Here is a 72,089-nt window from a genome sequence, read left to right on the forward strand (position 1 = left end):
TCTAGGTATCCTTTGTGATTGTTAGGGCATCTCAGGAATTAAGGTTTCATCTACACTGTAGAATTAATGCAGATAGACATCAATTTATTTGCCATAGCTCTATGCTATTACATGAACAATATAGAGCCAGTGTAAGCCCTATTCCTGTGGAGGAGAGGAAATCTAGTTGAAAGGTCTTGCTATTGCCTCTATGCACTTTTCATTTTTTTAAAAAGCAGATAAAACCAGCAATCCTATGTTTTCCTCAGAATTTCTATTATTCATTCATGCTCTACATTGATTTCCAAAATGTCCCATATCTCTTCATGCAGATCTTGGAAAATAATTGGGGTGGGGGTAGAGTCATAGCTTGAAATGCAATAGCTCCATTCATGCTGCTTGGGACATTATGGGAGTTGTGGTCCAAGAAAATTCTGTTCATATAGATTATTGAACCCTTTCTCTGTTTTTTTGCATCACAAGAACCGAAACTTAGGACTCAAGATAATGCTAGGACAAGAAACTTTCTTCCAGTCCACCTTCTATTTATTTTATAGGTAATATGCTTTCAACCAAAGCAAGATAGCCACCTAACATCTAGTCCTTTTCTTCCTCCCCTCCTTTCTATTCTAAAACAATCCTATGAAGTAGTCTAGGCCAGGAGTTAATGATTTGTCCAAAGCTATCCAGTGAACATTTGGGTGATTTGAACACGTACCCCACACTGATCCCAAATACAATAGAGGCTCCGGGCCATTAGTGATTCCAAAGAAAGGTGAGGAGAGGAGATAGAAAAGGTAAATATTATGGGGAGGAAAATGTTTTGAGGTTCCAGGCCAGGGACTGAGAAAACAATTACAAATGGAGGAACCAGGGACTGTGATAAGGGGAAAAGATGATATTAATGAATTATATGTCTTAAAAAAGCCCTGGTCTTTGATCAACAAAAATGCACCCAAAGCACCCACTCAGAAATAATTTCATGTTAACCAACATCATCTCAGCCTTTACAGAATAAGCAAGTGAAGTCACAGAGATGATGAGAAACAGTGATCCTGTTTTCATGCAAATGTATTCAGCAAGACAAGACAAGGGAAATAGCCCACAAATATGATGTATATTAGAAGAATAGTTCCTAAGCTGCAGCATGTTTTTCAAAGTTTTCTTGTGCTGCCAAAAGCTTTTTACATTTGCTTAAAAGACATGCAGCCAAATGAAATCCTTTTCACATGTGATTATTTTTCTATTTTTCAACTTCCTTCTCATGGTCCTTCCTGGGGTATTATCTTGTGGCACATACAAGATAATATACCAGATCAAGACAGAAGCAACACAAAAAAAAATTCAAACATTTTACTTCATCATACTAAAAGACTTTGATGCTTCTCTAGCCAAGACGAATAGAGAAGAAGGTGAAAGGAGAAGGAAACAAGAGAATACATAAAAATAAACTCCAAAGGAGAAAGAAGTTATCCACTTAACTGCTTTAAATTATTGTGAGTGAAAGCTGTGATATCCTAAAACGCAGGCCGTATGGCAATCTGGTAATACAGGTGGAAATTTCAACTTCGCTGAACATACCCTCCCACTGCTTACTAGGAAAAACTCAGTCCCTGCTGTTTGCCTATTAGTCTCGGAAGGAAGACTACATAGGTCACCAACAGCCTGTATTTATGATTTGAATTATGTACAATGATGTAAGGCCAGACATCAAGGGTGCTGCACACTGAGAATGCTAGTTATAGACAAGATGGATGTTTCTACAGAATGTTTCTTTTGAAGAAAATATAAGAATACAAATTAGCCCAAGTTAACTTCTGTGGATATCAATGAGAATATTACTACAAAACTTTAAAAGTGTGAAACTTTGCCAAGATTTTGTTATAGATGTTTGTGTTTTAATCTATGTTGCATAACATTGGAATTGTCTGTGATAATGTAACTTGAATAATTCTTTTTATTCACTGTAACACACACAGTGGGACCTCAGTTTTGCATTTGGCTTGGTTCCAGAATTCCCCATGGATATCAAAATCTGTGAAGTGAAATGGCACCTTTATATAAAATGGCAAACAGCTCTAACGAGAGTCTATTTCCCCCCAACATTTTTTAGCTGTGGCGGTTGAATCTGTGGATACAGAACCCACGGATAGAGAGGGATGGTTGTATTTGTGTCTGTGTGTACACTAATAATTTGTATAAAACAGGTTTGGGGATAATTAATTGTTCTTATGAGTTTTTGTTCCTGAACCCCCTCCCCATTTTAAACATTGATTCTTTTCATTGAGTTCTTTTTCATTTTAGCAGCAGACAGATTTACTGGGATAAAGTAGGAGACAGATGTAGTAGGTGCTGCTGCTGGCTGCTCTGTCTGGGTATATATCTACATGGGTACTTTAAGCCAAAGTGGGTGAGAATAGACTCCATGATGTTTATGATGCATACAGCCACCTCAGCCACATTTCAGGTCACATCTGCTTAACACAGTTGTGCCCTGCATTAGGCAGTTGGGGGATGCTCCAAAGCTCTAGAGCAGCTCTATATTTGGAGGTATATGTGAACAGCAGGCCCATTTCTAATCTGGAACCAGCCTTGATGTTGACATGAACCAATGCCGCCATTCCATTTGTTATCCTTTGTATTATTGGGAAAATAGGGTAGCACTTACCTGAAGATTTACTGGCCAAAATGTCTACCAGGATTCCTTCATTTTCCCTCTTTTTCCCCATCTGGAGAGGGTTTGTGTAAATTTAAAAGCAATCAAGGAGTCCTATTCTGTAATACACAATGTTTTCTCTTACAACAACTCTTACTTCTTTGCAGTAGTTTGATTACCCTCATAGTTTGGATGTTTCACCTTTGTAATGAAATGCTAGGACTATAGCTGCAATCTATGGGCATGTGGAACTACAAGTAAGAACCATCAAATGGAACTGGATTATACACTGTCAGGACCCAGGCTGCAGAGCACCAATAACCATACACAGAGGCCAGAATCTATCTAATATCTTTATTGAGGAAATATATAAAGTTAATAAAGCAAGTGTAGAAAATAGTTCAGAAGTAGACCTTTCAGGAAAGGTCAAAATTAGTCCAAGGAAACAATGTCCAATATGAAATATTAAGGTCCAAAGTTGTAATCCAATAACCGAAACACTCACTTTGCCAAGCAAAGTGAGGGGAGATGACAAGGTCCTTTAGTCCATGGAGCTTAATGCAAGGCTAGGAAGCAAACTAGATTCTTGGCAAACAAGGCTTGATTCAAGGCAACAAGAAGCGAGGAGCAAGAACAGGGTCCGTGGCGAAATCCGTGGCGAGGTCCGGGGAACAAGGCAGGGCTGGAACGAGAACAAGGTCCTGGAAACTGGAGTAGCGTAGTCCACACACAATCTACTCCCGAAGCTGACGAATTGACTCCGCAAGGAATCCTTTGTGGCCAAGCATCTATATAGGATCTTGTTTTCCCGCCAAAGCACACTTCCTCTGGGGAACAAGAACCGAAACCTATACTGTCCAGATGCAGGACTCCTTAAACTTTCCCAAGGGAACAGACTTAATCATCTAATTGTCTGGCAGCTATCCGGGCGCTTCGGCGAGTCGCCTCCCGCGCGTGTCTATCTTGATTATAATAAAGACGGCGAGAAAATGGGGAAGATTTCTCCTCAAGGCTTGTTTGTCTGACTTCTTGTGGGCAAACATCCTGCAGCTGCAAGGGCTCCAAATCTGGTAGAAACGGTGGGAAACCCAAGTTTTCCTCTTCATCTGTCACCACAGTGCTAGGAACGGGACTACATGGCCCATAAGTCATCACATACACAAATATACACGTGTAAAATGAATAGGACCATAGAAAAATGAAATACTAGTAAAGAAAAATAGAGTTCTCATCCAGATAAATTACCTTTCAGAAAGCAAGGTCAGTTGCCAAAGGCATGCCTCAGGGTTGTAGCAGGAGGAAGACAAGATGAAAGCATTGATTCCCCAAATAAGAATTTTCCCCATCCAAATTGTTTTTCCTTCCTACCAAATATCTAGCATTGCAGTAGCTTAAAATGTTAGGTGAGCATTTAGAAATACAGTGTAAGCAGACAAGGTAGGCATAGCAATGAAGGGAATAAGAAAACAGGAAGTTCTGGGTGTCAACAATTTCCCGTGTCTTAGGGTTCATCTACACAGGCCCTAAAAATGCAAACGAAACTGGGATGGGTTGCTGGCTAAATGACATTTGCAAAAAATGTGCGCTGGATTATACTGATGGCCAAAAAACATGTGTTAAAAAGATGCACTTAAACTCCAGTTTGGCTCAAAAAATGTGAATATTCACATGACTATCTCTGTACTAAAGGCAAACACATGACTTTGTTCTTATATGCTGGTGTAGAATGCTCCAGTGCATGTTCGCATTTTAAAATCCTGAAACAACTAATGAGGGCTGGAAACAAATGGAGTCATGGAAACACAAGTGGCTAAATGGAAGCACAGTTGGAAAGCAATTCCCATGAGAACTCTGTGCAACCATTCCTTTGTTCTAATATTTTTGAAATTAAACAGAGCTTGAATTATACAGTGGGTACCAGCATGGGAGGCAAGTGACCCCAAAGGGAAACAGGGTTTATGAGGGAAATAGTAAAAGCAGCAAGAGGGTAAGAAGAGATAATGACACATTCACATTTCAGTATTTATGAGGTCCAGCACATTTCAAAGAGTCAATTAAAAGTAAAAATAAAAGGAAACTTCAGCTGGATGTCCCCTATCCATCTAATTTTTAAAAATCTGTTTTGAACAGGATTACATGCCAGAATGGTGGGGGAGCATTTACCAGGACTTACAGCTCCGTGTTTGGACTTGCTGTCAGGTACCATGATTTTTTTGCCCCACTTATTTGTCTCAAATTATGAGACTGCCTGGAAGTGCCCTTGATGCTATGGAATTTGGAGATGAAAGGGAAATTTCTTGTGGAAGAGATATTTCTAATTTGGAAAAAGAATGTTCTCAGTTTTTCCTAATGACCCCAGTATCATCTTGGTTACAAGCCTTTGTATCAAAAGAAAGAAAAGAGGAAGGGAACAAATTTGGTTTCCTTAGCTCTGTAACCTGGGAGAAGCCACTAAGAGTGCATCATCTTCACAATAGAAACAATGCAGTTTCACACTACTTTAATTGCCATGGCTCAATGCTACAGAATCCTAGGCGTTGTAGCTTTATAGTCCTTAGCTTTCTCCACCAAAGACTTCTGATGCTTCACCAAACTACAAGTCTGATAAAATCATGTCTGCACTAGGTGTGCTTTATCTGGTGATAAAATTAAAAAATAAACAGCTTCCATGAAAGAACTCATAATTCAGGCAGAATCATATAGAAGAATATAGTCCTTCAAATGGTCTAGACCAAAGCATATAGGTAATAAATTTGTGCACCTTTGTGAAAGAGGGAGTCATATGCTTCCCTTAATAAATATTTTAGGAAAGAAAATGAAGACGAATATTGATCCCACATTTTAAAATAATTTAAACACAACTGTTACTCAAAACTGTTGATATTCTAAGAGTGTGCTTCCAGACAGCGCTAAAACCCACACCAAAATGGATTAAAGTAACCCACTTCAGTGCATGTTCCAGTCCCCATCCCCTCCCACAACCCTGGGATTTCCCTCCTGGGATGGCTACATACTATCCTGATTGAAATAGGGATAGCATGAAGCCACCCTGAAGCCCCTGAGTTACCCCCTTAAACTTACTGAAAAGAGTCCCTAGCCACCGCGCAGCTTCTTCTCATGTCCACGTGCCGTGAGAAAATGATGCCTGATGGGAGGGGCAGGGAGGAAAATCCCTCTGCACCCCCATCTCCTCAGGTGTCATTTTATCACACCATAAGGACACGACAAGAGGCTGCATGGTGGCTAGGGATACTTTTTAGTAAGTTTTAGGGGGTAAATCAGGCACTGGGGGAAGGGGGTAATGCTCTTCTGCACCTTTGGACGCCAAGGGCCTCAAGCTGCAGGATGGTTGTGGAGCTTGACCCCTGAGAACACGTGACACATCCCAGGAGTCATTCCCTATAGGACCGGCACCTCATTAGACCTGGATCTTTTATAAAGATGCAGATCTAATAAGGTATGTTAATTAATAAGGAATAAACCAGGGAAATCTTTGTTTATTTCACATTAATTCACTTTTACTGGAGGCATTGTTTAGACACCTCTGGTAAAACCGAGACAAGTCCCATGTTTTGGGCCTGTCTGGATGGTCCCAGAGGTCTCCTAAGACAAATCCAGACCTTTTGATAATGGAAAATGAAGGCCCCATCTACACTGCCATTCAAAATCCAGATTATCTGATTTCTACTGGATGCCCCTGGTGGCACAGTGTGTTAAAGCGCTGAGCTGACCAAAAGGTCCCAGGTTCAAATCCCGGGAGTTAAATGAGCGCCCGCTGTTAGCCCCAGCTCCTGCCAACCTAGCAGTTCGAAAACATGCAAATGTAAGTAGATCAATAGGTACCGCTCCGGCGGGAAGGTAACGGCGCTCCATGCAGTCATGCCGGCCACATGACCTTGGAGGTGTCTATGGACAATGCCGACTCTTCGGCTTAGAAATGGAGATGAGCACCAACCCCCAGAGTCAAACACGACTGGGCTTAACATCAGGGGGAACCTTTACCTTTACCTATTGGATGATAATATTCTACAGTGCCATGTAATTCAATTTAAAGCAGATAATCTGGATTTTATATGGCAGTGTAGATGGGGCCAGAGGGATGAAGAAATACTACAGTTCTTGTGTTGAAATGCATGACTTTAAAAATCCAAGCCAAAAAGAGTAGTGTTGGCCAGTGTTTGGTGCCTATACAGTATTATGTGAGCTAATAAATGGTTTCATCCTGATATGGGTTTTCTTTTCTTTTGCCCCATTATCTGACACAGTTTCCTTTCATTTTTGTGTAATATGATATACTGGTAATTTGCTATAAAAGCTTGCCAATGATACCAAATTATTCAGAGTGGAGAAATCCCAGCTTGATTATGAAGACCTCTGAAATGTCTCTCTAAATTGGGTGAAAGGGCAACACAAGTAAGTGCAATGTCATGCCCATTTGGGACACTTTATTAATTATCAGATTTCACATATATGCTGATGGACTTTAAAATCACCCAGGAAAGAGTTTTCAGGTCATTGCAGGAAAGGGCATGGGAAATGTCAACCTAGAAAGTTACAGCAATAAAAGGCAAATTTACTGATAGGATTTATTAGGAAATAGATTGAAAATAAAACATCAGTAGGACAGTATATAAATCCACTGTGTGCTCATTGCTTTAATTGTGGGAGCTCTGTTACCTGCAACTTAACAAGGACACAGTACAGTTGGAGAAGGTATCAAAGAGGTTACAGTTTCTGAACTTTTTAGGGGGACATTAATCAGAGGTGTGTGGAATAGTTTTCCGCTCTAAATCAATAGGACTTTAAGATTACTAAAGAGTGGACAAAGGTGGATGCAACAAGGGTCGTAATAACAGAGAGAGTCAAGACTTTACTACCTTAAAAAGGGCCTAAATGGGTTCTGAGTTTTGCAAACCCATCTTGCCAAGAGCCACTCCTCTTATCACACCAGTCTTTTCTGTAAGTATTTTCAGAAAGCTGAAAGCACTTTTAGCTTACTGCAGCAACTCAGATGTAACAACTCCCAGCCCATCTTTATCCATGCTCCCTTTCTAATTATTCTTTTCTGGAAGAATTATGCAACTTTCAGAGTTCACAATTTTTGTTAGAGTTGGCAGTTGTGCAGTTAATTACTACTTCATTTTTAAAGTACACAAGCACTGTCCACATGGACACTGAAAATATTGATTCCCATCCTTTTCCTATTTGTATATTCTGCAAGTGGGTGATTACTTAGGATTGGCAAATCTTATTTGGGGATACAGGGGCATGCATGAGCTGGAACCTTTGCAAAATGGAGATAGGAAGTCTTGTAAACAGTAAATAAATGCTCAATCAAAAAGAAAATCTGTATCAGTGCCCAGTATTGCCTGCAAAATTACATATATACTTAATTTTTTAAAAAAAGCAAACGGAGCAAGAGTGGGAAATTATGGTTTTGTAGCCATAGGTCATCTTGGGCATCTTGACAGAATTGAAATTGCCAGGAGCTTCTGAATGGGAAAATGAAGGACTTCAATGGGATGCCCACAACACACCCACAAAATTACCCACAAAATAAATAGTTCAATGCATAATAGTTACTACCATGTAACAGTTGCACACGCATTTTGAGGATAGCAAAATTTATATTTTTGTGTTCCTCACATAATAGTCACAAAGCCATTTGGGGCTGATTCTCCCTTATTTTCTTCTTTCTCCAAAAATAAGGCAGTTAAAGCATGAAATGGAGGTCTCTGGTGCTCTACTCTTCTTTCCTCCCTTCCCTTCTCCAAAGAGCTCCATTTCAGATTTTGTGAACTGCCTTGTGGATGGAGGAGGGAGCAGGGAGCAGGAAGGAGTAGAACTCAAGAGACTTCTATTTTATAGTTTTTAAATTGCCTTGTTTTTGAAGAAAGAAGGAAGAGGATAATCAGCCCCAAATGGCTCTGCACTTTTAAAAAACAAGCAAACAGAAACAGAGCTGTTTTTTTGAGGCTGGATCATCCCTCAAAGCTAATTTTTTTCTGTTGCATAACAGGCCCACTCCCTTTTTTTGATAAAAAGGGGAAAATGTGACTTTTTTGAGATGAAATGAAGTATGTGTTTTAAATTTGCTGCAGGAGCACTTTTGACCTATTGTATGACCTCAAATAAACTTTGGAAGTATTTTTGCTGTCTATTAATGGGAGTTTCTTGTATTTTGAAAAGGATAGGCTCGCAATGAGTTAACATTGCTTTTAGGTGATTTAACAACAATGATGTGCGATCATGAGAATTCCCATTCAGAATTAGGGTATTTCTAACCTGTGCTACAACACTCATGAGATAATCTCCTTTGATCGTTTGTGTGTGTGTGGATGGACCTCATCACACTGAGGTCCAATTTGCGGGTAATAACAGGGGGATTCGCCAGGTAGTGTGGCAAATCTGGCAGGCAGTGGGGGAAACCATAGCCCCATGCCCTGCATTGTCCTCATTACCCCCTTACCCATCCCACAGGGGGAAGCGTTGCTGCCTAGCTTCCTCCCGTTCTCACCCCGTTCTTTCCTATGAGAACACAGGGAGCCACCCGTGTTCTCTGTGCAGTGTCCTGGGGTGCTTGCAGGACACTGGAAGCATGGAGCCCCACCTGAAGTTGTTCTATGTTGTCTGGTGGGCTCCAGTGGGCTTCGTCTTCTCAGCATCCTGCAAGAATCCTAGGATGCTAAAATTCTCTAATGTGATGAGGTCCATTGTCAAAATACCAGTAAAGGAAACATTCTCCACACAATCCAGAAGAAACCAATGAAATATGTTGTTATAAGATATGAATATGATTAGTACTTAAATTTAAAAATAAGAGTATGAAAAATTTGTGAAGGTCAAAACTAAAACCAATTGTTTATTTGTTGAGTCGCTTTCAATTTTTTGTGACCTCATAGACCAGCCCACGCCAGAGCTTCCTGTCGTCTGTCGCCACTCCCAGCTCTATCAAGATTGAGTCAGTCCCTTCAAGGATAACATTCATCCATATCTCCTTGGTCGGCCCCTCTTCCTTTTTCTTTCAATTTTCCCAAGCATCATTATCTTCTCCAATGTATCCTGTCCTTTCATTATGTGGCCAAAATACTTCATCTTTGCCTCTAATATCCTTCCCTCCAGTGAGCAGCCGGGCATTATTTCCTGGAGTGTGAACTGGTTTGATCCTCTTGCGGTCCAAGGCACTCTCTGATTTTTCCTCCAACACCACAGTTCAAAAGCGTCTTTTTCCCTTAGCTCAGCCTTCCTTATTGTCCAGCTCTCGCATCCATAGGTTACTACGGGGAACACCACTTACATAGATAAATACACCCACACACGCACACCAATTTTACTGTGTAAATAGACCAGTGTTAGGACAAATTAGACTATTAGGACAAATGACATGTATAGCCAATAGAACTGTATAAAAAATAACTGATTCTGTTTACTACTACAATATAGGTTTAAGCCGCCGACTCAGGACAGAGCATGCCAAAATCCAACATTTTTGCAAGCTTAGGGTAAATTCATTAATGGAGTTTGAAAAAAAAAGAAGCAAAGCAGAAATTATTAGATTTGCCTGAAAACTGGAGTAATATCTAAAGAACGGTTGAACATGTGGTATACAAAATGCAATAGCACATGTTCTCCTTTTTCAGCCATGCCTGATTGACAAGGACAGATATGTTGGAGAATACACATGAATTTCTCTAAAACAACTGATACCATAGCATTAAAATGAGTCAAGATATAAAAAAAGCCCTATGGTATTTAGAAACCTTTAGAGCATTAAAATAATAAGCCAGGACAAAGGTTTTGCTGTAATTCCCAGTTACTGGGTATTTCAAATCTATGCTTTATCTTCCTGAAGAACTCACAAGTATTGCTTCATTATTCTTTGGCTTTCGAGAATCCCAGGTGTAGCAAGATCAAAGATCAAACTATATCATTATAGTTTTTCCTCTTCAGTTCTTATCCAAATGCAGGAAAATACCCAATAAAATTAGTGAGTTTGTTCTGAGAAAGTTAAGATTTAATTTAAGCCAATAAAAATAATGTAGAAGTGACCAAATATTTCTAGAGAAAATGTTCCAGCTTCCAATCTAATGAAAACATTAAAGACTGCCCTGTGGAACACCAAAAATACTTCTCACAAATTTAGATGGTATTGTTTCCATTGGATGAAGATCTTGGTGTACGTACAACTATGAACCATATAATATTTGAACTAAAACCTTACCATGGAAATCTTTTTCATCATGGATGGGACATGTGAACTTCCTTTAAAAAAAGAAGAATAAGAGTAACACTTCTTTTAGCATTCACAGAAATGTATGCAGTCTATTAACATGAAATGCTATGTTTGTAGGCCAAGAGGCCACCAGAATTGAAGAGATGTTCCTTTGCTATCAACTTCACTGGACTGGCCACATTGTCCAAATGCCTGATCACTGTCTCCCAACGAAATTACTTTATTCTTAGCTCAAGAATGGAAAATGGAATGTCGATGGACAGCAAAAGAGATTTAAAGATGGGCTTGAAGCTAACTTTAAAAAATGTGGAATAAACATTGAGAAACAGGAAGTCCTGGCCTCAAGCATTCCAATTGGAAGTCAGCTGTTACCAACAGTACTGAGGATTTTGAGAAAGCACGAATAGAGGGCAAAAGGGAGAAACATGCCAAGAGGAAGGAAGGCACATCAAACAAATTCATGACTGCCTTCCATCTAGAAAACTATATCCTCATTGTGAAAGTGCATGCGGATCCAGAATAGGTCTCCACAGTCACTTACAGACTCACCACCCAGACTGTTTTTGGAAGACAATCATACTCATCTTGCTACATGAGTGATTGCCTAGTATAGTAATAGTAGTTTGGAGGCCATATACCCAAGTTATTTCTAGAGCAGTGGTTCTCAACCTGGGGTCCCCCGATGTTTTTGGCCTTCAACTCCCAGAAATCCTAACAGCTGGTAAATTGGCTGGGATTTCTGGGAGTTGTAGAACAAAAACATCTGGGGACTCCAGGTTGAGAACCACTGGTCTAGAGCAAACAACTGCAAATAATTTTCCCAATTTTTGCAACAGGAATTTCTTCTCAGGAAGTTTTTGGATTGTCTTTTTGAAAGCGAGAGTACTGGGATAAATGGACATTTGACCTGATCCAAAAAGCAATTACATATTGAATTTTCATGAAGAAAGTCTAATAATGTTTCTGTTAGAAGAACATTAACTGAGGAATGTAGAGAAACCCACTAAGTAGCCTCTTTTAGCAGCACGTTTGATCTTGGCAAACATCTTCAGCTGACTGCAAGGGATATAAAGCTTTTTTAAACTTTTAATCACATCGTATTGTGTTTAAGTTTTCACCTTCACCTTTTTAACTTCTCACAGGTATGTACAAATGACAAAATTGGCTTTTTTGTTTTTAAAGCAAACAATCTATATACATTCTGGAAGATAAATGTTATTTCAACATTTTCAACACATACAAGCAGTATATTGTGTTGCAAAGAATACCACGATTTTCAGAAGCAACAGCCAATGAGTACATTCTTTTTATCATTGCATGGATTCCCTGAAGGCCTATGCCTTAAGATGACTTCAAATGTCATTTTATGACTTCAGATATAGCTGCTGTTGAACATTCAGGAAAGCACTGACTATTTATCTCTGAGTTCATGACAGTGTTATAGTTTTATTCAAATGAGACCAAGCAAGAACTTTAAAAACTAAATATCCTTTTGAGATTAATATTACTGAAAGACTGTTATGCAGAAATGTGCACCAGGGAGATTATTCTACAAAATGAGGGAGGAAGTTCTAGCAGCCCCAATCCTCAGGAGAGAGTTCTTTAAAAGACAAAGGCAATTAAATCTTGAAGGTATTTATTTTTTAAAAAGGATAAAAGAATGAAGGTATAAAAGGTAACCAGGAGAATTAGAAAGAGAAAAGTGTAAACAGAAGTCAGTATCCATAAAAAGAATAAAAGCCTTTCTGAAATAATACTAAAAGTTCTGCAAATGGAGCCGGATTGTTGATTTATAAATTTAAGAAGTTCCATTTTCCACATGAATTGCACTGCCTATTCCACATGTTACTTACTTTAAAGGTATCTAGGTTTCAAAACGGTCAGTTTGATTCACTACTGTTTCTGTGATTGACATGTTCTGTTTCCTCAGTACCATTCTCAGAATCTATGCATTATATCCTCCAAAATCTCGCAGGTGAAGAGCAGGTCTCATGTAGTCAAGCAACATCAGGGTGTGGTCAAGATAGGAAAATGTTTTATTGTGGAATAATACAAAAGCTAGGAGAGTCTGCAGCAGTTTGTTTTTGCCAGTGGGTGCATCTACACTCTAAAATAGGCCTGTACAAGCGGTGGCCGTCCAGGTGTTTTGGACTTCAGCTCCCAAAATTCTTGAATATTGGAACAGCTGACTAGGGCTTCTGGGAGTTGGAGGCCCAAACACCTGGAGGGCTGCAGATTGTACAGACCTGCTCCAGAGGTAACACTATCTGACATTGCTGAAAAATATGAGAAGATTGATTGGGACCATCCCTGCCAAATTGACAGAGTTGGGGGATATGATCATTGATGTGCTAGGTATGGATGCCTGTACAAGGAAGGCTTGCACATGGAAGTGATAGCTTTCATGATTTCATGTTTACAAAATCTACTGCAGGCACCACAAATGTGAAAATTTCTATGGTAAAAGGCTCTCTGTCTTATACAAAGTCTTGGGAAATATGAAATAGATAATTTCAGCAACAATTCCAAACAGTTCTTTTTCAGAAACAAGCCACTTATAACTCACTTCTAAGATTGGTGACTTGGTACACTCCTCAGAAAAATGGATAGGGCTCATTTTAAAGTGGTTTTGTGAGGCTCACAGATCATTGTCTTTGGACTGAAACTCTCATTTTCAAATATGTGGAACCAATGCAGAAAAGCACAAGTTTTGCGCTTATGAGTGAATACTTTCATAGAAAATGCTGTCTCTTAATAAACATTTTTTTCATTTCCTTTTAAATTTTGCTTCCTTAGACCTTCAGCTCATTTACATGAGACTCATGCTGCCTATATATCCAAAGTTCATCAGTCTCTCATGATCTCTCATATAAGGAGCCTCGATCTTCTCTACAGCAAATTATGAAATTTGAAACAGAAGATTAAAACTTTAATACAAAAATACAAAACTGCAAGCAGATGAATTCTAATGTCAAAGAAACCTGGTTGGAGATCACGGACTTTAAATAATTGAGGATGATAAGGAAATATCAATGCTGTTCCATGTTTTAAAACTGTTTAAAAGTTCTGTTATAGCGCTGCTCAATATAACCTTTGAAATGAGTGAGTACAAGAGACAAGAAGCACAATCCCAAGCATAATGTACAGTGAGGCTTACTTCTTTGTAAGACTATTAAGATTACTGTCCTAACCTTTGTTATCCAGTTTATTTGCCATAATACAGGCGGAATGAAAATGGAGAAGAATGGATATTTTGCTGTCTGAAGTATGCCAGCAAATACTGCTCCATACCAACCCAAGTGAAGCTTCAAATTACATAAAACCAGTCAAACTATTTTGTCACATGAGGAAAAAATCCTACAGGCAGAAAATAGCTGAAAATCCCACCATCAAAAAACATGTTTAAAATATGCGCCTAAAACCCGATTCCACCCCAAAAATGTGCAACTTCACAAGACTGCATATCCCTGTAGTCATGGAAAGCACATGACTTCCTTCCCATCCCCATGTGGACTGCTGCAGTGCATGTGTTTTAAAAGCCAAAAACACCTGATCAGGCTGTTAAAAATGGAGCCACGGACACACAAACTAAAAAAAATTCTGCCTTCCACCCTCCAACTGGATCAGCTTTAAAGGAAAGTGTGAGGATGGTGGTGGAGCATTTCCCGGCACTGATAGATCTGTGTGTAGACTTGCTGTCAGGTCCCAGGATTTTTTGCCCTGTTTAAAATTTGCATTTTGACACTGTCTGGAAGTGCCCTGAGACTGTTGCACCTTAGACATATCATGAGAAGATCTGATACACTACAAAAGACAATAATGCTTGTTACGGCAGTACACTAAGCTTGTCACTAAATTGATTGAAATGTTATTTCAATATCTCACAACCAGACTGTGTGGAGATAGTAGTGCTTCCCATATGTGAAGAGTCTCTGTATAAAGTTGCTGAAGGTTTCTCTTCTTCAGCTTTTAAGTGGCTATAGGTTTAAGAAGCAGCTAGAATTCAGTGGTATTGATTATGTTTCAGAACACAACGCTGTGACAGTCTCTATCAAAGTGGCAAAGGTAATCAGACTTCATTTTAGATTTCATTTGTCAGCACAGTGGATTCCCATTCAGTGTCTTTGACAAAGTGTTTTTGAAGCCTCATTTACCACGATTGTGCAAGATTTCAGTCAATAACTGAATATTACTACAGTGAAAGGGTGGGGGACTTTTTAAAAAGTAAAACTATGGTTCTGAACTTTTGCAAGTAATGCTTAGTTGATAGCAAGCAGAGATACCTGGGTTCGAATACTGGATTTTAAAAATTGGTAAGTCAGTATTAGAAATAATGGCCAGATTCCTACATGACCTGATACGTTACAAAAATTATATATATCTAGTTATGTAGCAGAGGTTCTAAGAAATACTTTTTCTGATTTGGAAGGATGCGTAATGGGACATCAGCAAAAGTGCCATCAGGACTGATGTGGTGTGCATCAGTCCCATTCTGCATCAGGCATATAGGAGAATTGGGCACTTTGCTGACTCTACTATGTAGTATCATCAAAGCAGCTACTGGACATCTATGTTATGTAACTGGGCAAATCTAATTCCTGCATGTGTAAGTCCCTACCATGACTTACATTTTTACATTGATTTACATGGAGGTTGATGATTGGAACCAGCAGTTACTATATTATGTTTATTAAAGCAATTTACATAAGCATGGATCAGAAAAAATACAAGGTCTGCTACCTATGGCTACTTAATGAAGAAAGAGAGAGCTGTATGAGAGGAAGTGAAGTCAAGTTTGAGAATATCAGTCTATAAATGAGGAAGCAGCAGGACAAGCGGAATGCAGGGGGAAACCTAACTACTTGTCTATACTATCCTTTTTATTTATTGTTTAATTCTTTTTAGTGTGCATGTTGAAAGACTGTTTTCAGTGTTGCACCTCCTTTCATTATTTAGTTTCAGTTCCATATTTCTTCATTCCTGGTTGGATCCACACTGCCATATAATGCAGTGTGAATCTGCTATATCTGAATCATAGAATCATAGAGTTGGAAGAGACCTCACGGACTATCCAGTCCAACCCCCTGCCAAGAAGCAGGAAGATGACATTCGAAGCACCCCTGACAGATGGCCATACAGCTTCTGCTTAAAAGCCTAATATGACTAATGTAGATCCATAGAATGCAGTTTAATGTTGCTGAATTGCATTATATGGCTCTAAACTGATTATTTATTTATTTATTTATTTGCTACATTTATATCCAGCCCTTCTCACCCCGAAGGAGACTCAGATTATATGGCAGTGTTGACCCAGCCCCTGTTTACAGATTTGGAATTGGCCTCTAATTCAAATATTCAAATAGGCAACTTTGCCATTTGCCCATTCAAATCCTTTGTAGAAGAGAACTGGCTCTCAGTAGATCACAAAATACAAACATTAAAGGACTGTGCAGATTCATTAAAACAAAGTGGTTTCTTGAAGAAAGTTTACATCCACTCTCCAGTTTATTTCAAATGCCAAATAGGAAGCTGATGACTTATAACTCCTGGAAAGGTAAATGTCAAAGCTGCAGTAAGCCTATATTTAGTTTTTCACAAAATGTTCTAACAGCCATGTTGGTTTATCTTATCTTTCTTTACTCTGGGTTTAGGCTACAATTTCTTGTGTTTTATTTCTAAATGCATTATAGAAGAGCTCCATTCTCTTAAATGCTTTGTATTCTGCTCTCTCTTACCTTGAGTGTTCTGAACATTTCTCTCCATTTTTATCTTGAGTTTAATACAAATTATTTGATGAATCTTTTTCCGACGCTGTTCACTAAAGAAAAAAAAATCACATCAAACATTTGAATGTCAGAATTTAAGAGAATTAAGGAGAGCCAAATTGAGCCAAGAGGAGGTGATAAATCTCTTCTCACCAAATGCTGTCTTGGGATATCAACCAGAGTTGTGCATCTGCATTAGGGTGTTGGATTTAGTTTTCAGCATAATGAGCTTCAGTTGCAAAGGTGAGACAGGGGATTATGAAGAAAGTTCTGAGCCTTTATTGTTCAGAATGAAGAAGAGGACAGAAAGAGGACAGTTGTGTAATTGCGGGAGGGGGAAAGAAATAAGGTGGTGGGGGGGGGGGGAGAATGAAATATTCAGTCATATAGACCAGTGCTCATAGACATCTACAGAACAAATAGAATATTGCTGATAGTGATAAATAGAAGAGCCTGGTTACAAATTAATATTATTTTTAAGAGCGATAGACTCTGTACAGAAATGTTATAATACCTTGCCCCAAGTGATTTAAGTGAATTAAAGACAAGGCGAATTTGGGATGAAAGAGAAGAAAGATGAAGGTCAATAAACCTGTACAATATGATCATCACACAGGTTCTCTATCCTTTATCCAAAAAGCAAGGGACCAGAAGTGTAGATTCATAGAATTAGAAGAAACCACAAGAACCATCCAGTCCAAGCCCATGCCATGTAAGAATACACAATCAAATCACTCCTTGCAAATGGCCATCTAGACTCTGTTTTAAAACGACTCTGGGTTTCCCAGTTTACTCCGCATTAATTAAATACTTCATCAGATCCAGGCTTTAATGAAAGATCCAGGTCTGATGAGGTAGTGGGCCTGTGGGGATTGACTCCTAGATCCCTTTCATATCTACTGTTGGTCAAACCATGTGTCACCCCTTCCAGGTGTCACTTGAATGTGGGTAACATAAGATAGGAGCCCCGGTGGCCAAGTGTGTTAAAGCACTGAGATGCTGAACTTGCCGACGAAAGGTCCCAGGTTCAAATCCTGGGAGCGGAGTGAGTGCCCGCTGTTGCTCCAGCTTCTGCCAACCTAGCAGTTCCAAAAAAATGCCAATGTGAGTAGATCAATAGGTACCGCTCCGGCAGGAAGGTAACGGCGTTCCATGCAGTCATGCCGGCCACATGACCTTGGAGGTGTCTACGGACAACGCCGGCTCTTTGGCTTAGAAATGGAAATGAGCACCAACTCCCAGAGTCACACATGACTGGACTTAACGTCAGGGGAAACCTTTACCTTTACATAAGATAAAAGGAATATTCAACCCTGTTAGACTTAAGCAAGGCATGGAGGTTTATATATACTACTATGGTATCCTGTATTATGGCACTTTCTTATGCTTCTGTTTGGAGTTGTAGCTTTTTAATCTAGAAGGTCAGCCACCCCAATTCTAAAACTCCTCCAGAGTTGACAGCATAAATTCTTGGTTACCCAAACCACATAACTCAAATAATCTAAAATGTTTTGCCTTTGCTAATCCTTACAATGTGTTGTTGAAAGTTTTCATGGCCAGGATCACAAGGTTGTTGTTTGTTTTCCGGGCAGTATGGCCATGTTCCAGAAGTATTCTCTCCTGACGTTTCGCCCACATCTATGGCAGGCATCCTCATGTCTATACATTGTTTGCCTACTTTATTATTTCATTCGGTTTTTTGTCAAGAAAACTGGTTTCAGCATCATCTTCCCATACAGACAATTACTTTCTAGTTATTCTGTCCTCTTCATTGTTTCCCATAAAGGCTTTCTTAAGTGTACTGTCCTTCCATCACCCCATAAGCACCTTCAGTGGCTCACAAAACACTCCCAAATAGCCGTCATACTTGGGTACTGTCTTTCAGGAGATGCTAGCAGGTCAACTGATGGCACTAAAGTTTATGAAGCTTATTTATAGGATTACTTTAGTTGAGGCGATATTATGGAAGCTTCTTTCTCTCCAGAAGGTACATACTCTTTACCTTTTGTCAGAGAGCTGACATTTTGTTATTTATGTTCATTATACGGTTATGTTTCATTACCCAACCTAATAATATGAGTCAACTCTACAGCAAGGTCTCTTGTGTTTGAGGTGGCACGTATCCCCAGCAGTATGTTGGACAGGGTCAATTACAAACACATTGCAAGCATATAAAGCCAATTCAGCAATATGTGAGTGGTTCATCTTAATAGGCACAATGTTGTGCCCAAAGGACATGAGCAATAGGACAATGATTTATTTATTTATTTTTAGCATTGAGGTTAAAAGCGCCAAGCAGAAGGGTATATAGATTTACTTTAAATGCAAGGGAAGACTTTGTGGCTGGAATTAATGACACAGGAAAGGGACTAAAGCTTTTAAATATGTTTTTCCTATCTTCTGCAGGCATTGAAGCAAAGTGCACATGAAGTGATTCTTTCAGGTTAATTGGAAGTCAAAGGTGGAACACTCTGCTGAAACAGGAAGATGAATAAGTAAAGATTAGAGAGTGAAATTAGCAAATGATACTCAAACAGCCTCCAATTTACATTTTATTCATTTTGTTCTTGTATTGTAGCAGAACACCAGGCGTCTCACAGAATCTAAATATTTTTCACACCCATTAATCCAATGCTACAGGTTATTCCTTATTTTGCCCAAAAAATTGGAGTAGATTGTCTATAACATAAACTGAGAACCCTGACAAATAGTCAAAGATTGTAAATCAAGGCAATGATGTATCTATAGGGCCTTTCACAGTGCAGCACCATACTGCTTTAACTGGCATGACTTCATCCTATGGAACTTGAGAATAGCAGCTTTCTTGTTTTGTGCTTCAGACAGACTTGGACTTATAGCAAGGCTATTATAAGGGTTTTTAAAGCAAAATTTATTCAAATGAGGTTTAGTATTGCCTTCCTCTAAGGGGGCAAAAGTATTATTTCTCAAGATCATCCAGAAATTTGAACCCTAGTCTCTGAGAGTCCTAGTCCAACTGTTAAAGCACTACATCATACTGTCTCAGGGCACTTCTACATAGCTCTAAAACTCACATCGAAATGGGTTAAAATAAGCAACTTGCTTAAAACAGGAGCTTTTTGTTGAATTCCACTGCCTGAGAAGCAGATGGCGAAAACAAAAGATCTGCCTGATTTAGGGGAGCGTGCCTGCTCCATCAGTGTTTAACATTTACACAAATGATCAGCCACTGCCAGAAGGGACAGATAGTTTCATCTATGCTAATGATCGTGCCATCACCACCCAAGCAGGGAGCTATGAAATGGCTGAAGAGAAGCTGTCTGAAGCTTTAGGTGTGCTTACTGTCTATTACAGGGAAAACCAGCTGATTACTAATCCATCTAAAATAAAGACATGTGCTTTTCACCTTAAGAACAAGCACCCCAAGCTCTGAGGATTATCTAAGAAGGAATCCCACTGGAGCATTGCAGCACACCAAAATACTTGGGACTTACCCTGGACTGTGCTCTGACTTACAAGAAGCACTGCTTGACTATCAAGGAAAAAGTGGGCACTAGAAATAATATCATACAAAAGCTAACTGGCATAACCTGAGGATCACAACCAGACACAATGAAGACATCTGCCCTTGCGCTTTGCTACACTGCTGCTGAATATGCATGCCCAGTGTGGAACACATATCACCATGTTAAAACAGTGGAAGTAGCTCTTAATGAGACAGGCTGCATTATCACAGGATATCTATGCCCCACACCACTGGAGAAAGTGTACTGTTTAGCCGGCACCACCTGACATCCGCTGGGAAGTAGCAGCCAACAATGAAAGGACCAAGGCAGTGACATCTTCAGCCCATCCCGTTTGGATATCAGCCAGCACGCTAACGCCTTAAATAAAAAAATAATTTTCTAAGATCTACAGAGATACTTGCAGAAACACCTCAGCAAGCAAGAGTTCAAAAGTGGCAGGCTAGATCCCAAAACCTCAAGCCATAGCTGATATCGAATGAGAGACTCTCTCCTGGGCACAGAGAAGACTGGGCGACTTGGATGGCACTGAACAGACTGTGCTCTGGCACCACGAGATGCAGAGCCAACCTTAAGAAATGGGGCCACAAATTGGAGTCCACGACATGCAAGTGTGGAGAAGAGCAAACCACAGACCGCCTATTACAATGCAGTTTGAGCCCTGCCACATGGACCTTCTTATAGCAACACCAGAGGCACTCCAAGTGGCCAGCTACTGGTCAAAGGACATTTAGTATAATGCCAAGTTTTTAACTTTGTGTTTTGAAATACATTACAACTATACCTTTGGTTCACTTCTGACATAATAAACCTACTTTGGCATAGGTTCTAGTCCCCTCCCACCTATCCAAGGCTTTCCCTGGAGGGAGGGGGACTACATGCCATGCTGATTTCATGAAACCACTCCGAAAGCCCCCCCCCCCCCCACCTATCCCATAAAACCTATGAAAAAAAGTTCCATGCCACCAGTCTTCTTCTTGCATCCTCCTGGTGTGAGAAAATGATGCTTAAGGAGATTTTTTTGGGGGGGGGGGCACGGAGTGAAAGCCCTCCTCACCCTTTCCATCTCCCCACTCATTTTCTCGCACCAGGAGGATGCGAGTAGAGGATTTATGGTGGCAAGGGACCTTTTTTGTAAGTTTTAGGGGGATATCGGAAAGCCTGGATCTAATGAGATAATTAATTAATTCAGAACAAACCAGGGAAACGTTGGGTTATTCTGAATGAATTCGTTTTTACTGGAAGCGTCGTTTGGACACCTCTGGTAAAACCTGAGACAGGTTCTGTATTTTGGGACTATCTGGATGGGACCCCAAATGCACTTTGGAGAGGAAGTATTTAGAATGCTCCAGTAACCCACCTGGGATTCCATAGGATGCAGCCCTGGCAGTTAAAGTGGAATCAAGGTGCTATAACTGTTTAGTGTGAGAGGGCCCTAAGATAGCTTTACCAAGTGGTTCTCAACCTGTGGGTCCCCAGATGTTTTGGCCTTCAACTCTCAGATATCCTAACAGCTGGGAAACTGTTTGGGATTTCTGGGAGTTGTAGGCCAAAACACCTGGGGACCCCAGGTTGAGACCACTGCTTTACTAGAACGTATGCAAGTTACATTTTAACTACAACCCTTGGAATGCCCCAGCCAACATGGTCAGCTCACAAAAGATGTACAGATTTGATAATTGTGAAATGAGGGTTCTGTATCTCCAAGATTAAGTCGGGGATCAAAGCTTTGTTCTGACTTACTTCCTAATTGTTCTGACAGATCAATACATTTAGATATAGATATTTTGAGAGCATAAATTTAAACGTATATTTATCTACTCACAGCCTTGTTTCTGGCAATATAATATGCAATATTATTGATTGTTTAGTATATTACAAATAATATAACTTATTATTACAGCCTGAGAATGAGATCACACCTGTGTAAATGGTATTGACCACAAATTAGTTGATTTGCCCATTCCTGAATATAAATGTAAATGACCACCATGCATGTTTATTGTTGTATTTATGAAATGCTCTGTTATAAGCCACTTGTAGTATTATAAACAAATGGTTTGTCACTGCATCTGATATACAGTCTGAAGATAAGAGAAGATTAATATTGAAGGTATGCTGAAACAGATAAACATAATCTGTGTACTTTATTCCTACTATGGATAAGGCATCAATATGTTATCAAAACCCAGGGAACCCAAAACAGACCCCAACACCCGTGACCCCAGGAGTGCCAAGACATGGAGTCTATTAGCGCCCATTAACGTAAACCCAACCCACATCCCTTTCCTTCATGAACCCATGAGAGGCAGATCAAGAAACAGTTACAAAACTTTAAACTGAGCAATGACCATTAATATTAATATTGATGGTATGCTGAAACAGATAAACATAATCTGTGTACTTTATTCCTACTATGGATAAGGCATCAATATGTTATCAAAACCCAGGGAACCCAAAACAGACCCCAACACCCGTGACCCCAGGAGTGCCAAGACATGGAGTCTGTGAATGACCTATTCCTCAGAAACTCAGTTTCAGGCAACCTTCAGCCCGAATCCACAAAGTTGCATGAAGCTCATACACACATATTAGGACAAATCTTATCAAGGCAGATCAAGAAACAGTTACAAAACTTTAAACTGAGCAATGACAATTTAAATTAATATTGAAGGTATGCTGAAACAGATAAACATAATCTGTGTACTTTATTCCTACTATGGATAAGGCATCAATATGTTATCAAAACCTGTCAGAACCCTGGCTGCTGGGCACCAAAAACTATACACGGAGGCCAATCTCTATCTAATATCTTTATTAAGGAAATATATAAAAGCAATAAAAACAAGTGATGAATATAGTTCAGAAGCAGACCTTTTAAATGAGGTCAAATATAGTCCAAAAATGTATTGTCCAATAATTGATATTAGAGTTCAAAGTTTTAATCCACTTGACCGAAACACACACTTTGCCAAGCAATAGTGTGGGGAAATGTCAGAGTCTTAGAGTCCAATGAAGCTTGATAGCAAGGCTGGAAATAACTTGGTTCTTGGCTAGGTCCGTGACTGGGAACAAGGCAAAACGTGAAGCGTGGAGCAGGGTCCGTGGTTACACAGCAAGGCAAGGCAAAGGCTTGAAAGCTTGATCCGGGAAGCAAGGAACTGGGGTTACGAAGTCCACACATGATCTCTCTCCTGAAGCTGATCAATTGACTCTGCAAAGAATCTCCCGTGTCAACCACCTATATTGGGTCTCGTTTCCCGCCAACAAATCTCTTTCCCTAGAGAACAAGAAACAAAACCCAACTCTGTCCAGATGCAAGACTCCTTAGATTTTCCCAAGGGAAGCAGGCCTAATCAGTCTGTTGTTTGGCTGCAATCTGCAAACTCCTCCGCTGGGCTTCTCTGACTCCTCTGTCTTTAGAATAAAATTCTTTCCTGGGAAACGGAGGGGAGTTCTGCCCAAGGCCTGTTTTACTGAATTCTTGAGGGCAAACATCAATATCCGGCAGGTGAAGAGACTCCGGCTCTTGTTGAACCGGCGAAAACCCCATGTTTTCATCTTCATCTGCCACAATAGTACTAGGAACAGGACTACAGGGCCCATGAGGCATCACAAAACCCAGGGAACCCAAAACAGACCCCAACACCCGTGACCCCAGGAGTGCCAAGACATGGAGTCTGTGGATGACCTATTCCTCAGAAACTCAGTTTCAGGCAACCTTCAGCCCGAATCCACAAAGTTGCATGAAGCTCATACACACATATTAGGACAAATCTTATCATTTCTTCCAGGCATGAGATATTAATGTCACTACAACAGCTCTATGAATTTAAAAATGAACTCAGACCAAAGGTTCATGAAAGATACCCAACACTCAGCCAGACCCTCTTTTGGGAACCCATTCAAACTATGCCAACGCCCTTGCCACCAATTGTAATAACTAGTCAAGACACATTGTCTTACTTCAGGCAAACTGGAAAAGAGCTATTAGCGCCCATTAACGTAAACCCAACCCACATCCCTTTCCTTCATGAACCCATGAGAGGCAGATCAAGAAACAGTTACAAAACTTTAAACTGAGCAATGACAATTTATTAAAGTTCCCACCTGACCCAGAAGACAATCATTGACAGTGGCAGATGGTATGCATCAGCCAGCCAGCATTCAGATCCTAGCCAGTCCCAGCCTGAGCAAGTCAGCACTTGGAGTGCAAAAGTCCTTTGTTTTGAACTGCTGTCAAAATCCTATAAATATATCTGGAAGTTTTCATTGCAGCATGTCAATTTTTGAGAGTGCAGACTCTGATGGCATCTACTTTGGCTGAAATGAATAAAGCTTCTGTTCCTTTGTCTTCAACCTCTCCATGTCTCAATTCATCTTTGGCTCTTATGGTAGTTGAAATCAAAGCACTGCTCTCTTGTTTCCAAGATAACTGCAGAATATAAGTTACTTTCACCTGTATGCTCATCTGACTTCATTCCCCCATTTCATCACCTATATCTTTAAATTCTTAAATACCAAGCTAAGGAACTAAGGGCCCTTCTTCACAGACATATAACCCAGAATATCAAGGCACAAAATCCCACAATATCTGCTTTGAAATCAGTTATATGGCAGTGTGGACTGCCATATATTCCAGTTCAAAGCAGATAATGTGGGATTTTATTCAGCTGTGTGGAAGGGGCTTAAATTTCACAAAGAACTGGGCTATAGGTCATTATTTATCCACAGAAATCGCATTTCACACACTTTACTAAATACAAAAAAAAATGATTACAGGATTTAAGAGAAACCAGAGCATAGTAGTAGAACCTAAGAAGCAACATAGAAGAATGTAATTAGCATGTTAAATTAATTTGATTTACAACTAATTTAGCACAGTTTTTCTTCACACACCTGAAATTAGGGGGCAAGGCTTTCAAATTAGAGTAATCTAGCCAGGTTCCGGTTGCAGCCTTGGGCTCTTTCTTCAAGGGAGATCAACCACACACTGAATTTACCTTTAATAAACTGTTGTTCAATTTCACAAGCAGCACCTCAACATATCATTAAATTTTCTTGTTAATAATTTGTCTCTGATTCTCACAACAGTCCATAAAGCAAGAATTCAGATGATTGTAACAGTATGATCCAACACATGCTACCCAAGTATCAGTCCCACTTGGTTGTATGGGTCTTGTTCACAAAATGATTATATAGGGTTGCAGCCTAATTCAGTAAAGATTGTCCCATTAGGGGAAGTGACTACTGAATGTGTTTTGTATATAACTTTACAGGAAGAATTACCCAGAAAATCTCCCAGTCCTCAAACCTACACTTTTGCTATTTGTTTTAGTATTGACAGTAGATCAATTCTCAAGTAGTTCTCGACATGATCTGCTTTCTCTCATTCTCTTTAACATTGCATTATGCAAAGTTATTACTTATGTCTGAGTATAAGGTACTAGTTGTGTCAGAGGGCAGCTGAGAAAGGCCATTGGTAATAATTCTTTTTTCTTACCTTTTTTAGGAGAGGAGCTCTGAAAATGAACTCTACTCCAGACCTTTTAGTCCCCATCAAAATGACTCCACAGGATAGACATATTTCATACATCAAAACTGAATTTGGCTTATGAGTCTAAGACAAAACATGGCTAGCACCTCATGTTTTTGTCTTCACAGGGATTAGAAAAGCCTGTTTTGGTTGAAACAGCATTGTGTAGAGAATTTGCCAAATGAGAAAATGAATATGTCTTGAGGAACTGCTGCATCATCTTTGTATCAGCCACATTCAAGACAAGATATAACTTAGAAAGCTCATATTAAACTGTGAAGCTCTGAAGATGGTGGTGACAAACACTTTCACCTTTAGTTCAAGCATTTCACACAAGAAGGCAAAGCCAAAGTGAGGAAAAGTTTCAATTTGCTTTTAAAAAAACCTAGAACTGAGAGATAGGTTATGTTTAAAAAGTAGAATATGTTTTTTTTTTATATAAAAAAGACATAATACAGCAGTGTATTGTGTTGGATGGAAATACATTCGGATGTTTGCAGGGAAATAGGTGACAAAAAAGATATGGACATTTTCATAAAGAAATATACACAAGCCTGGGGAAGAGTATGACAGCAAGCAGTCAGGGAAATGTTTATATGCGTAGAAGAGACTTGGAAAAGACAGATCATTAATCATGAAGACTTCAATTACTGTGGCACTGACTTATGAAATGAATAGCAAAGGTTATTTGGGGAGGTAAAATAAAGTTATTTCCTTCCAAATTTGCTGAGCAGTCAAGAAGACCAGAGATGGTTTTGGACCCGTTCCCAAGGAAATATACTATAAATGATAAATGAGATAAAAGTTGGTGAATATTTGATACTTGTAATCATGAAATAACACTTTCACATTTTAAGCACCCCCAAAGAATATTCATAAAAATTGGTGGCACAAGATTATTACTATTAAAAAATGGCAGGCAGTGAAAGGAATGCAAAATAGAAGTGATCATAATATTTTAAACGTGTGAGATGAATATTTGGACATTTGAACTGCTTGTACTTATGTGCTTCGGTATTACTCTTCCATTGTTATGTTCATGCACATAGAACAAGGCTTTCCTGTCCCCACTGAGGATCACTGAAATACTGTGTTGGGACAACAGATGGAAGTTGGTATCCACTGTTCAATAGACTTTTGTCCAAAGAGAATAATAACTTTGGTTCTAAGTCATTGTAAGTTAAGCTATAAACCTTGCCAATGATTACCGTATTCTGAAATACTGTTCCCTTATAAAGTACATGGTTTTTCTTCAGAATTAAGTGGATGACTGGTAGACAAGCAAACCCACTATAGAGGGATTTCTCTCTTCTATTGAACGAATGGTTGATCTATACTGCCCTATATCCCAGGATCTGATCCCAGATTATCTGTTTTGAACTGGATTATATGAATCTACACTGCCAGATAATCTGGGATAAGAAGATAATCTGGGGTCAGATCTTGGCATATTGGGTAGTGTCCAACCTTCAGTTCTTTCTGACACTTTCCCAGGTGCTCTCACCTGTTGGCTCTCTACTGAGCCAACCGATGAGATATTCTCAGCTAAATGCCCTCCGTCCTCAACTACGGCCGAGCTGGGATGCTTAACTCTGGCTCTTCCACTGGGTGTTCCTGCTCCTGCCCTGACTCCTCCTCCTTCTTATTCTCTTGAAGCTCCTGAATCACCTCTGCAGAGCTAGTATTTCCAGGATCAGGTTGCTGCTCCAACTCTGCTGCAGACTCAGGCCCCTTCCACAAAGCTGAATAAAATCCCACATTTTCTGCTTTGAACTGGAATATATAGCAGTGTGGACTCAGTAAACCTGTTCAAAGCAGATTTTGTGGGATTTTCTGCCTCGATATTATAGGTTATATGGCTGTGTGGAAGGGCCCTCAGATGCCGGCCAGAGAGGCCCTTCATTGTTGTCATCAGCATCGATCCTGATACGATCAAGCCTGAGAAGCAAAAAAACAAAACAAAACAAAAACAAAACAAAAACAGACAAACAAACAAACAAAAAACTCAGTATAAGCAAGTCAGAAGAATATAATGATGCTGATTATATGCTATGTTGGTCTTCCATATTGGTCTTGAGAACACAGACTCCAGAATGTTTTTTGAATGGGTGGGAATTGAATTTCATTTTAAATGCAATGCACTCTGTGTTTTCACTGCTTTGTAAAAAAAAGTACTTGCAAGTAGCCAAAATCATTCCTGACCGGTATGTAAATGATTTAACAATAACAGCTAAAGGATTTAACTGCCTGACTACCTTGAAATCAATGACAAGTAATAATGTAACAATTGGGATAACAATAACAAGAACAAGAATAATTGATATCCCACCTTTTCTCTATCTGGGACTTAAGCCCATTTACAAAATATGACAGAAAAATCACTTCATACAAAAGTTAAGAGTGTGATTAAGCTATCAGTTAAATTTAAACCAATTAAAGCATAACTATTAAAAAGAAAACAGGACCAGTGTGGCCAGATCTGGAGATTAGGGTTCAAATTCATGGTCAGCCATGGAAACCCACTTGGTAACCTTTCAGTCTCAGAAGAAGGTAAAGACAAAGTCCCTCTGAACAAATCTGGTCAAAAAACCTCAAACAGAAACATGATAGTCTTCAAGTTGTCATAAATTGGGTTTAATTTGCAAAAGCAAAACAGGAAACATTGTAAATCTGAGTAAATATGGATAAATAAAATATATAAGATCCTGATATGTGAAGGAAAAGGTGTTCATAAGGTCTCCAAATACAGTGCTACTTAAGGTGGTGGTCCATAGACCAGTGCCATACCATCGGCCATCAAATGCCAATCAGGGGTAAATTTCCAGGAAATAATGGAAATATTCAGTTTTCCCATTTTCATGGGATTCCTGTGTCCCGAACCCCTGCAAATATGGATGACAAACTTTATAGTGAGGAGATGTAAGCTGAAAGTAACTCGCTGAGATATCTGGGGGTTGTGGCTATTAATTCTATGAAAATGTCATGTCAATATGTGGGCATATTTAAAGGCAATCTGCCTTTAAAAAGGCAAAATTACAACTTAGTGATAACTATATAAAGGATCAGTCCAAAGTTTGAAAAATCAAGAAAGACTATAGAAAAATATAACATGTTGCAAAAGTACAAGTTTGGGAACTGCGAGGGCCTCTTTCTGCTCTAGCAAGGAGCAGCAAAAGGTGAACTTCCCTTTGCTTTCTGATAGATGCTCCACAAAATATTACTAGAAACAAAAGAAAAAGTATAAACAGGCCAAAAGAAGAAGGGGAAAAGACATGCCTAAATTTGGGTCTCTTCTTAATATAAAGACTTTATACTATTCAAACTTTTCTGCAGCCTTTCTGACTCTTTCTTACTGTTGGAGTTAGATATTTGTCCCAGTTAAAAATTGCTTCTGTTCTGGTTATCACTATGAATATAGAACAAAAAATGAATTTTTTAACTTTTGAGAGAGGGGCAGACTAAGGCTGATATAGAACACATCAATGTACAATACTACCTTCTTCTATCATCTTATGCATGACAAGGTCACCAGGAGGATGGTGTTGGAGGGTGGAGAACTGTTCTTCATTATAGATTTTTAAGAGAGATAGGATGGTTACCTTTCAGAGATTCATTTCCTGTGAATTCCCACTTTTCGGATGTCTTCCCATTCTATGGGCTTGTCTATACCAGCCTTTTACCCAAAGTGGACCAAAAATCAAACCTGGATGTCCAGATGACATCTAGTGATTTCCAGCCTTAACACATGATAAACGGAATTAAACAGGTTAAGCAAATCTGGGGAATTCTCTGGAATTTCTCTGAAATTCCAGAGCAGCCCCACACTTTGGGCAGAGTTTGGACAGCATGACTGGCTCCAGTCCAAACCAGTCCATTGTCCACATGGCTTGGCAGTGCAGGGAAAGAGGAATCAATTGAACCTGTATCATTCCTTCTACCTCTTGTCACCATGCAGACAGTCATAGAGCTCCTGGCCATCACTAGACATCAAAAACATCAAGAAAGGCATCAAGGACCTACACAGGTTCAAAACCTGTTTTTCCCCTAGATTAGCCAAATGATGTGTCAGGTTAATCCAGTTTGAGATGGAGTAAACTTGGATTTACTTCGCATCTTTTCAGGTATGGTGCCTATGGGGATTGACTTTCCATGATTCTGAGTTATCCCACTTCTAAGGGCTGGTGGCCTGAGGGAGCAGGATGGCAGTGCCACTCTCCCCTCCTCACCCTCACATTTCACCGGTAAACTTCCTAGAGATACCTGCCTCCATTAGCAGGCCTCTAGAAGCAAGCTTCTGTCATGTCAAAAGGATACATCAGGAGCTTTGGAGAAAAGAGGAGGAAAATATCCTTTTTCCAAAGCCTCTGATGTGTCATTTTGACATGACAAGAGCTTGTTTCTAGAGGCCTGCAAATATAGGCAAGTTTCTCTGGTAAGATTATTGTGAAAACAGGGAGCTGGTGCCAATATTTTTCCTCGGGAAGACACACTATGACTTATTTTTAAGGGATGCCTTATTTTTAGTAAATATGGTACAACAATCTACATCTACTCAAATATAGTTAAGTTGGCCTTCAACTCCCATAAATCATAACAGCTGGTAAACTGGCTGGGGTTTTTGGGAGTTTTAGGCCAAAACACCTGGGGACGCACAGGTTGAGAACCACTGATCTACAAAATCCAACAATCAAAATACAAATATTATTTCCCATTCCCACACTTCTCATTTCCACATGTGAAGCATCACCAATGACTTCTGACATCACACCACATGGAACTAGTATCTAACAAAAACCTGTCCTTATCATTACAATAATAAATTCCCAATGTAGCTATTTAAAAATTTATTTTTGTCTTCTTTTTTAAATAGTCAAAGGCAAGTCTCAATTTTCTAGCAAATTCTTTGTTTCCTCCCCATATGACACTGGAGATCACGGCCATTTGAATATATTCGATTAATTTTCTTTTCCAATCCTTAATAAGTAGTTCTTTTTCCCCCTTCCAAGATTTTGTTATTATAATTCTCACTGCTGTCATATGTTAGTTTTCAATCATCCTTACGTATGAACAATTGTAACAATTGTACAAGTGTAAAGTGTACATTTAGAATACATCTCTGTTTGTTCAGTGTAATGTGCTCCAAAGTAAGTGTGCATAGGATATATTGAATAGCCTATTTCTGGAAGAATTATTATCTTATTTTTTGGCAAGGGAGGAGCTGAATGAGATTTCTTTAATGGAATTTCAAACACAAGCATCTCGGTGGTTCAATGTTGCCTGATGTTTTTGGGAGCAAGATAGCCCATATGTCAGGGTCCTTGTTTTAATTCAGTAATTTTTATCCAATAGTTATTTGCCATGGAATAAATAACTATTTATTGAAAACTAACTTAGCTTTGTTAAGGTAAACAAAATTATGGCAATTTGTAAAAGATAAAAAAAACGAATATCTCTTTATGAATGTGACAACATACAAACTGGCAGTCTTATTTGGGGTAGATAATTGTATGGGGGCCAGGAGCCAATTCCACAGGTTTCTTCAAATTTCATCTGTAGTCACTCTCAAAAATGTGATTGGAACTGATGTTGCTGAGGGCCCTTTCAGACAGGCCCTATATCCCAGGATCCGATTCCAGGTTTTCCATTTTAAGATGGATTATATGAGTCCGTGCTGCTAGATAACCTGGGATTACCAGAAAACCTGGGATCATATCCTGGGATAAAGGGTTTGTCTGGAAGGACTCCGAGAATAAGGCATTTGATGGCAGCAGGAAAATAACACAAAATTAATGTAGACGTGGATCTGAATAAGACAAGCTATTTTTTTTTAGAAGAATGCAGTGTAAAGAAATATAGTAGTCATTGGTTGCAGCTTCTCAAATAGTGAAAATGCAGTGGCAAATGTTTAATTTATTTTTGTGCTGTGGGTGAAACAGCTCTCATAATTCTGTTCCATTATGATCCATTGACGAAGTTTTAGCTTCACAGCTAGAAAAATATCCTGTCTATTGCTACTGAAGCCAAAGCTCTTCAACTCACTGTAAATAGTAAGCATCCATTGCCTAATGATCCATTTGTGAATGATTGGCCAAGCCAAAGATCAAGACAGAAGAATCAAATGCACCAAACAATATTCATATTCACATGTTGTGCAAATATAGAAAGTTACTGTTGCGAGGATATCAACATGAAAATGTTGGAAAATGTTGCATTATGTAACAACAGTTGATGCTTTGCTTTCACTTGTAAAACTTTAATATTAGATCGGGAAGATATATTGAATAGATCTTTTATAGACTTATAAATTTTGCTGCTATTATGCATGCTTAGTTAGGAATCATTAATGACTATCAGGCTGCATGCTGGCTTTTTAAAGCAATATGTCCATGTATACTATTCAGGATTGCTATTAGTTTTTGTCCGTTATATGTTTTTGCCAGCTCAAATAACAATGACAAGTGGGTTAAAATGAACAAAGTCTATCTCACTGTTCACAAATAAAACATGAACAGTAGGAGGTCTCTGAGCTATTTAAAGAATTTAACAGACTTTGAAAACCATTCACTGCAAATCATGCTGTGTTTTCCTCAAACATTTTTGGAATTATTTTTAAAAGGTTGACAGGTTCAAACATTCTATCACCAAACCTCAGTTTTAATGTTTCCATGATTTTTGTGTAGTGGAAAGTAATGAAAGATTCGTAGCTAAGACCATGCCATGTGAACTATTTTAATGCACAGTCATAAAGAAAACAGCCATGTTTCCTTAGTCTAGAGTTTTTGCAGCCCTCGAGAACTTGGGTGGAAATACAAACAATCACTAACCTGTGTTTCCTGTGAAAGTTGTAATTGACTTTGAACTAGTATCATTCTAGGTAAACAAAGAAATTTCAGGTTTTGATATCTGAAGGAAATTGTTTGAAAGAGATAATTTTGAAGAAAGATAATTGAAGTTTCATTGATCCATTGCTTATCCTATGGATATAGGACAGCACTGTTATGGAATCTGATATCTGAGAATAAAAACATAGTATGGCTTAATCCTTAGACCAGTAACACAAGTCAATGGAAGCCAAGTTCCTCTTGATCAGCAATCTGGTCTGAGTAATCTCTTCTAGAAATGGGAGATATTTTAATTTGGTTCATTTTTTCAATATGAAGGAAAGGATTTGAGATCAGTCTCACATAGCTGATCACAATGTGGAACTGTCAAAGCAAATCAGGAGACAAATGTGCTAATAGATGGTCACTTATATATTTGTTTTAAAAAGCCTAATGTGTTTTGGCCACTAAAAACTGGCTTCCCTCAGATGCTACAGTAAGAAAAATAATAATAAAAAATATAATTCAATTTAATACATTAACAAGTGCTTTTAAAAAAAGAGAGAATTCCTGTTTTTAGGCAGCTGAAATGTCAAAGGTCAGGTGCCAACTGAGAGCCAAAATATAGTTTATTAAAGTAATAGTCCAAAAATAGTTCAGTAAATTAGCAGAGACTTGAAACACTTAATCTCTACTGTTATTAGGCAGTCAAAGCAGGAAAAAAAGCCAAAAGCATTAATTGACATATAATCCGGATTAACCAGAGATAAAATCCGGATTTAACATAGAGTACTTGGACTCAGCCCAAAAGCTCAAAACGGGCTTAAAATGGCAAAACAAACAAAGGCAAACAGTTATGAAACCCCAAAAACTTTCCCAAAACCCAGAAGTACAACAGCAATTCCAAACTGAAACATAAACCCAAACCGGGCTAAAAAGCTCTTTTCTGTGAGCGGCAAAAACAAGCGAAACTGGAAGACGCTGATGAGTTAGTGGCAAACCGCTGCAGAGACAAACGCCGAGCCAGGAGTTAAAGGAGCAGAACGCTGTAACGTAGTCAAGCCGGTCCGAAGTTGGGATAAGGAGAATGCGCCAGGGTCGGAAACGAAGCCAGTAGTCAGCAACAGTAGACAGCCACAGAGACGGGAATGACGCCAAACCGAGTTTGGGAGCAAAGAGATAAGCTGAGTTGAGTTCTAGTCCAAGGTCCAAAGGGTGAAGTCATCATAAGAAGGTCCACGTCATGGAATGGCACAAAGAGCCAAGACAACGGAGGCGAACAGCAGCTAATGCAAAATAGTAATAACAGTGCAGTCCAGGGAAACCCACACAATTCCAGCCCTCCGTTGAAGAATAACCCGGATTAAACTTACATTTGTTGCAAAGTCCCAAGCCAGTCTTCAGAATCATGTACAGGAAACCCAATGGTGCCCAGCAACACCTTGCCACACGCGAAGCATAATGACCAAACATCCCCAATTTATTTAGGTTTACTTGGGCGTCCAAACCTCTAATGCCCTAGGATCAGGTATCTCAAACTCCTCATCAGAATCTGAGCTCCAAACAGCCAATGCCCTTGGATCAGGCGTCCCAAACTCCTCATCAGAATCAAGATCATCCTGTCCACACCCAACTCTATCCACACCTACCCTCATTCCTCCAGGCAGACCATGTGGGATCTGCTTCTGAAGATACCAAAGCCTCTCCATCATTTACAGCATCCATGGACCCAGATTCCTCCCCAAGATCCTCCGGAGCCCGTGCCCAATCTATGCCAACTTCCTCCGTCACCACTGGTTCCTCAGCATCCATTTCCACCTCAAGATCCCCTCCCAAATCCCAACATGAATCTTCCTCGGAAGACTCCTCATCAATCTCCCTGATTCTCTTCCTGTATAAATCTTCCAGCGAGCCCTCCTCGCGAGGGTTCTTCCTTCCTCTCCTGATCCCTCCATTATCACTCACAGCCTCAGAAGACCCATTTACAACATGAAAGCACTTTGAATTGGTGTTCAAAGTATTTTCAGGTGTGCAATAAATCCAAAACCACTTTGGTAGTGAGTTAGAGGATTGTGGTGTGTCATTATGAGCATATAAAGCATCACTTTGAATTGCTTCATTTCACCATGCCCATTGGGCTAGTCATTTTGTTTCCATTGATCTGAATGAGAAGACCTCTGGCTGCAAAGCCATAATTGTCCTCTTTTGCCTCGTTCACTTCCTTTATTAAAACAAAAATGTGAAACTATGCAGCTTCAGAGCTAATTCCATGCACCTATAGGAAATTTCCCTCTTAACTGAGCATTTCCATACTGTTTCCTAATTTTTTTTATTTTGTTCTTTTGCAAGCATGAAATCAATGTGTTGGAATAGAACTGCTGCAAACTGCAGCCTGTACCAATTTGGCAATAAGAAGTAGCCCTCTCCCTTGATGAATATGCAAAACAGGGAAAGGCTTGCAAATGTAAAATGTATATTTCTTTTTATTAATATTTAAAGTGTTTAAACTAAGGAACAGTGATTGTGAATTTGTGAAGCCCCAAACCTTGTGAAATTTGATATTTAATTGTGAAATCCCAGTTTCACAAGATTTTGAATTTACAGATTTATGCAATTCATATGAAGAAAAAAAATGTAAAAGTGATGAGCAGGCAATACATGATTGGGAAGAAACAAGTCCCAGCATTTGCAGATTGGTGAGATAAGAAGGCTGGCTATCCTGGCATGCTACAATTTAAACTAAAGGCCCTTCTACACATGCTGTAAAACCTAGAAGTAACCTGGTTAAAAGTGTGTGTGTGTGGCTAAACAATGTTTAGCCAAAGTGCAGAAGGGATCATGCTATGAGGTAAAAAACACATGTTAAAAAGGTGTGCTACTGGGCCTTCTCAGTGGTGCCCCCCCCCCGACTCTGGAACTCTCTCCCCAGGGAGATTAGATTAGAGCCCACCCAATAATAATAATAATAATAATAATAATCATCATCATCATCATCATCATCATCATCATCTTCTTCTTCTTCTTCTTCTTTATTTATATTCCACTCTATCTCCCTGAGGGGACTCAGAGCGGATTACAGGTACATATATGGCAAACATTCAATGCCATTATACAATTGATAAAGACAGACAGTACATAAACAGAGACAATGTTTCCCTTGTTTCATTTTCGGCTGTGCTTGACTCGGCCATGTGGAGTCTATTTCCTTATCTACTTTTCCGTAAAGAATTAAAAATAAGTATGTTCCACTGTGCTGTTGATTAAGCAATTCACAAGAAAATTGTGGGCCCTCCATCCATAAGTTAACATCTTGCTCTTGCATTTTACCATTATCCCTGCCCTATAGCTGTTTTGCTCAAAATGTCTTGGTCCTTCTAGCCCAAACCTATCATCTGCCCCTGTCTTTGCAACTATTTTTTCGCAAGCTCCTGCTTTGTAAATGGCCACTCTGTTATGCTATTGATTATTTTCTGATGGTTATGTTTTTATGTTTGTTATTTGTAAATTTTACTGTATTATAATTTAACCATTGTTGTCTGGGCTTGTCCCCATGTAAGCCACCCTCAGTCCCTCTGAGGAGATGGTGGTGGAATACAAAAATAAAGTTGTTGTTGTTGTTGTTGTTGTTGTTGTTGTTACTGTGATTATAACTCGGTTCTGTGTGTTCACCTGCTGCCAGGTCTCAGGATTTTAAAACCCACTTTTAAATGGTGATTTTGGCGCTGTCTGGAAGTGCCATAAGACAGTTCGCAATGCCACAGCCATTTCAGAGTCTCGTGTGTTAATGTCCTTAGATGCTTTGAAATTTTTAAAAAGTTAGGTTTTATCACCTGACATCCTCTCCCTCTCCCCCGCTCCTCTCTCTCTCACAGAGTACTAATTGAATGATGTTGACACTTAGTCAAACATTATTTTTGCTGTTTTTCCAAAGAGGACATATTTAGATTAAAAAATATCAATAATAATATTGTGACTATTAATAATTAACATTTTAAACTAGCATATTATTCATCTGGAGGTTAGGTTTGAATCTAACATGAAAATGTAAAATGCATATCTGTTGAGTTTATGCATGCCGTACACTAGTGTAACTCAGAACTTTATTAGCCGAGGTAAATTTCAAGCTAAGTGGATGCTTAACAATATTTTTTATGATTACATTAAAGAATTAATCTTGATGCACAGCTACCATGTGGTATGATATGAATGGCTGGCTAATAGGGCTGCTTTGTTATAAGGCATATAGAGAGAAAGTTGGAATTTTCAGAAATCAATGTACTTTAATGTTTTGTATGTCTCTTTTGTAAATGCACATTTATTATTACAAGTATCTTCCTTTTGTGTTCTGTCTTTTTCAAGCTTCAGAAGAGTAGCATCAACCAAGTATGCCAAACATTTCTTATTCTCCCTACTTTGTTGTATGTACACCATGGAAACAAAGTTGACACATTATAAGTGTGAGAATATATGAATTATTTATTCTTTGCCAACAAAAGTGACACGTATTCTAACAATGAGCATTATCAAAGAGAGCATTTTTCATATTGGTTAAAGATTATTTACATGAATGGGGAAGAAATAATGATGAACTCTTTAAATTATTCATATCACTTTCAAATATCTTTACTGAATTATAGAGAAAGAGCTTTCTTGGTTTGCCAGTGATAGACTGAGTATGTTTTCCAAATTCTGGGATTTTGTAATTAGTTAGAAACTATTGTTTCCTTTCTTAGATATCCACTGTTCAAAGACTTCCATTAAGTTGATGGAAGTCATAAATTAAATGCAATTCAAAATTCTTCTAAAAGTTAGATTCCAAATGCCACAAGGAAACTGTCATAATTTTAAAAGAGTTTTGTTTTTGTTCTTTTTCTCCTTATCAGCATGTTACTGAAACAATCTAAATTCCTGGGTTGCTGTGAGTTTTTCGGGCTGTATGGCCATGTTCCAGTAGCATTCTCTCCTGATGTTTCACATGCATCTGTGGCTGGCATCTTCAGAGGCCTGACCTTTGAAGATGTCAGCCACAGATACAGGTGAAATGTCAGGAGAGAATGCTACTGGAAAATGGCCATACAGCCTGAAAAACTCACAGCAACACAATGATTCCGGCCATGAAAGCTTTCGACAACACAATCCTAATTCCTATTTTAATCAGGGAAGCTTTATTTCAGCAGCTTTGGGAGTGGGAGATAGATGAAGCAGGGAGATGCTGCGATCATGCTGTGGCTATTTCAGGCAATTTGAGTTTAAAAGAAAGGTGGGTTTAAAGAAGAGAGATATCTTTTAAGCTCAGTTCTCCATGAGGATGGCCCTGTTCTCAGCTTAACATGGCAATATAGAGTGAGCTTGTCAGTTCCATTGTTATTTTTGTTCCCTTTTCCTACTTTGACAATCTTGAAATCCTAAAGGCTCCAGATCCTGTGTGATCTAAAGCTAAGCAGATTGTTCTGGTTAGTACCTGGATAGGAGACTGCCAATGAAAACCAGATAAGTAACACTGGCCAATACATATTTTAGTGTCAAAATGTTAGCACTATTTCTGGATATGTTTGACTATCTGATTCCAAAAGTTTCTCCCTACTAGCTCTAGTTTTTTTTAGAGACAGAGCATGTACCACCATGCCCAGAAAGTGTTGTTGGGGGACTCCTGCTCGGCCCCGCAGCCATTGTTTTGTGGTGTCCTGCAGGGTTCAATATTGTCTCCCATGTTATTTAACATCTACATGAAGCCACTGGGTGAGATCATCCAGAGTTTTGGAGTTCTATGTCATCTGTACGCAGATGATGTCCACTATACTACTCCTTTTCACCAGATGCTAAGGAAGCTGTCCAGGTTGTGAACCAGTGCCTGGCCACTGTGACGGTATGGATGAGGGCAAATAAATTGAAGTTGAATCCAGACAAGACAATGGTCTTGGTCAGTCATAAGGCCGAACAGGGTATAGGGTTACAGCCTGTGCTGGATTGGGTTACACTCCCCTTGAAGTTGCAGGTTCGCAGCTTGGGAGTCCTCCTGGACTCATAGCTGAGCCTGGAATCTCAGGTTTTGGCGGTGGCCGGGGGGCTTTCGCACAATTAAAACTGGTGCGTCACTTGCGCCCGTACCTTGGGAAGTCAGACTTGGCCACGGTGGTCCATGCTCTCATTACATTTAGAATAGACTACTGCAACACCACATATGTGGGGTTGCTTTTGAAGGCTGTTCGGAAGCTTCAAATAGTCTAACGAGAGGTAGCCAGGTTAATAACTGGGGCGGCCTACAGGGAGCACACAACTCCCACGTTGCATCAGCTCCTCTGGTTGCCAGTTTGCTAGCAGGCACAATTCAAAGTGCTGGCTTTGGCCTATAAAACCCTAAACAGCCCCGGCCCAATTTACCTGTCTGAACATATCTCCCTTTATGAACCACCACAGAGATTAAGATCTTCCGGGGAGGCCCTGCTCTCGGTCTTGCCACCATCACAGGCGCAATTGGTGGGGACGAGAGACAGGGCCTTCTCAGTGATTGCCCTTTGGTTGTGGAACTCCCTCCCTGGCGAGATTAGATCAGCCCTTTCCCTCCTGTCCTTTAGAAATATGGTAAAAAGTTGGCTGTGGGACCAAGTCTTTGGTACAGTGCAATAACAGCAGCAATAGGAAATTTCACCCTGCTGACCGGATCCGGTACGGCTGACTTGTGATGGTTTTAAATAATTGTTTTAATGTGAAGATAACTGATTTTGTTTATGTATATTTATAGTTTATTTTATGTTTTGGCATTGAATGTTTGCCGTATATATGTTGTCCTCCGCCCCCTTCGGGGTGAGAAGGGTGGAATATAAATGTTTAAATAAATAATAAATAAATACCAGCAGTTGCCATCTGCTCGCCCATTGAAAACCATGGTAACCATACCTACGGACTTGCATTCACTCCCATACGTGCAGAAATCCAGAAACTAAGCTCATCTGTTCTACCATTTCTTGTTTATTTATTTACTACTACATTTACTCCATTTTCTCATGCAGTATACGAGGCATGGGACAAAATTTTCCTAATGTTTTGGAACATTTACTTTCAGTGCCTAGTGCTAACTGTCCTGAAGAATGACTAATTCTGAGATCTTTTTTATCATGCATATCATTCTACTTAACATTGGTCACCGTAGCCAATATATAGTTATTAATATGCAGACTCATTGGTAGTGTTTAGTAAGTTGAATTTTATCTCCTTGATAATATGCATGATAAATATTCTTGGTGCCAGGCAGTATATTTATATATGATTGATATGAATCTCTTTCCTGCTAGGAAGCAAGAAGATTATTTCATAAATGATGGATGTAGATTGCTGATATCCTAAATAGAAATACTATTCCTAATGTTTTGAGATGTACCCATTCAATTTCAGTGGAACAGTTCTTCAGAGAGGAATTTTTGCAGAAAAGTTAAGTCATACATAAAAAATGCCTACGGCTTGACAATATACATATGATCATGATATAGATAAAGCAAAGAAGGGCGAAAATATATTGTGGGATCAATTGAATCTATGCATGGCACTGTGTCTTATTGATTTAACTTTTTTCTGAATTGCTTTGAAGAGCTTAAAAACTATCAATAATTATGTTCATAGCAGATATATAGGAATTAATGTGTGGGTAGCACACAATACAGCAATTCTGTGCAATGACTATTATTTAATCAATATAGCAGTAATATAGGACACTGTGGCAAAATATGCTCATTTTGGCAATAGTGTGTTGTAAGGCGTTGTGTTAGATAAAAGTTTATTTAATATTTCATACTTTCTAAAATCTGTTGCTGACAAGACATTTACATCATTTTAGATGTGTTAGGACCAGTTTATAAAATAATATAATGAAATATTACTTCACAACAGCTAATATATCTCCATTTACCTTGTCCAATTACACAGACCTGTGATAAAAAACTTTTCAATATTGTAACTGTTTTTAAATGTATTTTTGAGTGCCAAAATACAAGATACAGTTTTTTCACAAATTTGATATTTTTATCAGTTCAAGTGTTACTCGGTTTTGATGAAGTACGGGGGCTGAAGTTCCAGTGTGATTTCTTTTACTGCTTTTGAATGGATTTTTGTGTTTCATACCAGTGAATTAAAGTATCTTGAAAGTCTATCAGAAGACTTAACACCTTTCTTATTCTTCACTCCCCAAAGAAATCTTAGTCACATATTACAAAGTAAAAACATCAGATAAAGTTGTGGAAAAAACTGTATGTGATGGAACAAATCTGAGGTTATTTTTTGATTGAAAATGCCAATTTCTTAAAAAAAAAGTATATATTTTGGAAAAAAAAATCTAACCTTATTTTGTCAGTACTAGGCGATGGAAGCATTTCTTAATACCTATTTGGAATGGAGTGTAAAATACTTTTGCATTTATCAAATGTTTAAAGATTTTCAGGGGTTGTTCATGCACATTCATACTATAGCATCATGTTTCTACTTTAACTGCCATAGCAAGGTCTTATAAAGTCCTGGGATCTGTAGGTTTGTGAAGCAGTGGGGCTGTCTAGCCCTAAACTAGAAATACTGGGATTATATAATGTAACCCATGCTGTTATTTAGCCATTTTTAAGAGTCTGAGTCTGAGGAGCATGGAATGATTGAGAGGATGCTATCTGGAATTGCATATGGTAATTACAGATGGCAGTCTGCATTGGCTGGGCACCCACAAAGAATCAGATTTTCCTAGAAGATCCGGATCTTTGAATGTATTTTTTTTAACCCAGGTGTAAGCTGGAATAAAAGGCTTACCCTGAGTTAAACTACATTAGCCTGTGTGTGACGTTTGGACAGCTACACTGCATTATATGGCAATGTAGCTGTTCTACGAGGGCTATCCAGAAAGTACATGACTTTTGGAATTAAAAAAGAACAAAGTATAGGATAAACCACTTACGATATGCAGTTGAAAGCCACACTGAAATAGTACATTTCAACATAGTCCTCATTCAGATTTAGGCACTTATAACAGTGAGGAATGACTTTGGAAAGTTCATACCCTCAACACTTTCCCGCTGCTGCGACCAGCGTTATTGCAACGCTGAAACTCAGCCAGGCTGAACAATGAATGCAAAGGGAAGCAAGGAAAAACTCAGTTCTCGCTTCTTTAGCAAAGGGATCTGAAGACAGACAGCATTTTCCTTTTGCTTCCCTTCCTGCCAGCCGATCCTGGTTGCTTGCAAAACCTGGCCGATTGCAAACCTGGCCAATCCTGCCTGCTGAGCGAGCTCCGGAAAGCGGCCTGGAGGAGATCAGCTCCCAACTAGATGGGCTACTATAAGGTTCAGAGTGAAACTCAGAATACATTCACCATCTCACTGATATGGAAACCAGCAGCCCCTATTTCTGTCTTGATTTTCTTTTGTGTTGCCAGTGGAAATGAAGTATATTTACAAACACACAGTCAAGGGAACACTGGAAAACCAGAAGAAGCACTTCCTTCCTTCTTTCTTGCCATAGGAAAACCAAGAAGTGACCTCAATATAGAGTACTCTTCATAACTTAATGTTTTCATTTCAATGTGTATGGCTTCAAATTCCAACGGTTGTAGCAACTCCTTTAGGGATAATACTGTGAACTTCCTCTTCTTCCTAGATATTTATACAAAGTTCAGTGAATTATGGGGCCCCATAATGCTATAGGGTGGGTATTCAGCAGTTGAAATGTTCAGGAAATGCACTTCTAACAATGGTATCACTAACAGAAACAGAATTGATATTGCCACTATTTAAAGAGAAAAAAAATGCTGTTAATTATTAGTTTCACACATTAACTGACTAGACAATCAAGAAGTGCAATGCATATGTGCCTTTTTGTTTGTAGGGAGTAATGTGTGATTTGCTGGTAATATTTGTCAGATTTTCTAAGTCAGGTCATGAATCAAGATTTAAATCTCTTTTTGTATATGCAATACACATACAAGCACAATGTGTGTGTATGTATATAAAATCTTAATTCATGAGCCATCTTCCTAAATTTTCACATACATCGTCTAAATCATACATATGTGTGTGCATTTATTCTATAAACAAAAATACAGCAACATTGGTATTTACTCTGTTTGCTCTTATGCTCAATCTACATGTATTCCCCTGCAAAATAACACTATATGCAATGTCATATGCTTCGAGATATTTGCTTCCCCAAATGAATAGAGCAACCCTGTTCACAATGTACTTGAATCATTCCAAAGCAGATTGAGATAACAGATTAGTGTAGTGTAGTCATGAAATAAGTTATTTTCATAATATGTGTGCAGTTTGTTGCTTTCCTTTCCTTATGAATATTTCCCCAATCACCTAGAAGTTCTAAGGCCAGACATATATCTTATCACTTAAAGCTCATTTGTAATTCATCAAGGTAAAGGTAAAGGTTTCCCCTGACGTTAAGTCCAGTTGTGTCCGACTCTGGAGGTTGCTGCTCATCTCCATTTCTAAGCCGAAGAGCCGGCATGACTGCATGGAGCACCGTTACCTTCCCACCGGAGCGGTACCTATTGATCTACTCACATTGGCATGTTTTCGAACTGCTAGGTTGGCAGAAGCTGGAGCTTACAGCAGGCGCTCACTCCGCTCCCCGGATGTGAACCTGAGACCTTTCAGTCTGCAAGTTCAGCACCTCAGCGCTTTAACACACTGAGCCACCGGAGGCTCCAAGGTAAGCAAGACATTATACAGATATTCTTAAGAGAAGTATACATACAAGTTCGGTGGATACTGTTTGACTTGTAATACCATATGTACTCAATGTATATGTTGACTTGCTCAATGGAGGGAAAATATTAGAGGCAAAGATGAAGTACTTTGGCCACATAAGGAGAAGGAAAGCTTAAGAAGATAATGATGCTGGGGAAAATGGAAGGAAAAAGGAAGAGGGGCCGACCAAGGGCAAGATGGATAGATGGTATCCTTGAAGTGACTGGCTTGACCTTGAAGGAGCTGGGGGTGGCGACAGCCAACAGGGAGCTGGTCCATGAGGTCATGAAGAGTTGGACGCGATTGAATGAATAAACAATAACATACATTGACCTTGTGTATAAGTCAAGGGCATGTTTTTGGGGAAATTATGGACTTCAATATAACCTCTAGATAAGTTGAGCGTTGTTTAGTGAAGAGTGAAAAACACAGAGCCACTTCAGTGGGTCAGCTTTCTATTTTCTTCTGCAGCTGTTTTCCCACCCAGGCATTCAAAAAGATAGTCAGAGAAGGAGATAGTAACTTTTTTATATAAAAGTTAAAGTACATATTAAATCTTATATAAAAAAGAACCATTCCCTTCACTGAGAGTGGCAAAGGGGGAAATTTTGATTTGTCCTGGGAGAATCTAAAATAAGCACCAAGCTCTTGAAATTCCTTTAAAAGAAATCACCAAAAAGAGAGTAGAGGGATTTGTTGCATCTTGCAGAGTCTCCCATGACAGATTAAGCTCTTTCCTTTTGTAATTTTATTCAAAGATGAGATTGTTTCTTCTTGGGGTAAGAGTTGAGGTATAGTTCTTACAGCAGGTTGATACCCATGGACAAGTCTATCCAGTTTTTATAGGTTCAATATTTTGACTAAAATTTCCTGACTTATACACAAGTATATACAGAACATATCTGATGAATGTGGACTGAAAATGTCTTCTATATTTATTGTATTAATCATTCCAAGTTATTTTAATCCCCAGAGTTTTTATTTCCTGATTTAGTTCAATTTATATTCTTTCAAGATTGTTTTTAGATCTCTCATTTGTGCTATCAAAACATGAAAAGAAAAAGTTAGAAAATGTTTGAAAAGAAAAAAAATGTGTCTCCATAGCACATTTTAAAAAGGAAAAATTGCAAATGAGCTCAATCTACTCATGCATTTTATTATAATTACATATTTTGATGACCCTTTTTAAGCTCAAAGGTATATTATTTAAATGATGTATGTGAAGGTTTTAGAAGCATCTGTTGTGAAATGATTTCTAGAAAATGAATCTGTCCTAGCAAATAGTTGAAGTAAACAAATGACATGTTGCATTCTGTTATAGAATACTTTGTACAATGCTACTGCTGTTGCTAAAAGATACCACACATTCAGAAATGGAGCATGGTGAAGAATTGGTATGAGTAACTTATGAAAAATAAAAGCAGAACTAAACTTTGTTCCAAGTTTCCTTTCTTTGATGTCATAAAATATCACAAAATGTGAGTCCTTGCCTAATGAAATTCCTTTTCATTTTTGGTATAGAACCGAATACCATATCTCTCTTAGACAAATTAAGGATTTGGTCACAAATACAACAAAAGAAAGGGGGGGGGGGGTGAGTGTGTGTATATAAATATATAAGCTGTGCCCGGCCACGCGTTGCTGTGGCTTATGGAAATCATTTGTTGGCCAGATGGAATAGCAGTGAATAGCCTTGCAGCCTCAAAGCCTGACCGTTTTCTTTTTATGGGAATCCTTGTTTGGTGAACTGGAATGCAATGGAATAGGGTTGCTGCTAGGAAGCCTGGGTACTTGTGTTCTAGGGGAATAGTTTTCTGCGCTGCTAGAATTGCAATGAATAGCCTGGCTGCTTCAAAGCCTGGCTGCTTGCTACCTAGAGGAATCTTTGGTAAGTCAGCTTCAGTAGTACAGAGTTGCTGTTTCAAAGACTGGCCTTGATTGTTTCCTGTCTGGAATTCTCCTGTTTTCAGAGTGTTGTTCTTTATTTACTGTCCAGGTTGTAGAGTTTTGTAATGCTGGGTGGCTGGTTTTGTACATTTTCATTGTTCACAGCACCCTAATAATAATAATAATAATAATAATAATAATAATAATAATAATAATGACTCTGAAGTGGTGAATGTGCAGAGAAAGAGGGCAATTAGCATTGAATGGCCTTGCAGTTTGAAAGTCTGGCTGACTCCTTCCTGGGGGAATCTTTTGTTGGGATAATATGGAGAATAATAATAATAATAGTAATAATAATAATGACTGAGGTGGGAGATGTCCAGAGAAAGAGGGCATCTTAAAGGGATGAATAATCCCTCTGAGGAGCATCTTAAAGTGCTGGATCTGTTTACCTGTAGAAGAGAACGTTGAAAGGAGACATGGCAGCTATGTATTTCTCTCAGGGCATAATGTCTCTTCTGAGGAGGAAAGAGGCTGAGGAAGGGAAGCCCCGCCCACCATGGCAACGTTTTGAGGAAGTGAGGTTAGGCTCCACCCACAGGTGCAAGGTCCTCTGGGTAATGTAGTTGTTTTAGTTCAGGGGGGCTCTGCGCTTGCATGGTAAGCAATGGGAGCTTTATTTCGTCTTCATTTTGTTGTTTGGTCTTTATTTTTTCTAAGTTTTTTGATTGAAAGACATATTTTGGATGACTATGTCTTTTGTGGCCAAATTTTGTGTGATTGGGTTCAGTGGTTTTGTTGTTTACTCCATAGTAAAACAAACATTACATTTTTATGTGTGTGTGTGTGTGTGTGTGTGTATACATATATATAAAGAGAGAGAGAGACAGTGTTTATGACGCTGAATGTAAGGCAAGGCATAAGACCATCTTTATTAAAGCAATATTTAATGAGTGAAACCAGCAAAATGGCTAAGCTCAGGGTTTTATCCATTATCCTAAGAAAAATAGGCAAGAGGGAGACATTTTTGAGTTGCAATATCAGGGGATATGGCATCATTGTACTGGTAGCCACTTCTTTCTTTGGGCGATTCCACTTATAGGTAAAACCTGCAATGAAACGGGTTAAAGTAACTCAATTCAGCATGGTTTCAAGTCTACACCCCATCCCACAAACCAAGGATTTCCCTACCAAGGTGGCTACATGTTATCTCGATTGAAATCAGGATAGCATGAAGCCACCCGAAGCCCCCGATTTATCCCCTAAAATCTACTGAAAAGGGTCCCTGTCCACCATGGAGCCTTTCCTCATGGTTTTAATCAAGTCTGCATTATTGGTGGCAGTCATTGGGAAAAGGTGAGGACACTCTCTGGTGTCAACTAGAAGAAGTTTATAGTCACTTCTTCGGTAGAATGGGAGTAATGTAACATTTAATTTAGATGGAAAAAAGTACCATGGTGGGACTAGCAGGCAAGAGCTGCATGCAGTCAGAAGGCCCACCATATTATTCATAAGATTTCTGAAATTGAAATAAACAAGACTTGGGTTGTTGTATGTCTTTCGGGCTGTTTGGCCATGTTCCAGAAGTATTCTCTCCTGACATTTCGCCCACATCTATGGCAGGCATCCTCAGAGGTTGTGAGGTATGGATAAACTAAGTAAGGAAAGGAAAGAATATATATCTGTGTAGAGTCCAGGGTGTGACAAGAGTTCTTTGTTACTGGGAGCCAGCATTAATGTTTCAGTTAATCACCCTAATTAGCATTGGAAATGTTTTGTCTCTTGCCTGGGGGCATCCTTTCTTCAGTCAAGCCCTCAAAGTGTTGGTTCCCATCTACTGTTTTGATCCTTTTCTATATTGTCTTGCTTGACTTACTTATTAACTATATTTCTATCCTGCTCTAACTCACCCCAAGGGGGACTTAGAGCAGCTTACTATTTGGCAAAATTCAATGCCACAATAGACATACAAAAAGAAATACATAACATAATCAACTAAAAAAATCAATAGACATATAAATACGAATTAATACAATTAAAACATTATCCATATAAGCATCATTAAACATAATGAACATTGCGCCAATGCCATAGTAATCATTTAGCTGCTTCATTTATGTCTATATTGTGATGAGGTGTTATATTGCAGTTCTGTCACTTGCCAGATGCCTGCTTACACAGCAGGTTTTAACTTTTTTCCTGCACACCAGGAGGAAGGCGGCCAATCTGATCTTACTGGGGAGGGAGCTTCACAGTTCAGGGGCCACCACAGAGAAAGTCCTGTCCCTCACTCCCACCAGTCGCACCTGTGAAGACTGTGGAACCAAAAGCAGGACCACATTGGCAGATCTTCACACTTGAACTGGTTCATAAAGGGAGATAAATTCAGACAGGCAAGCTGAGCTTGAACCATTTAGAGTTTTATAGGCTAAAGCCAGCACTTTGAATTGTGCTCAGTAGCAGACTGGCAGCCAGTGGAGCTGATGTAACGGGGTTGTATGCTCCCTGTACACTGCTCTGATAGGGAGCCTGGCTGCTACCTGTTGGAAATTAATTAAATACTTTTGCTTTGCGCTCCATCCCACTAACTGATTTTTGTAGACTAAAACTATATTTGTATGTTTTTATTTAAGCAACATCTGAATAAAACTATAAAGTGCCGGGGACTTCAATCCTTTTTAACCCCCTCCCAAAAAAAGACCCAAAGATATATTTCTTTGGGTGTTTGTCCTATTAACTACTCTTGGCTCTATATTATTGACAGAACCAGCCCTAGGTAATTTTGAGGAGTAGGCGAACTGAATTTTGGCACCCCCCCCCCCCCACACACACAAACCAATAGTTGAAAAATAAACCCCACTTGCCTTGCTATAGACTTCGGCAGTGGCGGCGGTGGCGGTTGCAGGCGTGGGCTCGCCTTCCAGGTGGCGTGCACACTCTACAGCTGCTTCAACTGGAGCGATGGGCCTTTGCGCGCTCTACAGCCACTTCAACTTGGGCAATGGGCCTGTTCGCATGTACAGGGATTACAATAGCCCACGCTGACGGGTGGCTTGTGAGCCTCCAACCCATCAACCTTGCACATCAACCCTGCAGCGGCGGCGGCGGCACCGCCCCCGGAATGATTACACCACAGGCGACTGCCTAAATGGCCTCGCCGGTGGACCGCTTCTGATTATTGAAGTGATAAACAAAACAAATTCAGAAATAAATCTTGTTGTTATTTTTAATACTTCTTTTTCCATGGAAAGGTTTTTGAAAGAAACAAACATTGGGAGAACCTTGATTAAGTTTGCAAAAGCGAAATGACCTTCACTGTGTTACTACAGAATGCGTATGTGTGTTTGTGTTAGAGAGGGGAGAGTTCTTCTAGACAACACCTAAACCCACTTTGGCACAGATTCCCTTCCCCACTCCAAAAGCCCAGGACTTTCCTGGGGAGGGCGGGTGGCTACATGCCACCCTGATTATCAATTGGGTTAGCATGCAACAACCCAAAAAACCTCAAATTTTCCCCTAAAAATAAAATTAAACTTACCTGGCCACCATAACACTCCTCCTCGCACTCTCCTGGCAAGAGGAAATGATGTGCCAGAACAGGAGACAAGAGATGGGAGCAAGGAGGGATTTGCCTTCTTGGCCGTCCCCCGGCATGCAATTTCTTTGTGCCAGAAGACCCAAGGAGGAACATTATGGTGGTCAGGCAAGTTTTATTTTACTTTTAGGGAAAAATGAGGGGCTGGGGGGGGGGGGGGAGAGAGTGGCTGCCATCCCGGCTGCCAAAAGGTACAGGATATCGAATGAGGACTCACCTCCGGGTAGTCCCAACACTATGCGAAAGTGAGTCTGCATAGGTCAAATGCTCCATTAGACCCAGGCCTTTCAGGAAGGCCAGGGTCTAATGGAATATATAATTTGGAACAAATCAGGGAACCCCTAGTTTGTTCTAAATTAATTTGGTGCTACTGGAGGCATCATTTGGATGCCTCTGGAAAAACCGAGACAGGTCTTATTTTTTGTACCTGTCTGAATGGGCTGAGAGAGAGCATTAGTTGTCATATATGGCATTTAGGGCACATTTTGCTGGACTGCTCCTTGCATTAAGTTCTGCTGAGTAGAAGCTGCTGTGATTGTTCCTTGAAATGGGCCTTGAAATGGGAAAGTTTGCAATTTATTTGCCTTTCATCAACTTTCGAGGTTTTGTGTTTCCCTGAATGGTAAATTTATTTATTTACTATATTTCTACACTGCTCTTCTCACCCTGAAGGGGACTTAGATTGGCTTACGGACATGGCAAAATTCAATGCCGCATTACAATATAAATAAACAAATAGACATTTAGAGTAATAAAACAGGTAAAAGCATATAAATACAATTAAAACAATTAAAAAGTTGCATAGTAAAGATTGCTCATGTATCATCCACCCACATTGTTTTCCTAGATATGTAAATAATGTGAAGGTCCACAGTAATTACCTGTTCTAATTAATACCATGTTCCTCTTTTCCCCTTTAACTAAAACCCCTTTGAGCACCTATTTTCAATGGTATTATCACATTTAGGATGGTAAAATTGGGAGCTTAAAAAGCCCTTTCAGTTCTCAGGACAAATTCCCTAGATAATCCTCTGCATTTTCAGGTTTAAGCTCAGTATTTTGTATTTAATAAAGCGAGTCCTATTCTCATCTAGGAAATACTTTTCCTGTAGATTAAAGAAGGGTGTGTTTTTAAATATTATCACTGATATTCAATGTGTACAGCAGAAATACTCTGCTCCTTCCATAATCTTCCCTGCTCAATTTTTTCTGCTTCTTCAATCAAAAGCAAAACAATACCATTTTGCTTGTTTTAGCTCAGGAAAACAGTGGGGATTGGAAAACAGACCCATAATATGATATACACTTTAAGTCGGAAGGATTTGGAAAATGAGATTGTATTTAGCAGACTCTCACATTCCTGCCGTGTAATGGAGACATGCATATCCAGATTGTGAAGAATAGTCTGCCTTGCAAACAATGGTTTGCAAAAATGCCAGGCATATGTCAAAGCTAATTCCTTACCCATTTCTTTACAAACAGGTTTTATGTACAGAGGGTATACACACACTAACATCCATGAAACCACTTCTGGTCCCATTTATTGTTTCCTGAGACTCAAGATTAACTTGCCTGAGGCACATATTTCTCATGGCTAACACTACCTAGCATGACTGGTCCAAATGTAATAAACTGTTCCCGGAGGGAGGGAGGGAGGGAGGGAGAGAGAGAGAGCAAGAGAGAGAGAGGGGGGGGGATGTATACTTCAACTACCTTGAGGTTTGTAGTTTGGTGGGACATTAGAGGTACCTAGCTGAGAATTTTAAACATTCTTCCTCCAAACTTGAAACCCCATAATTCCATAGGATGTTACCATGGTAATTAAAGTGCTACAACTGGATACTGTGAAGGTGTCTCACCTGTAGGCCTACTACATCAGAACTGGCTATTGCTTGGTAACTGATTTTGCAATATTAGGTCTCTACATGCAATAATCTCCTTCCAAAAATACAATAATTTTGGCTGCAATAAAGAGATGTTTTATTAAAATAAGATAATATATGAATATATTAATGGTATTCAAGTACTGCAAGCAACTATGAAGTATAGAAATACATGCAATTTTTCCTGGGAATCTGTTCGAAAAGGCATGAACTTTCTCCACGAGTCCTAAAACAATGGAAATAAAGACAGATAACATGATGGTGCTTAGTTAGACATTCTGTTGAACTCGTACTTCTGTGGAATATTAATTTTGGTCTTTTTTGAAACAATGTAATACTAGATCTTATGTGTGACAACATAGCTGGTGCACAAAGTTCCACCAGATTTACGATTCTCTGTGTCTTCTCCCTGTTCCTCTACACTACTAAAAGTGAGTCCCACAGAGTTGATCATATGACATAAGGCAACTTCCTATTGGACTCTGTGGGGCTCCATTTTGGCAGCATAGAAAATTAGAATACAGAGTGCCTTTTGAGGAGTCGAATGTTACCCAACTCCTAATTGGAGAGGAAGCAGGAAAACAATGGGAATGGATGGGAAAGGACATGGATGGAAGGCCATCCCAGAAGACAGAGAAAGATGGTAGGGAATGAAAGAGGACAGTTTCCTCTGCTTTCCCCATGTGGTCTGATGAGGTCCTTAGAAATCCTTACTCCTAGAAGAAAGGATTATGAAAATTGTTAAGTCCAGTCGTGACCGACTCTGGGGGTTGGTGCTCATCTCCATTTCTAAGCTGAAGAGCTGGCATTGTCCGTAGACACCTCCAAGATCATGTGGCCAGCATGACTGCATGGAGCGCCGTTACCTTCCCACCGGAGCGGTACCTATTGAACAACTCACATTTGCATGTTTTCGAACTGCTAGGTTGGCAGGAGCTGGGGCTAACAGTGGATGCTCATTCCGCCCCGGGATTTGAACCTGTGACCTTTTGGTCCACAAGTTCAGCAGCTCAGCGCTTTAACGCACTGTGCCACCAGGGGCCCCTTTTCCATTTAAGCATGTGTTAAATTATGAATTTTTTTTAATTAGTTACTTTTATATACTTTAAAATAAGACTAGGCTTGTTTCTTTTATTTGCTAGACTCTATGGAGTGGGACAAGGGACTAGTTGTTGTTCAGCTTCTCACTTTCCAGTTTGATTACAAGGTTTGAAAAGCCACAACTGCCTCTCACATTTAGCAGCCTTTGCAAGGCTTCTATACTTCCATTTCTAAATCCCAGGAAGAACTGGGATATTAAATCCTGCCATCCATTTCCTCCCAAAAACCTCACCAAAGGGGCCTGCTAGCAGTGTAGCCCCTCCAGACAGCTCTCCTGATGCACAAAAATGATGTGCCAGGAGATGTGTGTGTGTGGGGGGGGGAGGGATTTCCTTCTGATGCACCATTTTCACATGTCAGAAGAGTTCTCTGGAGGGAGACCCCTCGGGTAAGTTTTTTTTGGGGGGAAATGGGTGCCGGGGGGGGGGGGGGTATCATTTCATTCCATCAGGCTCTTTGAGCCTGAAGAACTGGGATCACTGTGGGGATTGATTCCCGGGACTGTGGAAGCAGTCTCTTGGGTCAATCCCTACAGGGCCCTCACCTGCAATGATCTGAACCTTAGCTTTGGGTCTGTATCTTTCCAAGTGTTTAATTAATCCAGAAAAAACTGAGATATCCAAGTTGTCTCCAGATTTATTCAGTTTTACGTGAGACATCACTTGGACTGAGAAAGTCCTGCCTTTGGGCCTTTCTGGAAGGCCCTAAAAGAGGCAACCAAGGTGGTGAATCTTATCCTCCAAATAAATCCAACATTTTATATGCCCCCTTAAAGTTCAGACTTAATTGACAATGAAATCAGTAATCACCACTGGTGTTTCAGTGGATAAAATGGAGTACATGGCAATGCCTAAGGATTTGGATTTGCCCTGTGCACCTCAAATTTGCATTTCATACTCTCACTCCTCATTGTGTCTCCTAATGAAACTATATTTTGCATTAAAAGAAGCACCTCTCCTATTAAACCATCAATTTACCTTTCTGGATCTTCTAGTTTGGATGTAAAACCACTTAATCAAAGGGGGCAGGGAAGCTATATATACAGCTTTATGGGTGTTGCAAAGAGTAATTGTTATTACTGCATCATTAAGAACTGTCTTGTTTATATAACATTCGGAGAGGTGATTGCATATTTCAGATGAATGAATGCAAGAGAACTTTTTAATGTTGCTTTTCCTTTGGTTGTAAAAAGGCAATAAAAATAAGCTCATCATTCTGAAAGTATGTGTTCTAACACCGGTGCTATTATTAGAGGACATGTTTTTATCTAAATCTCATACATGTAATGAAAGTTTCCCTAGGTGTTAAACTACTGAATCATCTGTCACTTTGATATAGGGGGTAGGTGACGAAATGGATTGTCTTGTCCATCAAACTGTGTTTGAAGAAAACTTTAGTGACTTCTTTGGAGGAAAAGACACTGAAATGTAGAGCAAAGTAAAACAGAAGTTATAAAATTCAGGAACTTCAGTTTCTTATATAGAAGAGTGCATCAATGAAGATAGTAGGAGGAGATAGTGTATGTGTGCATCTAGGAAAAAATTGTGTGCCTTCAAGTTGTTTCCAAATTAGGACAACATTAAGACAAACCTATGATGGGGTTTTCTTGGCAACAGTTCTTCAGAGGGGGTTTATCTTTGCCTTCTTCTGAGGCTCAGAGGGTGTGACAAAACTGGATTATTTCCAAAGACATGAATCAAGGATAACCACAGGAAACCAAGACTGGAGTGCAGGATTAATTCCAAGGTGGTTCCAGGTATGAAGTCAATGATGATACACAACAAGGCACAGGAAAACAAGACTCGAATGCAGGATTAGTTCCATTGGGAGATCAGGCCATGTAAAATCTGCAGCTCGTCCCATGTAACCCATCTGTGCTTTGCTGTACAACCTATTCTGTCATGATATTTTGGAAATGGGGAAGAATGGTAGAAACCAAAATTAAACACATTATTAAGAGCAAAACCCTGCCCTCTTGCACAGGGTTGTAGCTGTGATGACTCATGGGCCTTGTAGTCCTGCTCATGACATTGTAATGCCTGATGAAGAAGAAAACTTGGGTTTTTTACCTTCCCAGTCAGAACTGGAATCTTCTCAGCCAGATCTTTCCCAGGCAGATCTGGGAACCTTGCACCTGCAAGAAAGTTGTGTCCCAGAAGTATGTCAAACAAACCCTGAGCCTACATCTCCCGTGTTCTCTCGCCATGAGTTTTGTAAACAACAGAGGGGTTTGGAAGCAGCTTCGCGCAGGAGTGCGAGAATAGCAGCTAAGAATGTACCCAATTAAGTCTGCTTTTCGTGAGAATCTTTAAGGAGTCAAACATCTGGTCTCAGAGTTTAGCTTTCGTTTCTGGTTCCCAGAGAACTGCTTCGGCGGGAAAGTTAGACTCTATATAGGTGTTTTACCCGCGTAGTAACTTCGCGGAGTCAATTCGTCAGCCTCCGGAGCGAGTTGTGTTTGGACAGCGCGCTCCGATTCAAGCCTCGTTCCTGCTCAAGCCTTGCCTTGTTTCCAGCCTTCGCTCCTGTTTCCCAGCCTTTGTTTACCTACGGACCTTGCCTTGTTTCCCAGGACTAAACCTTGCCTTGTTTCACGGATTTTACCAAGTTATTCCACGGACCTTGTTCTTGTTCCTCGTTACCTTGTTCCACGTTTCAAGCCTTGTTTCAAGTATCAAGTTATTTCCTAGCCTTGCTCAAGTTCATGGACTAAAGGACCTTGTCATCTCCCCTCACTTTGCCTGGCAAAGTGAGTGTTTCGGTTATTGGATTACAACTTTGGACCTTAATATTTCATATTGGACATTGTTTCTTTGGACTAATTTTGACCTTTCCTGAAAGGTCTGCTTCTGGACTAACTTTTACATTTGCTTTTACTAACTTTATATATTTCCTTAATAAAGATATTAAATAGAATCTGGCCTCTGCGTATGGTTATTGGTGCTCTGTAGCCTGGGTCGTGACAGTTTGACTCCGCCACCCTAAGCACCAATTAACCTCGGCCAGAATGTCTACCGGAGTCGTACCTGGGCCGAGCGGCCAGCCGATTACCTACACCATCGACAAGGATGAGGTGGACCGAATCCGTGATAAGCTCAATGCACAGGATGGGGAAATAAAAGGTTTGAAGGAACGCGGAATCCGTCTTCCGGCCATGGCGTTGCCAACCAAGTTTACTGGAGAAGCTTCTAAGGTTCATGTTTTCCGTCGCCAATGCCAAGCTTATCTAGAGGCCCGTGATGCCGAGTTTCCCCAGGAAGACATCAAGGTGGCGTGGATTTACAGTCTCCTAGACGGGCCAGCGGCTAACTGGGCGACGGCTCTGTTCGACCAAGCCTCCCCACATCTAAGGTCAGCGCAACACTTCTTGGACCACCTTAAGGCGACCTGGGGAATCGAGGACAATTTGGAGGCCGCCGGGCACAAACTCCGCCGCCTCTTCCAAGGAGACAGACCCATGTCTCAGTACATAGCCGAGTTCCGAGTGCTGGCCCACAACACCGGCTGGAACGATGTTGCCCTCAGAGGACAATTTCGGGAGGGTCTCAACATTGAAATGCTGGAGGAAATCTCCAAGGTGGATCCTCCCCAAACGCTGGAAGCACTCATCGATCAATGTTTACGGGCTGAAGTCATGATTGCCAACAGAAAACAGTGGGTACGAGGCCAGAGCGGTAGAGCTGGGGCAAAACCCCCCGCTCCCGCCAGCGTTCAGCCGCGTCCAGTGTGGAGACCCCCACCACCATCCCCATACCCCAGAGGGAGCGAGGAGGTGCCGATGCAGTTGGGCAATGTGCGTCCCAGATTAGATGCCGCCGAGAAGGCCCGCCGCCAACGCCTAAATCTCTGCTGGTATTGCGGGAATGGGGGCCACTTCGCCAGAGAGTGCCCAGCCAAAGGGAAGCCCGCCGCCCGTCTTGCGGCGGCGTCCTCCACGGAGACGAAGGCGTCTGAGGCGGCTGGCACACAGCCGGCGGGGGAAGCCAACGACCGGGCGTAGAGAGGCTCGCCAACCCGGTCAAGAAACCCGTTCAAGAGCCGCCAACCGGGGTCCTGTTCCTTCTAGTGGTCACCTTATGGTCAGCAAAAAAGGGACCCGTCATGATCCACGCCATGATAGACTCAGGAGCTACCAACAATTTCATTGATAGAGAGTATGCCGACTCTCTGGGATTACAATATCATGACTTCAAGAATGCCCGTGTGGTGCAAGCCATCGATGGCCGCCCTCTCAAGACGGGCCCCGTAAGCCAGTGGTCGGAACCCACCAGGATGTGGATAAGGGAACATATGGAAGAGATTTCCTTCTTTGTTACTGAGGTTCCCCATTTCCCTGTGATTTTGGGGATTCCATGGCTGACACTTCACGACCCAAGCATCTCCTGGTCCAACAGAGAACTGCAGTTTGCTTCAAGGTACTGCCAAAACCATTGCCTCGTAGCCAAGGTCTGCCATGCCACAGACACCGAGCCCATTATCACCCTGCCAAAGAAGTACTCCGAGTATTGGGATGTATTCAATGAAAAAGAAGCCGAAAAGTTACCCCCACATAGACCTTATGACTGTGCCATTGACTTGGTGGAGGGGGCCCCGATCCCGCGAGGGCATCTCTACTCCCTGACTGAACCAGAGCAAGAAGCTCTCAGGGAATTCATAGAGACAAACCTTCGCAAGGGATTCATCAGACCCTCTCAATCCCCAGCCGCCTCCCCAGTGATGTTTGTGAAGAAGAAGTCAGGGGAATTACGCTTGGTGGTGGACTACAGAGCATTGAATAATATCACCAAGTGGAACAGCTATCCCCTGCCCTTAATCTCGGATCTACTAGACCGACTTCGAGGAGCCAAGGTTTACACCAAGCTGGATCTTCGGGGAGCTTACAACTTAGTTCGCATCAGAGAAGGGGACGAGTGGAAGACCGCCTTCCAGACCAAATTCGGATTATTCGAGTCCCGAGTTATGAATTATGGATTATGCGGAGCTCCCGCAACGTTCCAGCATTTTGTCAATGACATTTTCCAGGACTATCTAGATAGGTTCTTGATAATCTACCTGGACGATTTTTTGGTGTTTTCTAGATCACAATCAGAACATGAGAACCACGTCAAAATGGTGTTACAACGATTGCGGGATCATGGACTTTATGCCAAGCTGGAAAAATGCGCTTTTGATCTACAAGAGGTAGATTTCCTTGGATACCGTATCTCGCCTCTAGGGCTCTCCATGGATCCAGCCAAGGTTTCAGCAGTATTGGAATGGCGGGCGCCAACTAACAAGAAGGAGGTGCAGCGATTCTTGGGGTTCGCGAACTATTACCGCAAGTTCATTCCAGAATTTGCCCGCTGGTCTGACCCAATCACTAGCTGCATCCGTGGAAAACAGCCCTTCCGCTGGACTGATCAAGCAGAGAAAGGGTTCCAGCAACTAAAGAAATTATTCACATCCCAGCCAATCCTTCAGCATCCAGATCCTGAAACCCTTTTTGTGGTGCAAGCGGACGCCTCTGATGTGGCAATTGGGGCTGTGCTCCTACAACCGGTGGGAGATCACCTTCATCCTTGTGCCTATTATTCTCGTCAACTAACCGCACCAGAGAGGAACTATACCATTTGGGAAAAAGAACTATTAGCCATAAAGGCAGCTTTTGAAACTTGGAGACATTGGCTAGAAGGGGCCAAATTTCCCATTGAAGTCCACACTGATCATCGGAATCTAGAACATCTAAGAACTGCCCGCAAGCTAAATCAAAGGCAGCAACGTTGGGCTTTATTCTTTGAACGTTTCAACTTCCAGATTCATTATGTAACCCCAGCCCAAACCAAGCAAGCAGACGCCCTGTCACGTAAACCGGAATACGCTGCAGGACGCAAGGAGACCTTTGAATCCCAACTACTACAACCCGAGAACTTTGCCACGCTCACAGTGGGGAACACCAAATCCACTCCCATTGATTCAACTCCCTCTACTCCAGGGCCCATCTGTGCTCAAGAAATCAGGGCTAGTCAGCAAGCAGATGCCTGGGCGCAGGACCAACTTCGTCAAGGTCTGCATTTTCCCTTTTCGCTTAAAGATGGACTGCTTTGCTATAGAAATCATGTTTATATCCCACCCGGACCGGGCAGGGAAAAAGCACTTCGTCTGTGTCATGACTGCAAACCAGCAGGGCATTTCGGACTATTTAAAACCATGCATTTGATCCTAAGAGATTTCTGGTGGCCCAAGATCCGCAAGGATGTGGAAAAATATGTTAACACCTGCCCAGTATGCCAGCGCTCCAAGATAAGAAGGGAGAAGCCCTCAGGGCTTCTACACCCCCTTCCTAACCCATCTCGCCCATGGGAAATAATTTCTGCGGATTTTATCACTGACTTACCACCTTCCTGTGGATTCACCACGATCCTAGTGGTGGTGGACCTTTTCACCAAGTTAGCCCATTTCATTCCCTGTGAAGGTCTTCCCACGGCCCAAGAGACTGCAGATTTATTCCTCCAACATGTTTTCAGACTACATGGATTGCCCAAGAGTTTGGTCACAGACCGTGGATCCCAATTCACCTCTCGTTTCTGGAAGGCACTACAAAAACTATTGGGCATAGACTCTCGTTTATCTTCAGCTCATCATCCCCAAACGGATGGGCAAACGGAGCGCACCAATGCCACTTTGGAACAGTACCTTCGCTGTTATGTAAACTACCAACAGGACAATTGGGCTTCTCTGTTACCACTGTCGGAGTTTGCCTACAACAATGGAGTCCAGGCTTCTACAAAAGAAACGCCGTTCTTTGCAAACTACGGCTTCCATCCACGTTTCTTTCCCCCTGTCATTGAAACTTCAGAAGTTCCCGCAGCAGAAGATTGGCTGCAGGAACTCACAGCGGTGCAACAACTTTTGCTCCAGCAACTGGAACAAGCCAAGGAGGACTATAAACGTCACGCGGACAAACATCGCCAGCCGGGCCCCGAAATCAAGGTAGGAGATCGGGTTTTTCTGTCCACTCGCTTTTTGCCCTCCCATCGCCCTTGCCGGAAGTTAGATGCCCGTTTCATTGGCCCCTATCCAGTGGTGGCGCAATTAAACCCCGTGACTTTCAAGCTCCAACTTCCGCGTTCAATGCGCATTCACCCAGTGTTCCACCGCTCCCTGCTCCTTCCGGCGGATGGTGTGCGGCCAGATGTAGACCGGCCGGCCCCCGTCCCTATTTTGGTGGATGGGGAGGACGAGTTCGAGGTTCAGGACATTTTGGATTCTCGCTTTCACCGCCGCCGCCTGCAATATCTCATTGACTGGGTGGGTTTTGGCCCTGAGGAACGCTCTTGGGAAGACGCCTCCACAGTCCATGCTCCTGATCTAACCCGTCGCTTTCATCAGACCTATCCCGCCAAGCCACGACCTCGCGCCTCAGGGAGAGAGTCCCAGTTTGGGAGGGGCCTTGAGGAGGGGGATAGTGTGATGACTCATGGGCCTTGTAGTCCTGCTCATGACATTGTAATGCCTGATGAAGAAGAAAACTTGGGTTTTTTACCTTCCCAGTCAGAACTGGAATCTTCTCAGCCAGATCTTTCCCAGGCAGATCTGGGAACCTTGCACCTGCAAGAAAGTTGTGTCCCAGAAGTATGTCAAACAAACCCTGAGCCTACATCTCCCGTGTTCTCTCGCCATGAGTTTTGTAAACAACAGAGGGGTTTGGAAGCAGCTTCGCGCAGGAGTGCAAGAATAGCAGCTAAGAATGTACCCAATTAAGTCTGCTTTTCGTGAGAATCTTTAAGGAGTCAAACATCTGGTCTCAGAGTTTAGCTTTCGTTTCTGGTTCCCAGAGAACTGCTTCGGCGGGAAAGTTAGACTCTATATAGGTGTTTTACCCGCGTAGTAACTTCGCGGAGTCAATTCGTCAGCCTCCGGAGCGAGTTGTGTTTGGACAGCGCGCTCCGATTCAAGCCTCGTTCCTGCTCAAGCCTTGCCTTGTTTCCAGCCTTCGCTCCTGTTTCCCAGCCTTTGTTTACCTACGGACCTTGCCTTGTTTCCCAGGACTAAACCTTGCCTTGTTTCACGGATTTTACCAAGTTATTCCACGGACCTTGTTCTTGTTCCTCGTTACCTTGTTCCACGTTTCAAGCCTTGTTTCAAGTATCAAGTTATTTCCTAGCCTTGCTCAAGTTCATGGACTAAAGGACCTTGTCATCTCCCCTCACTTTGCCTGGCAAAGTGAGTGTTTCGGTTATTGGATTACAACTTTGGACCTTAATATTTCATATTGGACATTGTTTCTTTGGACTAATTTTGACCTTTCCTGAAAGGTCTGCTTCTGGACTAACTTTTACATTTGCTTTTACTAACTTTATATATTTCCTTAATAAAGATATTAAATAGAATCTGGCCTCTGCGTATGGTTATTGGTGCTCTGTAGCCTGGGTCGTGACAGTAGCCTTGTGCAAGCTGTCTAGATTTAGATGGCATATTTTTCACAAATATTTCTTCCAAATACTGAGGCACTTTACATACATACACCATGGGATTCACAGGAAGGCTATGGCTGAAAGAGTGTAAGCAGTTTTTGGACTGTCATCCTTGTGAATGACTATGGCTTTGAAATCTTTCTTGTTACAGTGATAAAGGTTTGAACACATAGAGTGTGTCTACGCTATGAACTTATAGCACTTTGCTACCACTCTGTATATCATGGCTCCATTCGATAGAATCTGGAGACTTGGATCTGTCTGATATAGAGCTCTAGCCTACTTCTCTGAACCAGCAGTGATTTTGACATAATTTAAAGGTAAAGGTTTTCTCCTGACATTAAGTGCAGTCGTGTCCGACTCTGAGGGTTGATGCTCATCTCCATTTCTAAGCCGAAGAGCATTGTCCGTAGACACCTCCAAGGTCATGTGGCCGGCATGACTGCATGGAGTGCTGTTACCTTGCCGCCGGAGCGGTACCTATTGATCTACTCACATTTACACATTTTTGAACTGCTAGGTCAGCAGAAGCTGGGGCTATCAGCGAGTGCTCACTCTGCTACCCGGATTCGAACCTGTGACCTTTCGGTCCACAAGTTCAGCAGCTCAGTGCTTTAACACGCTGCGCCATCGGGGGCTCCCTTGACATAATTAACTAAGATACAAATAGCAGGATTCTCAAAAATGGAGTCAGGGCAACTAAAGTGGTCTCAGACCATTACTATTGGTACAGCCATGACTGAACTTCTGTTAAAGCACGTTATCCTATGTGGGTGGGTAAGGAAGTGTCATATTACCATGTTTAGTTCTGTAGCATTACAAAGCACATAGTTCTGTCTGTCATTACTTATTATATGTTGTTCTTTCTTGGCTTTTCTCCTGAAATTGTCAATTTTCAGATTTATCACTTGAGCAAGTGCACTTTTTGCCCACTCTATTTTTTAAAAGAGAAAACCTAGGGAAAAAAACCCTGGGCATTAGGCTTGAGCGATCCATGAAAAAATTGATTCTAAACTCGTTTCAAAAGTAGGGGGCGCCAGCGTTTCGTTTCTGATGTCATTTCCGAATTTTGCCCCCCAAAAAATTTGAAATTAACGAAAATTCGTTATTTTCTAAATTAATTCGTTAATGGCGGACGCGCATGCGCAGTGGCCAAAAAAAACCAGCATGAGGGGAGATTTTACAGGACTCTCCCGCCCTCATTTTTTGAGTGATCTTCTTCAAACTTGGTACAGTGGTAGAACACATTTAACACTGATAGCTCACCAAAATTTGGAACGTTTCCCTTATCCTCTGATTTTTGGCGAATTTTCATAGCTTTTATAATAAACCATTTTTTAATAATTGCAGAAATCTGTTCCTGGTTTGAAAGTCTTATTTCCTGTTTCATTGGGTTGTCTTTACTGTGAAAGTCATTGTTCTACTTCAGAAACTTTGTTTTTGTGGCTGAAACTTTGTTAAATTGGTGGACCAAACCATAATATGTTCCATCCATGTCGCTTGCACAAAGTTCAGGCAGTGTCATAGATTTTGCCATGTTTCTATGACAGAACCAATTAGGAAATGACATTTATCACCCAGGAACAGAAATCATAGTACACCATCAAATCCTTCCTGACAGATGGCCATCAGCCTCTGAATAAGGAAATTAGTTCCTGGTTTGAAAGTGCTATTTCCTGTTCCATTGGCTTTTCTGGGCTGAGAGTGTGTGACTTGCCCAAGTGGGTGGCAGAGTGGGGAATCATGCCACAATTGGAGTCCAAAATTCAAACCTCTTCCTCCCTCCTTCTCTCTAAACTTCTCATACCTTCCAAGAATTCACATACTGTATGAAAGTTTGGTCAAGATGGTCAGAGGAGGGCAACTAAAATGATCTAGGGTCTGGAGAACAAGCCCTATGAGGAGTGGCTTGAAGAACTGGGCATGTTTAGCCTGCAGAAAAGAAGGCTGAGAGGAGACATGATGTATAATATGTGAGGGGAAGTCATAGAGAGGAGGGAGCAAGCTTGTTTTCTGCTGCCCTGCAGACTAGGACACTGAACAATGGCTTTAAACTACAGGAAAGGAGATTTCACCTGAACATTAGGAAGAACTTCCTCACTGTGAGCTGTTCAGCTGTGGAACTCTCTCCCCGGGCTGTGGTGGAGGTTTCTTCTTTGGAGGCTTTTAAGCAGAGGCTGGATGGCCATCTGTTGGGAGGGATTGGATGGTGTCTTCCTGCCTGGCAGAAGGGGTTGGGCTGGATGGCCCACGAGGTCTCTTCCAACTCTACTGTTCAATGACGCTATGATTCTAAGTGAGGACAAAAGGGGGTGGGGAATGTTAAGAGGAGAGAGGGCCTGGAACACCTGGGAATTGTAGTTTGCAAGTGGGCATAGTACTATTGGAGAAACGTTTGCTTCAGCCCAATGCTTTTATAAATGGTCAATATTCAGAGGCTTCCTTCTCCTGCATTTTGAAAGCTATTATGATGAAATTTGCCAGAATGGAAGCAAAAATTAAGTACTCTTAGCCTATCTAGTTTCATAATGTTTGACCCATCCACTGATTTTTGGGGATTTCTGAAGCAACATTTTTTAAAAATGTTAGCAGATCGATAGCCACGCCTCCCTGTCCTTCTTCCTTCCACTTTGATTGGCTTGCTAAGGCTTCTGGGAAATGGAGTTTTTTCTCTCGTTATGGCGAATTGCTTCATTAATGGTCAATATTCAGAGGCTTCATTCTCCTGCATTTTGAAAGCTATTATGATGAAATTTGCCAGAATGGAAGCAAAAATTAAGTACTCTTTGCCTATCAAGTTTCATAATGTTTGACCCATCCACTGATTTTTGGGGATTTTTGAAGCAACATTTTTTTTTAAATGCTAGCAGATCGATGTCCATGCCTCTCCCTCCCTCCCTCTTCCGCTCTGATTGACTGAGAGGCATGCCAACATGGCTTCTCCTCTCAGAGGGGCTACAGCTTCATCCGAAGACATCAGAAACAAACGAAAAAAGGTACTTTTATTATTCAAATTCGTAATATTTGTAAGGGCAGTGAGCAGATGGTTCAATATTAATTCAAAATTGCTTACGAAACGAATTTTTAACGAATTTAACGAAATAACGAAAAATTTGCTGTAGCCTACTGGGCATACTAGGCTATCCCTTCCTTCCAATCCTGCTGCTCTGGAGCAGATTCAAGACACTGATCTTAAAGGGACACCAGTTTAGGGATACTGGGCTTTCCTTCCAATCGTAGTACGCTCCATTGCAGAAGTCTGAAACTTAAAAAGCTAACAGTACAAGCAAGAAAAACAATGATACTTTGAAATTTTGAATATTTTGAATTTTGAATATTTAAATTAATTTTAAAAAATTGCTATGCCCAGCTCATAAAGCAAGATTTGAGGAAAGAAACATCAATGATTGTTCCACAGGAATGCCTCTTACTCCACGTCACTGGAGTAATTCAACATGGGCAAAATTGACATCTCCTATCCTATATTCTTGCCACCTCTCCTTTTCAAGGACTTCTGAGATACTTTCCCAAAGATTTGTGATGGACACAGACAGGAAGTCCTCCTGTATCATGAGAAGGACTGTGTCATACATTGTTATCTCTCTGTTTTCAAAGTACAGTAGAGACTCACTTATCCAACATAAACGGGCCAGCAGAATGTTGGATAAGCGCATATGTTGGAGAATAAGGAGGGATTAAGGAAAAGCCTATTAAACATCAAATTAGGTTATGATTTTACAAATTAAGCACCAAAACATCATGTTATACAACAAATTTGACAGAAAAAGTAGTTCAATATGCAGTAATGCTATGTAGTAATTACTGTATTTACGAATTTAGCACCAAAATATCACGATATATTGAAAACATTGACTACAAAAATGCGTTGGATAATCCAGAATGTTGGATAAGCGAGCGTTGGATAAGTGAGACTCTAATGTATCTAGAAATGTGGGGGGGGTAGTGTGGGATAATGTCTATATTCTTACTCTGACAGCATACTTAGGGCTTTTAGCAAGGGAGTGGGGGTTATATATATATATTTTTCCTTTCCCATGTATCCACAAAAACTACCAGAGGGCTTATCCCATTACTTTGCTACTCAACAGGGACAGAGGTCTTTATTGAGGGTGAAATAACAGAATTTGCCCTTAGTATAAAGATATAGTTTTGTCCCCAATTATCCCATAGCACTTGTGTCAATAAGCTGCCTGTCTCGGGTTGACATGCAATTGCAGGTATTGTGGCAGGAGGTACTGTATACTTTCTGAAAGGTCTAAAAATCCACATGACAATACAGTAGAGTCTCACTTATCCAACATAAACGGGCTGGCAAAACGTTGGATAAGCAAATATGTTGGATAATAAGGAGGGATTAAGGAAAAGCCTATTAAACATCAAATTAGGTTATGATTTTACAAATTAAGCACCAAAACATCATGTTATACAACAAATTTGACAGAAAAAGTAGTTCAATATGAAATAATGCTATGTAGTAATTACTGTATTTACGAATTTAGCACCAAAATATCACGATTTATTGAAAACATTGACTATAAAAATGCGTTGGATAATCCAGAATGTTGGATAAGTGAGACTCTACTGTATAACTAAGAGTTGTGCTGGTATATGTCACCAACAGGATGCAAGTGATACTTTGGTAGTTTGTTAAATGCATAGCTCATGTTTGCTGTAAACAGCTCAAAGTACTATAGAAAATTATCTTTCCCTCCTTTATCTTCACAGTAACTGAAACGAGATGGGCCTACCTTGCTAGGCCAGTGTGTAGGGAAAGTTCTAGGCCCTGGGAGAAAAGACCAGATCCAAGCTAAAGAAGGAGGGACTAGCCCACTCCTTATATGGTAGTAGTGCCTGATTGATGGGGGTGATAGAGAGTGTTGCCTAGTTACGAAGGTAGAGGGCACCAGGGAAAGAGAGGGATTTGGGGAAAAGAGTCTGAGGAGAAATAAGGAAGTCTCTGTGAGGGGGGAATTTAAAAATAACCTTCAGGGGAGAAGTACTATATTTTTAGAGAACCTCTAAGGGACAGAGGGCTGGTTTTAGGACCCTCTGGAAGAGAGGACAGAAGGGTTTTGAAAAGCCCATTTAGTTCTCCTGTGAGTGAACATAGTTCCATGGAAGACAAGGTAAGGAACCATTTTCTTTTAAGGAAACAGCTTGATAATCTTCTGAAACGATTACGCGTCTGAACCTCTCCTAATATCTGAGCAACCTTCTTGTTTTAGATCAAATAAACTTCACAAATCTGTTTATACTTTGAGGCGGGAGGTTAAAGAACCCCAGGAAATGCCATATATGGGCAGAGATGGCGATGGCTAGCGAGCCGGGTGCATAAGCTCACAGAAACATGTGATTTCTGGGAAATCACGTGTTTCTGAAGAATTGAAAGCTAAGAATAGACAAACTGCACGTGCGCACGCAGGCGCTCTGAGTGATTGTGAACACGACACAGAAAGAGTGCGCCCGGGCTGCTGGTCAGCGCTGATTGGATGCAAGTCGAGCCGCGTCACAACTCTAAGCCAATGAATTTGCTTGTGGGCGGGCATAACCCGAACCCTGTAATTTGTATAAATATTTACTCAGCCCACCGCTGGGGGTTCTCCCTTGGGAAGCACCGTGTTGTGCTAGGGGGAACCCCAGCGGCCGCTTGCCAATAAACTGTTTTTCTTGGAAAGACTCCAGTTGTCCGTCTTCAATTCCTCCCACTGCGCTCACAAGGACCGTAGCACAAAGGTTCCGCTACATTTTCTGGTGACCCCGACGTGATATCCTGTAAGACGGGCCAGGGAGGTGGAGGCGGATCCCGTTGACGGGACGGCCCCGACTCGGCGGCGGGGGCCGGAGACAACTACCATGAGACGAGGAAGGGGCCCCTGAACATCCTAAGACCGGCTGCGGTGTTTGTCTCTGCAGCCAACGCCGACCGACAGAGGGAGCTGCAACACCAGCAAGGTTCCATAGAAACCAGCCAGGAGGAAAAGGATCCAGGGAAAAGTCCAAGGGCGAAGGTTGGTCCGACGTCTACAGAAATCTGGCAAGTATAGTGGTCAAGTAAGACACTAGGGAACGCCGGCGCCGGGAGGGACACACAAAGGTTCCCAGGGAGGTAGAAAGGGGCTCTGTCTTGTGATTCCTGACGCATACCGTTGAGTGTCCGGGTGCCCAGGCCAAGGCAGTCCCCTCTATTAGGCAGGATGGGAGGGAATAACTCAAAGAGTTCCACTCCCTTACAATGCATCTTAGATAATTTTGGCTCTTTTGCCACCCGAGCCGTAGCAGGCAATCCAAGGGACCTGAGAGATTATAGACTGAGGAATTTGTGTCAGGGAGAATGGCCAGAGTTTGGGTTAGGTTGGCGAGGAGAAGGGACGTGGGATCTGAAACTGATCCGAACAGTGGAAGAATATTGTGCTGTGAATCATCCGAACCAGTGGGTCTATATTGCTACCTGGGAACGGGTAGTTAGAGAAGATCCAGATTGGGTTCGACAGTGCAAGAATGGCAAATGTATGGTGGTGAAGAAGGAAGGGAAAAAGAAGGAAGTTTTCCAATCCAACGAGGAGGACTACCCAGATTTACAGTTGAGTGTACAGGCCAGACAACAGGAATTATTGCCGCCACCCTTGCCACCGCCCCCACCCCAGGGAACAGTCCCCGGTGCACCTACACTAGGAACGGGACCCCCACCCTACTCTCCAGAGTCAACCGAAGCGGCCAAGAAACACTATCCTAGCCTAGAAAAATATCAGGAGGAAACAAAGGAAAAGAAGAAGTCACAACGGATGCCCAGTGATGCTTCTCCGGCACAAACTCGGAGACATGGGGCTCCAGTGTGGCCCAGTGATTCACCGACCGGCCCGGCCCTCCAGATGCCCTTGAGGACGGTGCCTGTGATGAACAACAGGAATGAGATAGTCCAAACATACCAGGCAGTGCCTTTCAGTAGTAGTGATCTTCTGAATTGGAAAAATAATACTCCACCTTATAGTGAAGAACCCCAAGCTATGGCTAGGCTATTGGAAGGGATTATGGCAACCCATAATCCCACCTGGCAAGATTGCAGACAATTGTTGAATATGTTGTTCACATCAGAAGAGAGAAGAGCAGTGTTGAATAATGGGGTAGCCATAGCCCAGGTTGGGGCCCCACAAGATGATGATGCAGCCGAGTGGGGAGCACAGAGGTTTCCTGTGGAAATAGATCCCCAATGGGACACCGTGCAACAAGGACATTTGCAGAGACTGAAAGGATTCCAGCGTATATTGGTAGAAGCGGTAAAGAGGGGCCCGCCGCGACCCGTCAACATTATAAAAATTCAGGGAGTGGTACAGGAAAAATCTGAGTCACCAACAGCCTTTTTGGAAAGGCTGGAGGCAGCATACAGAAAGTATAGCCCGTATAATTTGGAGGATGAAAACGGTAGGAGGGCGATTCAACAGTCTTTTATCAGTCAGGCGGCTCCTGACATCCGGAGAAAGATTCAAAAGCAACCAGGATTTCTAGGAAAGACTATGAATGAATTGTTGGCACTCGCAGATCAGGTTTATATGGCAAGGGACCAGGTAGAAGAGGAGAAGAAGGACAGGAAGAAGAAGCAGGGATACTAAGCATTAGTTACCATGATGGAACAGAGTGCAAGTGGACAGAGAGGAAGAGGAGGATATGCCAGAGGAGGACAAGGAGGAAGAAGAGGGCCCCCTCGGAGGTTAGGTCGAGACCAATGTGCTAAATGTAAGAAGTTTGGACACTGGAAAGGTGAATGCCCAGAAGGAAACGAAGGAAGTCAGGAAGGACCGAGAGGAAGAGGAAGGCCTGAGAGAGGAAGAAACCCAGGAAGGGGAAGAGGACGTGGAAACTACGTACCTTTTCCTGCGAGAGAGGTGATAGCTGCAGCAGCTGTGATGGAAGAAGAATGGGAAGATATGGATGAAGGAGAGGAATGAGGAAGCCAGGCTCTTGTTTTGTTGGACCCCGGGGAGCCGATGGTCACACTTGAAATCGGGGACCAACAATTGGACTTTTTAGTGGACACGGGTGCCGAAAAATCAGTAGTAAATACAAAAATTAGTCCACCAACTCGGGAAACTACGAAAGTAATAGGGGTGTCTGGCAAGACCCAGAAGTGCCCCTTCCTCAAGGAACGAACCTGCAATCTGGCCGGACATCAGGTCAAGCATAAGATGTTATATCTTCCAGACTGCCCAGTCCCTTTGTTGGGAAGGGACATTTTATCAAAATTACAAGCACAACTCCAGTTCATGAAGAATGGACAAATGGAAATATCATTTCCTATGGAAGAGGAATGGAGACTGTTTCAAGTTAGGATTTTTACTGAAGAAATACAGTGGCCATGGCATGAGACTCCTTTAGTATGGGCAGAAGATAATCCTCCAGGATTAGATAAATATGTTCCACCGGTGGTGGTGGAAGTGAAAAGAGGAATGGGACCCATATGTAAGCCACAGTATCCCGTCAGTCGAGAGGCGGTGCAGGGGATCAGAAAGCATCTAGAGAGACTTCTGCAGCATGGGATATTGGTACCATGCAGTTCCCCGTGGAATACGCCCCTGCTCCCAGTCAAGAAACCTGGAGGACAAGGAGAATATCGCCCAGTTCAAGATTTGCGGGCTGTGAATCAAGCCACCGTTCCCCTAACCTCAGTAGTGCCTAATCCATACATCATGATGAGTCTAGTACCAGCATTTGCCAAATGGTTTACTGTATTGGATTTAAAGGATGCAATCTTTTGCATTCGATTGGCCCCTGTATCCCAACCGATCTTTGCTTTCCAATGGGAATCTCAGCAGTCAGGACAAAGGACCCAGTATGTTTGGACACGCCTTCCTCAGGGGTTCCAGAACAGCCCGACCATTTTTGGTCAAGCCCTGGCCAAAGACTTGCAAGATTTTGTAATACCTAAAGAAGAGGGAATTTGGCTTCAATATGTAGATGACCTGCTTATCGCTTGCCGGACACTAGGGGGCTGTAGAGAGCATACTTTGAGGTTACTCAAGGAATTGGAAGAGAAAGGTTTCAAAGTGTCAAGGAAAAAGGCCCAGTTGTGCTGTCCCACGGTGAAATATTTGGGGTTCCATCTGACCGAAGGAAAGAAGATGTTAGGAGCTGAAAGAAAGGAAGTTGTTTGCGCCATTCCCACTCCCAGTATCCGGCGACAGGTGCGGGAATTTTTGGGATCAGCAGGATATTGCAGACAGTGGATCCCCAACTACGCCGTGTTGGCTAAGCCGCTGTACCAGGCTACAAGAGGTGGAAGAGAAGATCCGTTTGAGTGGACAGAAGAATGTCAACAGGCATTTAAGGCATTAAAAGAAGCATTGATGTCATCTCCAGCATTAGGACTGCCCGATTTGGAAAAACCATTCACTCTGTTCGCTGCAGAGCGGGAAGGAACAGCGGTTGGAGTATTGACCCAACCACTAGGTTCATGGCAAAGGCCGGTCACCTACTTGTCAAAGCAATTGGACACAGTGGCTCGTGGATTGCCACCTTGCCTGAGGGCTGTGGCAGCATCAGTAGATTTAATCAAAGAAGCGAATAAATTGACCCTAGGACAGCCACTGACAGTTAAGGTGCCCCATAGCGTCAAGGAGCTGTTAGACACTAAGGGACCGCGCTGGCTCACAAGTGAGAGGTTAATGAAATACGAGGGATTGCTGTGTGACAACCCACTGGTGACCCTGGAGACTTGCTCCACTCTGAATCCGGCCACCCTGCTCCCGACTCCAGGAGACACCATGATCCATCAGTGTGCCCAGGTGATGGACGAGGTATTCTCCAGTCGACCGGACTTGAAGGATGTGCCACTGATGAAGGTGGACGACACCCTGTTCACAGATGGAAGCTCCTTTATGGAAAATAGTCAAAGACACTCAGGTTATGCGGTGGTCCGGTGGGGGGGAGAGACGCTGGAAGCAGGGTCACTGCCCCCGGGGACTTCTGCCCAGAAGGCTGAATTGATTGCCCTGACCCGAGCATTGGAATTGTCAAGCGGAAAGCAGGTTAACATCTACACAGACTCAAAATATGCCTTCACTACCCTCCACGCACACGGAGCACTGTACAAGGAGCGCGGGCTCCTCACGTCTGGAGGAAAGTGCGTGAAACATGCCGGAGAGATTGTGGATCTCCTGGAGGCGGTTTGGAAGCCAAGGCAGGTGGCTGTGATGCATTGTAAAGGGCACCAACGTGGAGACGATCCCGTAGTGCAAGGAAATAGGCAGGCTGATCTGGCAGCCAAAGAGGCAGCTAGGCTGCCCCATATTGAACATCAGGTAATGGCCCTACAGGTAGAATTAACTGAACATAACGTTACATATACACCAGAGGAAGAAGAATGGGCCTTAAAAGAGAAGGGTCAGTGGTCAGGAGAACTCCTAGTGATGCCAGACGCCCGTGTCTACGTCCCTAAGGACTTGGCATGGCACTTAGTCCAACACATGCACCAAAACACACATTTAGGAAAAATGGCATTGGCAAATCTGCTAGGACGACAGTTGTATATCGATGGATTACATAGCCTAACGGCAGCAGCAGCCCGAAGATGCTGGACATGTATCAAAAATAACCCCAGAGAAGGACCCCTCAAGCCACCAGGAGTCCAACATGTGGGTGGGGTACCCTTTGAAGCTTTAGTCACTGACTTTACAGAAATGCCCCCATACAAGGGATACAAATATTTACTGGTGTTCGTGGACACATACACAGGATGGGTAGAGGCGTACCCTACAAAGACTGAGAAGGCCGTGGAGGTTTCAAGAGCTCTAATGAAAGATGTTATTCCCAGATTTGGCATACCCTTGGAAATTGGATCAGATAATGGCCCAGCATATATTCAACAGGCCGTGCAAGGATTATGTAGAATTTTGGGCATAAAATGGAAGTTACATTGTGCATATAGACCCCAATCTTCTGGAAAAGTGGAAAGAATGAATAGGACATTAAAGGCTCAGCTTGGGAAACTTTGCCAGGAGACAGGATTGCCGTGGACGGTGGTTTTGCCCATGGCATTATTAGGAATCAGATGTACACCACACAAACGGACAGAACTCTCCCCTTTTGAAAGACTCTATGGACGACCCCCTTTGAACTTGAAGGGAGCCTTAGAGACAGGAGCTGAGCAACACCTCATAGGAGAGAAACAGACATTGGCCCAGGTTCAGGCTTTGGGCAGACAAGTGCAGCAGTTAGAAAAATACACTTCTGAATTGAACCCACCATTCCCTACCACACCTCTACATTGTTTTTCACCAGGTGACGAGGTTTTGGTCAAGGATTGGAAGATTGAGCCATTGGGACCCAAGTGGCGAGGACCCTATGTTGTGCTCCTGTCTACCCCCACTGCAGTGAAGGTGAAGGAGATTAAGCCGTGGATACATTACACCCGTGTAAAACTAGCACCCGAGGAGTGGCGGACGGAGCGAGTTCCTGGTGAGGACCTGAGACTCAGGATCATCCGGCAACTCCCTGAGGGGTCAACAAGGCCATGAAGCTGATCCCTTCGGGTGCAACGGAGCGTCAGTGGTCAAGTATGTTGCAGCATGGCCCAACAAAGGCGCTCTCCGGGAGATGGTGGCTAGACATTTTGAGAGGAAAAAGTGGGAGACAAGTTATGAGGAGGGGAGGAAAGCGTACTGTTTTTGGTATATTATTTGTGCTGAGTTTTATTCTTTCTTTTGGAAAAAGAGCACATGGGAATTGGATAAAAGAACATGCCAATTATATGTTTGAACAACATGGGAAAGAGGCAACATTGATTTATGAACACCCCCTCACCGTAGGAGATTTTTCATTTCTTCCCGATTTGATTGATGAACCACAGATTGTTTTAGAGGGACTAGTAAAGGTCCAGAATGCGTGGCCACCCACTCTATTTTCAAGCATATCCCGGAAGTTAAACTCCACCCGATTC

Source organism: Anolis carolinensis, chromosome 4 (assembly GCF_035594765.1).
Source record: "Anolis carolinensis isolate JA03-04 chromosome 4, rAnoCar3.1.pri, whole genome shotgun sequence".
Taxonomy (NCBI): domain Eukaryota; kingdom Metazoa; phylum Chordata; class Lepidosauria; order Squamata; family Dactyloidae; genus Anolis; species Anolis carolinensis.